At 35.6% G+C, this 67,337-nt stretch overlaps 11 protein-coding genes across 16 annotated transcripts; 6 read left to right on the forward strand and 5 right to left on the reverse strand.

The window, feature by feature from the left end:
* Positions 1-8,139: 8,139 nt before the first annotated feature.
* LOC144554092 (S-adenosylmethionine synthase 4) lies at positions 8,140-11,641 on the reverse strand. 2 transcript variants are annotated; one of them, XM_078302326.1, is made up of 5 exons: positions 11,486-11,641; positions 10,552-10,705; positions 9,796-10,191; positions 8,849-9,250; positions 8,140-8,765 (listed from the first exon to the last, which is right to left on the reverse strand). In XM_078302326.1, the coding sequence occupies exons 2-5, from the start codon at positions 10,675-10,677 to the stop codon at positions 8,490-8,492; spliced, it is 1,200 nt and encodes a 399-aa protein (XP_078158452.1). In that variant the 5' UTR covers positions 10,678-10,705; positions 11,486-11,641; the 3' UTR covers positions 8,140-8,489. The 2 variants fall into 2 exon arrangements, with proteins under 2 accessions (XP_078158452.1, XP_078158451.1); XM_078302325.1 differs by lacking the exon at positions 11,486-11,641 and adding an exon at positions 11,287-11,321.
* Positions 11,642-24,747: 13,106 nt separating this feature from the next.
* On the reverse strand, positions 24,748-26,069 carry LOC144554575 (transcription factor TIP2-like). The gene is made up of 3 exons (XM_078302889.1): positions 25,544-26,069; positions 24,963-25,451; positions 24,748-24,858 (listed from the first exon to the last, which is right to left on the reverse strand). The coding sequence occupies exons 1-3, from the start codon at positions 26,048-26,050 to the stop codon at positions 24,787-24,789; spliced, it is 1,068 nt and encodes a 355-aa protein (XP_078159015.1). The 5' UTR covers positions 26,051-26,069; the 3' UTR covers positions 24,748-24,786.
* A 1,188-nt stretch (positions 26,070-27,257) lies between these two features.
* Positions 27,258-30,706, forward strand: LOC144554666 (uncharacterized). Of its 2 annotated transcripts, XM_078302979.1 has the most exons (9): positions 27,258-27,578; positions 27,743-27,856; positions 27,935-28,003; positions 28,196-28,215; positions 28,307-28,359; positions 28,829-28,859; positions 28,949-29,027; positions 29,426-29,559; positions 30,439-30,706. In XM_078302979.1, the coding sequence occupies exons 1-9, from the start codon at positions 27,413-27,415 to the stop codon at positions 30,460-30,462; spliced, it is 690 nt and encodes a 229-aa protein (XP_078159105.1). In that variant the 5' UTR covers positions 27,258-27,412; the 3' UTR covers positions 30,463-30,706. The 2 variants fall into 2 exon arrangements, with proteins under 2 accessions (XP_078159105.1, XP_078159106.1); XM_078302980.1 differs by lacking the exon at positions 29,426-29,559.
* A 915-nt stretch (positions 30,707-31,621) lies between these two features.
* On the forward strand, positions 31,622-34,509 carry LOC144554094 (WAT1-related protein At1g09380-like). Its single transcript, XM_078302327.1, has 7 exons — positions 31,622-31,920; positions 32,584-32,646; positions 32,731-32,847; positions 33,312-33,564; positions 33,681-33,839; positions 33,944-34,095; positions 34,202-34,509. Exons 1-7 carry the CDS (start codon positions 31,745-31,747, stop codon positions 34,374-34,376), a joined length of 1,095 nt encoding a protein of 364 aa, XP_078158453.1. The 5' UTR covers positions 31,622-31,744; the 3' UTR covers positions 34,377-34,509.
* A 1,420-nt stretch (positions 34,510-35,929) lies between these two features.
* Positions 35,930-39,038, forward strand: LOC144554289 (AP-3 complex subunit mu-like). The gene is made up of 5 exons (XM_078302616.1): positions 35,930-36,044; positions 36,297-36,453; positions 37,099-37,409; positions 38,104-38,311; positions 38,624-39,038. Exons 2-5 carry the CDS (start codon positions 36,310-36,312, stop codon positions 38,867-38,869), a joined length of 909 nt encoding a protein of 302 aa, XP_078158742.1. The 5' UTR covers positions 35,930-36,044; positions 36,297-36,309; the 3' UTR covers positions 38,870-39,038.
* A 3,911-nt stretch (positions 39,039-42,949) lies between these two features.
* Positions 42,950-45,439, reverse strand: LOC144554424 (polygalacturonase At1g48100-like). 2 transcript variants are annotated; one of them, XM_078302743.1, is made up of 6 exons: positions 44,940-45,439; positions 44,519-44,683; positions 44,329-44,373; positions 43,989-44,196; positions 43,805-43,886; positions 42,950-43,705 (listed from the first exon to the last, which is right to left on the reverse strand). In XM_078302743.1, exons 1-6 carry the CDS (start codon positions 45,360-45,362, stop codon positions 43,201-43,203), a joined length of 1,428 nt encoding a protein of 475 aa, XP_078158869.1. In that variant the 5' UTR covers positions 45,363-45,439; the 3' UTR covers positions 42,950-43,200. The 2 variants fall into 2 exon arrangements, with proteins under 2 accessions (XP_078158869.1, XP_078158870.1); XM_078302744.1 differs by lacking the exon at positions 44,329-44,373 and having other exon boundaries at positions 43,141-43,705.
* A 2,979-nt stretch (positions 45,440-48,418) lies between these two features.
* On the forward strand, positions 48,419-50,928 carry LOC144554286 (Protein phosphatase 2C family protein). The gene is made up of 4 exons (XM_078302614.1): positions 48,419-48,724; positions 49,315-49,506; positions 49,590-49,831; positions 49,931-50,928. Exons 1-4 carry the CDS (start codon positions 48,620-48,622, stop codon positions 50,523-50,525), a joined length of 1,134 nt encoding a protein of 377 aa, XP_078158740.1. The 5' UTR covers positions 48,419-48,619; the 3' UTR covers positions 50,526-50,928.
* Positions 50,929-52,549: 1,621 nt separating this feature from the next.
* On the reverse strand, positions 52,550-56,212 carry LOC144554090 (putative RNA polymerase II subunit B1 CTD phosphatase RPAP2 homolog). 2 transcript variants are annotated; one of them, XM_078302321.1, is made up of 7 exons: positions 55,552-56,209; positions 55,228-55,461; positions 54,575-54,880; positions 53,888-54,087; positions 53,485-53,748; positions 53,190-53,348; positions 52,550-52,841 (listed from the first exon to the last, which is right to left on the reverse strand). In XM_078302321.1, the coding sequence occupies exons 1-7, from the start codon at positions 56,120-56,122 to the stop codon at positions 52,737-52,739; spliced, it is 1,839 nt and encodes a 612-aa protein (XP_078158447.1). In that variant the 5' UTR covers positions 56,123-56,209; the 3' UTR covers positions 52,550-52,736. The 2 variants fall into 2 exon arrangements, with proteins under 2 accessions (XP_078158447.1, XP_078158448.1); XM_078302322.1 differs by lacking the exon at positions 52,550-52,841 and having other exon boundaries at positions 53,211-53,348; positions 53,443-53,748; positions 55,552-56,212.
* A 345-nt stretch (positions 56,213-56,557) lies between these two features.
* On the forward strand, positions 56,558-60,474 carry LOC144554095 (protein rolling protein). Of its 2 annotated transcripts, none has more exons than XM_078302329.1 (8): positions 56,558-56,832; positions 57,854-57,887; positions 58,249-58,461; positions 58,578-58,667; positions 59,332-59,397; positions 59,512-59,603; positions 59,899-59,946; positions 60,177-60,474. In XM_078302329.1, exons 1-8 carry the CDS (start codon positions 56,573-56,575, stop codon positions 60,289-60,291), a joined length of 918 nt encoding a protein of 305 aa, XP_078158455.1. In that variant the 5' UTR covers positions 56,558-56,572; the 3' UTR covers positions 60,292-60,474. The 2 variants fall into 2 exon arrangements, with proteins under 2 accessions (XP_078158455.1, XP_078158454.1); XM_078302328.1 differs by lacking the exon at positions 56,558-56,832 and adding an exon at positions 57,270-57,629.
* A 2,093-nt stretch (positions 60,475-62,567) lies between these two features.
* LOC144554649 (uncharacterized) lies at positions 62,568-64,278 on the forward strand. The gene is made up of 4 exons (XM_078302967.1): positions 62,568-62,721; positions 62,913-63,490; positions 63,594-63,735; positions 63,980-64,278. The coding sequence occupies exons 2-4, from the start codon at positions 63,124-63,126 to the stop codon at positions 64,038-64,040; spliced, it is 570 nt and encodes a 189-aa protein (XP_078159093.1). The 5' UTR covers positions 62,568-62,721; positions 62,913-63,123; the 3' UTR covers positions 64,041-64,278.
* A 2,018-nt stretch (positions 64,279-66,296) lies between these two features.
* Positions 66,297-66,962, reverse strand: LOC144554249 (uncharacterized). Its single transcript, XM_078302568.1, has 2 exons — positions 66,679-66,962; positions 66,297-66,580 (listed from the first exon to the last, which is right to left on the reverse strand). The coding sequence occupies exons 1-2, from the start codon at positions 66,949-66,951 to the stop codon at positions 66,503-66,505; spliced, it is 351 nt and encodes a 116-aa protein (XP_078158694.1). The 5' UTR covers positions 66,952-66,962; the 3' UTR covers positions 66,297-66,502.
* Positions 66,963-67,337: the final 375 nt, after the last annotated feature.

Genomic DNA, 67,337 nt, shown 5'->3' on the forward strand with positions numbered 1-67,337 from the left:
TCAGCCACCTCCCTTGGAATTTGCATTGGATGATATGTTGGAATGGTCTGAGTATAGATCCCTTTGAAAAATTTGACAAATTCCATTCTTATCTCACTCTCAGAGACAGCCCAACCACCTCCATCTTTCTCTATAGCTCCAATTCTATTTTTCCTCCTTCTCACAAGTGTTGTTGAGTGGAAAAATCTGGTGTTTTGATCACCTTGAAAGGTCTAATTCAACCAGGACATTTGAAGCCAATATGCCTCCTGAGCCGCAATGAACCTTTGATATTCCTTTTGCAAGAACTAGATTCGATCCCTCACAGCCTGTGTTTGATGCCTTAAGATTAGTGAGTCCATTTCCTTCTCAATTTTTCTCAATTCCCAATTAGGGTCTTTCTTTCCCTCAGACTAGATTCTAATCTCACCTCTAAGATTTGCACATGTGCTTTCCTAAGATAGCTGACTTCTTTGCGTGGCCGTGAGATAGATATTTTTGAACTCAGGGTGTTGAGACCACCATTGCTCCACCCGGAAATTTTTGGGGGCTTTGCGAGGGAGAGGTTCTAATCTTAGGAGTATCGGAAGATGATCGCTGTGATAGTTCGGCAGGTGGAAGACTTTTTCCATTGGGTAGGCAGTCAACCATTCCAGAGTAGCGAGGCCCCTGTCTAATCTCTCCATAATCAAAGTTCTTCCCCCTTGATTATTAGCCTAAGTATAAGCCAGGCCAGCATGACCTAAGTCCACCAGACCCGCTTGTTCAATGAAACTTCTAATTTTTTTGTTTTTTGCCTTGAATTTTGGATCTCCTCCACTCTTATCAATCTAATCAGGAATGCAATTGAAATCCCCGATAGTGCAGAGTGGCAGACCCGAGTTGTGAATGTGAAAGGTATTCAGTCCCATATGAACCCGTTATTCCTGTCATCGCAGTCCCTATAAACACCGCATAGGATCCACGGTTGGGTAGTTAGTTTTTGTTGGATTTTTGCTATTATAAAATAGCTACAGGATTCTAAAACCTCCACTGAAATATCATCGCTCCAGAGGAGCCACAATCCCCCTCCCCGGCCTATAGTGTTGGGTTTTGCCAGGTGCTGTAACCGGAAACCCGTTTAGGCTTAAGTTGCGGAATGACCGTAGACCAAAAATTTCTACAACCAACTTAAGCTCAGGATTAAACGGGGTATGTCAGGAAACTTTCCAAGGCGGTCCACCTTCAGTATTCCTTTGGTATCAAAACCCAATTTAATCCTTTTACAGATCTACTCCATGATTGATTTCTAAAACTTTAATCTACTTACCAATTAAATAGATTAATATAACATATTTATACCTTGTTTCCAAATCACAGTTGGAATGCAGACCGAGCGAGTAGAGCCTCACCAGGGAAGGAATCGACTCGGAGTATCACACGTGTGATACCTCTATCGGTTATCCACCAGGACTAACCGGAGAGCGGTTTATTTCTTCTGCCAGAAATACCGTAAACCGCGGAATTCTGCAAAAACACTATTCACGGGGAAAAGACGAAAACCCGTAAACACGAATTTTCGGTTGCTCAGTTTCATCAATATGCAAAACTGACATACCGCTAAATTCGGTAAAACACTATTCATCGATCCCGTAAATATTCTCCACAACAACCCGCAAGATTATACGTCAACTACGTATAACTTTCTTTTCTCAACCGAAACACTATTTGGGAGAGAAACCGAGAAAGAGAGAAAATACCGATTCGATTCTGCACGAAACGATACAAGTGAATTAGTGAATTTCTCTCTACATGCACCCCTCTATTTATAGGCTTTTGAGGAGGTTCGCAAAAGACCGAAATATCCCTAAACTTATGCCTATTTACAAGATATGCCATTGAATGGATAAGGATGACATGTCATGTGGATAAGATCGATGACGTGTCATCTGGATAGGATCGATGACATGTCATGCGGATAAGCACGAATTTGAAAAGACCCGAATGCCCTCAGCCCGAACACAAATAATGTTTGTATAATTATTCTGAACAATTATATATATTTTTCTGCAGTTGTTTGTTTCGGTATCGATGACGTGCCATCTGGATAGGATCGATGACGTGCCATCTGGATAGGATCGATGACATGTCATGCGGATAAGACGAATCTGAAAAGACCCGAATGCCCTCGGCCCGAATACAAATAATATTCGTATAATTATTCTGAACAATTATATATATTTTCTTGCGGTTGTTGTTTCGGTAATTTATACAACGTGTCCTGCACATTTATAAATTAACCGGTTAACTTTTATACAACGTGTCACACACGTTTATAAATTAACCAATGTTTTTGCTTGTTATTTTTACATAACATTTATAATTTAATTATAACACGTATAATTAATTATAACCATCTTACTATTGATCATAACCAATTTATAATCAATCACAATAAGATTCTCCGATTAACTCCTATATGGTGTGACCCAATAGGATCTGTGTTATGTTGGTAAATAGAGTTAAAACTGTTTTAACTTCTATAATCATGGGTGGCATCTGGCAACACATCATGACCATCCAATTACACAGATGATGCTGTACAGTACAATATCACGATCCAGTAAACAATTTACTTGTGTCTGTTCTTCTGTCTCATAGCTATCAGATTAGTTTCAAGGTAGATGTGTGTCATCCTTGCTAACTGAATCTTTTCTTGATCTTGAGCAGATTATCAAATATAATTACTCTTGTAATTATACCGCTAGCAGATAATCTTACTCTATCAAGGGGCCCAGTGACGCCATAGCTCGTATAGAGATACGAGGGACAAATAGTATTCTTGGTAAACTATCACTTCCTCAGCTAAGCTATACATATGGAAAAGCTACCGTTATGACTGCTTTTTACGGACAGCGGTAGATAGCAATCACACATACATATTTCTTAGTGGGAACGATAAATACCTCATACTTTAGAACGTGACACTGAATGAAAAACATTAATGACACGAACACAATTCTATTTAATGTTTCATTCGGGGTCTGTCAAATACCATGTTCCTAAACATGTATCTATGTGATTAAAATGACATCTCGTGTCAGGTGGTTTGTAAAACTTAACCATCTTTTAATCCACATACTAACCTTATAGCGGTAATTAGTGTTCCTGCTAATTACCTTGGTTAGTGACCTTTTAAGATTAAGAGTATATATCATCTATATTATGGAGTTTCACAATTTCAGTCATGAACTCGAAATGATCCATAAATTCAATAATACTCAAGGCAACAAAATGATATTAATCATCCAATTCATGAACAAAGCTTTATGATAAATTATCGTATTATTGACTTCTAGATTATTACAAACTAACATATAGAGGGTACGATTTCAGTATTGGTTAGGGGCAATCTTGCTATGCGTTGTTCAGCCTTATTTCTGGAGCACTTAGTCTCTGAAAGAAAGGCCAATTCCGCCCCGGTGCTACGGAGATACCGCCGGATTATAGGAACTGTCGCAGGCCCTGCACTGCCGCGACAGCTCTATGATATTAGATTCATAAAAAACCCGGCGGCGATTGAGGCCTCGCCGCCCGAGCTCTTTTATTGAGAGAACTGTTTTCGCCATTTTCATCAGACAGAGAGAAGGAGGTATTAGACTGGAGAAGAAGAAGATCATTTATTGGGACCTGCATAGTGGGGCCACTTGGGTGGGGCTGGTGGATAAATTCGGTAAGAGATCTCTTAAGACCTGTATTTGATTCAGGTCCAGTTTGCCGATTTTCTGCGTCATTTGGTTTTGTCAAATTAATTGGTCTCGACTCTGTTGGGACCAATGCAAGACTAATTCTCCATGGGCCGAAAGTTGGGTTGAGAATATTTGTTAATTAAGGTTTGCCTCTGTTAACATCCATATTCTTGATTCTAGCCAATCTAATCTTGTCTGCACAAAAATTCATTTCGTGGCCCAACAGCCCACAAAAATTGCATATTCTTCCCAGCTTCTCATAAACCAGGTAGGCCTCAACTTTGCCTTGAATTGGGTGAGTAAAAAAAACTCGATCTTTTAATGGGTCAACTATAGAGACAGAGAGTTTGACCTTAAAGAATTGTCGTCCATTCAACGAGCTCCACACTGGATCCGATACCGGTTGCCCCACCTGGTCCGTGATGATTTTAGTGCCTTCTACCGTCAAGGTCTCTGCATGGCTATTGTGGAACTAGACCCAAAGTTCAGCTCTGGTTATTGGCATTTCCAGATCTGCAAAATTGTTGCAAGGGGCTACTACTACTACCAAATCATTTCTATAGAACCACGGGCCTTCATATTGCACCCTGTTCTTGTCATCCTTGTTGTGGAATTCAACCAGAAAGTTGCCCGTACCCTTTGGAGTAAAGATAGCTTCCGGACCCACATCCCATGTAATCCTCGTGAATTTCTCAAATTGAGTTGCGAACACCATTCTTTCCGAGCAAACTCGCACTGCAAGGCATTGTTCCTAATTTTTCCTAATTGACACTTCCTGGGGTAGGACTATTGCATTACTCTACCCTTCCCCTGCTTGCAAGCCCGCAAACCTGCGGATGAGTTCTTCATTAGCAACATCCATGTGCTTAAGTTGTGTTAGAAGAGATGAGAGGGACTGGGTGTGATTGATTTGGTGGTTAAGGTTGAGGAGAGTAACAGGATTGGGAGAGAAGTAAGTTATTTGTGGTTTGGGACCTAAAATGGATTTTAGTTGGTTTTGCGGCTGTCTAATTAGGGATTCCTTTTGCATGGGGTTTATAAAGATTGGTATATTTTTTGGGGTTTTGTGCGTTGTTGCTTTGCTCTGATAGGGTTGAGTCTGGCACGTGGTGTAATTGATCCTGGTGTCTTTAATTAGGATGGTGACATATGGCAATGCCTGTTTTGTTTTGTAGCTAATTTTGAATAAGGCGGGCTGGGCGTGATTGAATTTCCCCTCAGGTTTAGGTGTGACCATGCAGAAGGTCTCTTGGTGATGTGGGAGACTCTCCTAAGAGAGGATATCTTATAGCACATGGAAGGGTATAGGGTTTTTTTTGCATGAGGAATCCGGTCAAGGCAATGGAGTGACTACTATTCTGCTCTCTGAATTTTCAGGCTGCATATTCAGAGTCTGTCCTTTTAAAAACAAATTCTCCCCCTGGTCCTGGTCTATGCTGAGAAGGCGTGCTCCATGGAGGTTGGCGTAGGGTGTGCCACCCACCTCCATCAGTAGCCTCCCGCCGATTTCTTTGTAATGCTCTGGCCGCTTGATCTGCCCGGTTCAGGGTTTCTCTGTTTCTCTGGTCATCTTCCTGACTAGATGATTGGTTGTCACGTGGCCATCTCACATTGAATAGATTTCCTCCAGAGGTTGAGCCTCCACGCTCAACCAAAGACTGAGTACCTTGATAGGTCCAGCCTAGAACAGATACGGTACATCTTCTCCATCTATCATTATACAACAGAAGTGTAGTGGGCGGAATGCGAGTCAGGTCTAGGTAGGTAATGGATATTCTCAGGGAAAATCTGTCGTTACCAATGGAGTTTGCCTCATCTACATAGAGGGGTAAGGCAAAATCTGCCACCAGCAAATGGAAGTATTGAGGGTGCCACAGATTTAGTGGATAGTTTCGAACCTCCAGATTGACTTTAAATCCCGGCGGCGTATGGTTCCATCCCTCTTCATGGTCCCATCTCCATAGGTGTATATGATTAGAAACCGACCATTGGAGGAGTTCATTAAGCACTTGCTCCCTATTGAGAAACTCAGGCAGTAGCACAATGTACGCTTTAGTGGATATTGCCAAAATTGGGTATTCCCATAAATACCCGCCGTGTAGCTCCGCCAATTTGCACTGGATTAGAGCTGGGTTTCTGTTAGGTGTTGAGTATAGGAAGTAAGCCATGATGTAGTACTCTGCATCGTTTTCAAGGAGTGTGCTATGGTTTGTCTGCGGCATGTACACTTGGGCTTCTCCGGTGGGGTGGTCCCCCAAAGGGAAGGGTAGTTCCATTATTGGTCAAGGAGTTAGATCATAGGAGGAGAGGAGAGGAGATGAGGGGAGATCATAGGAGGAAGAGGGCAGAGGAGAGGGAGGAGAGGAGAGAAAAAGTATTTTGTTATGATTATTAGATAGATACATGGAATCTAGACTTTGTATTAGGAGCAGTTTACTATTATGTTAGTTAGTTACAGCTGCAAGCTTTCTGTTTGCGTTATGTAATGAAGTCTATATATAGACTATGACAAGAATGAGACACTTTTTGCGAGGATAAAAAAATGACTTTTTGCGACGGAGTACCGTCATTGTTTTGCTTTTTCTATTTGCGACGGTACTTTTCGCGACGGAGTACTATTATAAATGCGTTTTTTCCCTTGCGAAAAGTGTCTACTATGTACCCACTGTAACAGTTGAAGGTTAATGAAAGTATTCAATTCATTCCAAATCTTTACATCTTATACTTGTAGAGATATATAGTTGCATATCTATATATATATATATATAGAGAGAGAGAGAGAGAGAGGGGCTAATATCAAAATGTTTGCACCACGCCTCCCGTGCAACCAAATTATTTTCCAATTTTTAAAGTCCAAATGATCGATCCGAACCGTTAGATGTGTTCTCTATATTAAAATGTGCTTGGAGACTAAATTTTATATTTTTTGAAATATTTTTATTATTTATTAAGCCACTTTAAAAATCGCTGATCTAATGGTGGCTTAACCAAACAGTAAAATCAGAAGCTACCGTTTAATTAAAATGTGCTACAACGCCATCCACGAGATTAGAGATGTGATCGATCTCAATTTAATTAAAATTTTGTTTTTTTGGAATGGTATTAATAAATATTATAAGGTTGGTTCTTGGTTGAAGCTAGCACATGAGATCGATCACACCTCTAATCTCGTGGGTCGCGTTGTAGCACATTTTAATTAAATTGACAAAGAAATCTTAAATTAATATAATAATAATAAGATATTCGCAGCTAACATCTCTCTCTCTGTCTCTCTCTAACGCGTGCTTCACATGGTGGGAGGCACGCTTTTAATTTAATTTTCTATCAACCGTACCGTGTTTAAACATTATCTTCTATTACAAATTTCTAATTTCTAGTTGTAGTCAGATATATGTAGCCATGTACAGGTGTTTTTTTTTTTTTTCTTTAAGCTGTTGCAAGGGTGTTCAAACGGTCATTGAAGCTGAACCATTCAAACTAAAATGGCCAACCGTTTAAACCGAATTAAATTTCAATTTGTTCAGTTCAGCCGAATAAGAGAGATTCAATTTCCACAAGTCAAAATTCAATACATATACCAATATATTAATAATTTCATAAAAATAAATTTCAAGATAATATTACATGCATTACTCAATTCCATACAAAATATGGAGATTTCTAAAATATAAAAATCAAAATGGAAGGAAAGAAGCAATAATTGAATCAAACAAAATATAAATCATGCATATTTGAACCATTATATATAATTCGGTAGATTCAATTTAGTCACTTTGAAAAGTCAAAATCCAACTGATTCACTTAAACTGAACCATTTAAACCGAACAACCAATTCATTTAAGCTATATTTTTTTAATTAAATTGAAAATCAAACAAACCGAACCATTTAAATAGCCATAGTGAGACGAAAACGTCTACTCCTTGGAGAAAAAAAATGTTTCCTCTTCTTCCGTTTTGGTCTAGTTTGTTACAGGGATATTGTTCATACAGAGTATAATAGTTTATTTGTTCATACCCCGATAACAATAATATATGTATTTTTAGTTGCCCCCTATAATTTTGTTGATAAGAGTAGAAGATGATGTGTAATTATAATAATGAAGAAAGCACAAATGAACAAACAAATACATTTGGTTAACACTTTAACAGAGGAGAGGTACATAATACATGCATATAAGGCCCAGGCCCATAAAAACATTTTTAGTCCTAACTTATTTTTGGGTTAATTTATTCGTTCCATAATTATATTTAATATTTATAGTCCACTCACTATTAAATAAAGCCATCTAGTGATTGAATAAAACCAATTTTACATTTTATTTTTTTTACACTATATACTTACTGCAGTGCACAGTGCCTTTTGGATGCTAATTTTCTGGCTATATAAGTTCTGCAACCATGGAACAAGTAATTAATTTTAGCGAACAACACGTTCTATGAAATCAACAAGGTAAGGTATTCATTAATTGCTCTTTAATTTGAGGCCCAAAAATTAAATCAAATTCTGCACTAGAGTGTAGAGTGTGTAGCAGATTGTAATCCAACAAAACAGCAAACTAACAGGCACTCAAGCTCAACAGACACCCAGTTTCAGTTTTTAATTGCTGCTACTGATGACAGACAAAAAAGCAAAGACAGAAACATTAATATCCACTAATATCATATCATATCATATCATATCATATCATATCATATCATATCATATCGTGTGTATTATGTTTTTATATTAAGCAGAGGCTGAGGCTGAGGCTGAGGCTGAGCTGATGAGAGCATGACATGAAATCAGGCTGATGCAGAGGAGGGCTTGTCCCACTTGAGGGGCTTAACAACCTCCCAGGTGAAATCAGCTTCGTCACGCCCAAAGTGGCCGTAGGCAGCAGTCTTCAGGTAGCGGCTGTTGCCACCCCTCTTTAGATCAAGGTTGATGATGATCATCCCCGGCCTGAAGTCAAAATTCTCCTTCACTATCTTCAATATCTCCTTGTCTGCTATTTTCCCTGTTCCATACGTGTCCACAAATACTGACAGCGGCTCTGGCACACCGATCGCATATGACACCTGCCACCCAACCAACCAGCAATAAGAATACATAACAGCCCAGCCCGGCCAGGCCCAGCCCAAATATAATATAGAAAGTTTACCTGGACAATGCAGCGGCGAGCCAGACCGCTGGCGACAATGCTCTTGGCAGCCTGCCTGGCAATGTAAGCTCCGCTACGGTCCACCTTAGTTGGGTCCTTGCCAGAGAAGGCACCACCTCCATGGGCCCCCCATCCACCATATGTGTCGATGATGATTTTGCGACCAGTGAGACCAGCATCACCATGGGGACCCCCAATTACGAAGCGGCCTGAGGGGTTGAGGTGGAAGATGGTCTTCTCATCAAGGTACTGCTCCGGGATGACAGGCTTGATGACATGCTCCTTCAGGTCAGCTGCAATCTCATCGTTAGTCACTGTCTCATCATGCTGAGTCGAGATCAGTACTGTGTGCACACGTACTGGCACCATCGCTCCCTGCTCGTTGCGGTACTCCACAGTCACCTGTCAATCCCAGCACTTAATAATTTCATATACAATTATGTTTTGTTTGGTTAAAGACAATGAAGAATTGTAAGATGAATATATCACAAACGGAAAAAAATAAATTATCAAATATTATTGTCCCAAATTATATGTCATTTGACCATTGTTTTCAAAATTGCAAGTATTGCATGAATTGCACATGCCAAATAAATATCATGTATTAAATAATTTCGACACAATTATACATGTTCCCAGATAATTTACCAAGCTAAGTACAGAAGCTACAGAGACATGCCTGATGGGCACATATAATTAATTTATAATATAATCACACGCACATGTTACCTCGGTTCATAAATATTATAAAAATCTTTGGATAGAGTTACTTATACAAGTAAAATATATCATTTAAGGTAATACCAAAAGATGATAAGGTCCTTTCTTGAGTATAGCAACAGTACAGTACATAATAAAGTAAGGTATGTATACTTTACAGTAACATATTTTTCTTTGAAATTTGCACAAACAGAAAGAAAGAAAGAAAGGAGGGGAGAGGAAAATACCTGGGTCTTGCCATCAGGTCTGAGCCAGGGACAGGTGCTGTTCTTCCTGACCTCAGTCAGACGGGCGCCAAGCTTGGTAGCAAGCACATGGCTGAGCGGCATCAGCTCAGGTGTCTCATCAGTGGCATAGCCAAACATGTGGCCCTGGTCTCCAGCACCAATCTCCTCAGGGCGCTTGGTGAAGTGGCCGTGCACTCCCTGAGCAATGTCGGGGGACTGTTGCTCAATGTTGACCAGCACTTTGCAATGATCTGCATCCAGGCCCACGTCGTCAGACACAAACCCTATCCCACGGCAGGTGTCACGCACTATCTTCTCATAGTCAACCTCAGCCTTGGTTGTGATCTCACCAAACACCATCACCATGTTTGTCTTTGTGCAAGTTTCACATGCCACCTGTACATACATTTTGTTTGCATGTTTAACCTTTTATATTCCCTTGCAAAGGATTTCTTCAGTGGCATGCACCAGAATGAAAGTTACCATTTTATAATTATTTAAGGCCTTTCTTTTGTAATAACTCAGTATTAATATGGTTGTTCTGGCACCGCAGAGTGTTAGCTTAATCTGTGAGTTAACTCAAATCTACGAGAAAGTTGCTCAGTAAACATATGCAATCAGCAATCACTGGACAAGCTCAAATAATGCACAAAGGAAAGCAAAATGAAAGACAAACAAAAAATTAGACAGGCATGGTGCAGGTACAGTAACTGTGATTGGAGGTAGTAGCATAATAGGGAACAAAGAGAATGGTACCTTGCTGTCAGGATCGCCAGCTAGGCAAGCATCAAGAACTGCATCAGAAATCTGGTCGCACAGTTTGTCTGGGTGACCCTCGTTCACGGATTCCGAGGTGAAAAGGAAAGTGTCTACCTCTGCCATTTCTCTCTTTTTCTTCTTCTTACTTGACCTGTTCACATTCACACAAGTTTTGCAACCAGATGTCAGCACCTTAATTTACTCGAACAAATAATCCTATGAACTTGTGAGTTTGTATGCTTTTGTGATCTTATGATTTTTTGTGAAGAACACTCATTTCCTTGATGTAACAGCACTTAATGTCATTCAGTTATAGTGAAAGCATAAACAATGGCACAAGGAATCTGAAAAGTAGATATGACAAGGAAAAAGAGCATCATCTAAGATTAGTTGAATATTGTGGGAATAATATCCAAGATAATATACCGTTACCGTCAGAGAAGAATAATCAATTGATGCTCAGAAAAGGACAAGTGGAGACCTAAAATGGACGAAAAGTGTGTAGGATAGGAGCATTATATGTTATATATATATATATATATATATATATATATATATATATATATATTCAGCATTGGATTAAAGAATTGAGTAAAATTTTGTTAAAAGCAGTTGTAGTAGGAGATAAATCAAATCAATAGATCCAAAGCATGTGCATATGTAAATAATTGAAATATCGTGAGATAATTAAGGTGAAGAAGCAAAGGGCAAAGAATTGTTATGTAGAATTACACAGATCTGAATATTTGCATTCATCTTCACCTTCACTCGGACCGACCTCGCGTGGTTTATTCTAAAAGTAACTTATCTAAAGAGGAAATGGAAATGGAATCCCTTCCTAAGAAAAGAGAAAGAGAAAGAGAAAGAGAAAGAAAAAGAGAAAGGGGATAAATTAAATATGTGAGCATATATATAATTAATATACACTTACTCGGCTGAGATGAGATGGAATCTGAGATTGAGAAACGGAACCCTAGAAGGAGGAGGAGAGAGTGAGGAGAGGAGAACACTATTATGGACTATGACTGAGCACCGCCCGCCTCTTTCTTTATTCTTATTCTTCTTCTTCTTCTTCTGGGTCTGTCCTCTGTCTTATGTTTTTATAGGAGGAGAAGAAGATAGCGGAGCGGGCTCAGGCCCTGTTCATTATACAATACCATTCCCTCGGATTAATGGGCCGGTTGGTTACTGGTGGTGGTAGGTCGATCGATCTACGCTCTTGGATCGGGTTCGGTGGCCGATAGCGACCCGCACCGCACCGCACGCATCTCTACATTACTTGACTGACTTGACTGACTCCAGCTCCATCACTGACGGGGCCTTTGCCCATTCATTGGACCGTATTTGTGTAATTGTGTGTGTGTGGGTCGCGTAAAATATCGTAGATGCAGTGGGTGGTGGACTGGAAACACAGTGGCCTGTGGCCCACCTACCTACCTCTTAACTTCAAGTAAAATAAAATTAAAAAAAAAATAAAAAATGGTAGTACTATACTAGTGACTAGTCTAGTGGCAATGGGTGGTGGATCTGGTTGTTTACCAACCGCACCGCGCTGGACCCACATCGACAGTGAGGTCCCTCCCAGAGACCGGAGCCAGTCAAACTCTATATATGGCATGTGGGTCCCACATTTCAGTCTCTTTTTCTCCTTTAGGCGTGTCTACGTAGCGTCTCTAGTCTAATGTGTAAACAAAACAATTAATATATATATAAATAATTAAATAAACAATATCAGGATTCAGTAGCAAGCTCAACCTCCTCGATGAACCAGCACCAGCACCAGCACCAGCACCAGCACCATCGATGAAATCATTCTAATTAAGTGTTCAAATACATTGTATATATATATTAAATTGGATGCGCAAAATTAATATCAACGGGTAATTAATTAACCTACACATTTTTCACCAAATTTCAACATTAAAGTTCTATAAGATCCGACTGCTTTATTTAAATGCATCAAATTGCACATGAAATCTTTTTTTTTTCCTTTCCTACGAATAATATTTGCGACAAGAAATTTTACAAATTGCTCTACTTCTATTCAAATTTTCAAACAAGGTATCCATCCTCTAAAATAATTAACAAAATACCCTTACAGGATCCTCATTTCTCCCTCTCCCCCTCCCTCCTATTTACTCTCATAAAATTTTAGCACTTCCTCTCTCATTGGATTTTAATGAGCGCATAATAGACAACAAATATTTTGTAGACATGCAACAAATTTTCAATTAGATAATTAATATATATTATATCAAATATATGTTTTTCAATTAGACAACAACCAATGCCAATCAAGATAAAAATATATAAATTGCAAATCATAAATTACTATACCAACAAAATAAAAGAGTACAAAAATTGTAAATTATAAATTTAACGGTTTTTGTAACCTTCTATGCTCAATATTGTATAAGCTTTTCAAAATTCCTACAATAAAAACAAATATTTAAAACGTAATAAAATAAAGTGAACAACTTTAAATTACAAAAAAAGTTACTGAGTAGCAGTTAATAAACTTTATTCCCGAATAATCACATATTAGATTAAGGATAGTGTTAAACATACTTTACTTTTCAACAGAAGATAATGTCTCAAGTTGTGACACCTACATATCATATAATTTTTGTTAGAAAAATAATTAATATTTGATACACATACAATGACAAAATACATGTTACCTCTAGTTTTGTGAAGCTGCGGACATCTTTTTTTATAATAGCCAGGCTCGCTATAATGTGAGCATTTACGCTTTGCATCAGTGTTTTCTCTCACATCCATTGAATTTCGTATGCGAGTTGACTTATGACGACCTTTTTTATTCCTAAGTGTAGGAGGGAGCACAGTTGGTCCTTCGGTGCTCGGCCAAAATCTCTTGTATGGTACATGATGAAACTGAACCGAGCATGCATTTCAATACATCTCAATAAAAATATCAATCATGGCAAAGTATATGAAAATCTGTTTAGTGCCATTGATCACCACAACAAGCCAACATATGACTACAAGAAAGATCGGTAAGTCAAAATGCTTGACATACACATTTTGATGATCTTCCATTTATTTTAACCTGGTATTTTGAGGTTCCAGTGTTAACCACAAATTCACATGGACCAAATTGAATACGTCATCTATCGCAATATCATTTTCTAACAAACTTGTGAAATAACCAAGCAAATCATTATCCATAATCCTTTAGATGAACAAAATAAGTCTAATTAAAAATGTGAAGAACAATATTATATAATAATCATTAAATAAGTCTAAATGAAAATCACGTACTGGAACTTTGAATCAAGTACATCAATTTTTAACTTTGAAAATCACGTACGTACTGGTACTTGTATTTTATTTTTATGTATCATTTCGTTTGAAAAATAAGTCATTGAAAATCTTTTTTCACTTCAAGGTTTATAGATATATTATCATTGTTAATTAGATTTCACGGAAAATGAAATTTTTTTGCCAAAATAATTGAAAATATATCCAACGAAAATATTTGATTAACAATGAAATTAGAGCAGCACATCATATATCAAACGGTTCAGATTTGAAATATGTATGGCCCTTCGATCTTTCAATATTCTATCGGCTTGATGGATGGGCAAATAAATATAAAATTTCATCAAACTTCGTTGCAGGAAAATAAATTCAATGCTCTTTAATTTTAATGGTTCCGATCGACCAACAGACGACGTGTTTACGTGCGCCTTCATTGACTCACAGGGCCATACACACTTCACATTGGATCGAAACTCAGACACAATCAAACTTCATAATTTCTATGTTGGTTTTGTTTAATGGTTTTCCTTGATCATTTCAAAATAATTTTGGAATCATTTTATTTAAGATCAACCGTCGATCGCTCGCTTGAAAATGAACGGTCCAATTTTTTTTTTTTAATTTGAAGGTGCATATAATGACAAAAGTTTATAAAAATGACATGTATAAGGATTATTTGACCATATAAGATGTAAGGAAAATAAAAATATTTTTCATATGTATTATTGTACATGTATTAGGTGATTTATAAGTATTAAGCTTTCAGACCGTTTGATAAGTGAAGAACGGTCCTGATGGTTTCATTTAATAGGTTGTGGTCCTGATGGTTTCATTTAATAAGCTTTCAGAGTCTCCTTATTTTCTTAAAACCTAATGTTATGATCATTATTGTATTGTCAACAACAATGAAAATCTCAAATTTGAGAATTTATTTAGCAAGTTATGTATGTGTATATGTATATGTCGAACAATTTTGAACAAGTATTTGAATTAATAAGAAAAACAACCTGAATGAAGGTCAATTTAAGGTAATTGATTTAGTATAATTTAGTTTGTTTTAATACAATTAGTATAATTTAGTTTATTTGAGTATAATTTGGTATAATTAGTATAATTTAGTTTATTTTAATATATTTTAGTATAATTAGTATAATTTAGTATAATGTATTATGATTTAGTATAATTAGCATAATTTAGTATATTTTAGTATAATATAAGAATAATTAGCATAATTTAGTATAATTTAATATAATGGATTGAGCTGTCCCGCAAAAATTATGCTAAATTATACGACATTATAGTAAATTATGCTAATTACACTAAAATAACTAAATTATGCTAATTATGCTAATTATGCTAATTATACTAAATTATGATACATTATACTAAATTATACTAATTATACTAAAAAAATTAAATTATGCTAAATTATACTACATTGTACTAAATTATGCTAATTACACTAAAATAACTAAATTATACTAAATTATGTTAAATTATATGAATGTTAATTATACTATTTTATACTGAAATAAATGATGCGCGATTTATATTTTTATGTTGGATATTAAAAAAAGGAAAAGTCAATATTTTAGTTCATATTAAACAAAATTTATATGTCTCCGGAACACATACTGTATTGTAATAATATGTTGAGATTTTAAGACTTTGTTGTGTTGTATTGTATCATACTGTATTAAAAATGAACACAACTGATTTATTAACACGGCACAACTAAAAGTATCCTATCCGTGTTGTGTTTTATACTTACCAATTTCATGAAATTTTAGACACTTCACTGACACGTCTTGACACGCTGTATTTTTGTCGTGCCATGTTATACCATGTTCTTAGACATGCATGTCAGCTAATTTCGAGATTCTAGTTTCAAAGTATCTTAAGCATAGCTAATTTCGAGGTTCTAGTTTCAAAGTAATAGATTGTGCAATTTTTTATTTAACAATAGATTGTAAGAGTTTGCAATGGCAATTCTCTGCATCCTTGTACAGGCTTGAAATATCTAAGGTAGACCTGCAAAACAAAACAAAGGAAATATTTCTTCCAGGTGCCTTTACTACCTGCATTCACTTATTTTGATATAGATCATATCTAACGGTTTTATTTTGATGTTTAAGTTTTAAACTTTTAGTTATTTAAGTTTTTAAAAATAAAGGCACGATGGAGGCATTTGAACCCTCCTCATATATGTATTATATATGTATATATAATATGAGGAGAGATCAAGTTACACTAATTTTTGAGTTACAACAAGTTACTATAACAATTTTCTACATTTTCAAAGTTCAAATCGTGCCTATTTAAGCATGTATACCTGCATTTACTACCTGCATTCACTTATTTAAGCATGTCATAGACATACGGTGTTACAAAAGTATCCTATCCGTGTTGCAAGTGAACACTGCTGAGCAAGAGAAGAAGAAAAAAACTCAGCGAATCTGGAGTCTAAAGTATGAAGTTATCCTTCTTCGAGCCTTGTCTGACTACCAGCTTAAAAATGGTAAACTCCGTCCTAGTAAGGATCACACAACTTTTCTCTCCACTATAAGTGCCTCCATCAGCCCTGGTATAACTGTTAAACAACTTCAAAACAAGATAAGGACAGTGAGGTTCAATTACCATCAGAATAAGAAAAATGGGTCTGATGTAAAATTCTCAACGCCTCATGATAAGGTTGTCTTTCATATTTGTTCTAAGATATATGGAAATGGCAACAATGCATCGAAAGAAGGGAAGAAAGAGATGTCTTATTTTTTCCTTAAAGGATTGATCAAGGACAAATGGTTTTCTACTATTGAGGAAGTGGTTGAATTGATTGGAGAGTCGAAGGCACTTGATTTAGAGGCAAGGGCTAAGATGCTGCGGAAGGATGCAATTAAGTTGCGTGTAAGGGAGACGAATCTGATTAATGATATAGATCACATCTAACGGTTTTATTTTGATGTTTAAGTTTTAAACTTTTAGTTATTTAAGTTTTTAAAAATAAAGGCACGATGGAGGCATACGGTGTTATAGATCACATCCATAGAGAAAATAATATAGATCACATCTAACGGTTTTATTTTGATGTTTAAGTTTTAAACTTTTAGTTATTTAAGTTTTTAAAAATAAAGGCACGATGGAGGCATTTGAACCCTCCTCATATATGTATTATATATGTATATATAATATGAGGAGAGATCAAGTTACACCAATTTTTGAGTTACAACAAGTTACTACAATAATTTTCTACATTTTCAAAGTCCAAATCGTCGATCCAAACCATTCAACATGATCTCCACAATAAAATGTGATTGGAGACCAAATTTTCTATTTTTTGGAATTTTTTTTACTATTTATTAAGATGAGTACAAAATTCAATAGTATGAATTTGACTAGTTTTTGTACCCATCTTAATAAATAGTAAAAAAATTTCAAAAAATGTAAAATTTGGTCTCCAATCACATTTTATTGTGGAGATCATGTTGAATGATTTGGATCGACGATTTGGACTTTGAAAATGTAGAAAATTATTGTTGTAACTTGTTGTAACTCAAAAATTGTTGTAACTTGATTATTTTTTTGGACTAAAAAATTCACACTTTAATTTTACATGATTATTTTTTTAGAGTACTAAGTTTGTTTCTAAGTTCATTAATAGAATTCCTAAATTTTATCAGTAAACAATCCAATAAGTTTTTCAATAAATTTGAGATATATTACTTTGTTTAATTTAATCAATTACGTCAATATATACTTTCCAAATTTGTTAAAAATTAAAATTGTTTTGTAAATATTTTTAATTCATACATGACACGTGATTGTTGACGAGTTATTCAACAAACAAATGAACAATACCAAGTGATTGAATAAATGGAAAAGATGTGAACATCTTTTTCATCAGAAAAGAGAACGGAGAATATAATTAAGTAGAGATGGAACAAACAAAAAAAACTTATATTTGTTAAAGATAATCAATCTTCTGTTGAAGATACGAAGTAACAAGATAAATTAATCCAAGTAAACATTTTATTTTTTTATTTTTTTGCATAACAATTAATGTATAATTAATTATACATGAATTAATAACTTTAATTTTCGCATAAATATTCCAAGTAAACTCCAAATAATTTCTCACAAAACAGATTTCATATCATGCGCTTAATTAATTACACTTGATTGATTCAATTAAAAGTCTTCGATCGGTCTACTGCTGACTGATTTTGTATCTTTCACTCGATCGAAAGCCCAATGGCAATATGGCATTCACGTGCCTTAAAAGGTGCCTTTTTTGTTACAAATTTGATCACTTGCTTTTACAAACTCAAAAAAAAATTCCTGATTGAACTGATAATATAATTAAGGGCAGCCACACTCTGCCTCATTTGGCTAGCTAGAAATTATAAAACATGCTTTAATAACTCTACTATACCTACAGCTGCTTCACTAGGATTTCAGATTATATATATCACTTATTCATAGTGGTGCATGTAAAGCAAACTGATAAGGGCATACATCAATGATTTCCATGCGCTGCTATTTCTGTGGGTCTGCCATTGATAATGTTTAAGTATGTCAAAAAAGACGATTTTATTTTCAAGAACCTCTCCTACCCTTGAAAATAGCATGAATTGCTTACGAAAAAAGTGCAGATTATCGTAGGGTGTGTTCAAATTTTCACTTTTTATATGCTCACACCCATTCTCATCAGTAAGCCGAACAGAGTGTCCCAAGATAGATTGTATTAATATAAATAAAATCGTCTTACATCGATCGATCCATACATCCTTAATTAGCTAGTAATATTGAAGGATGGAGTTGTCAAATGCATGCATGAGTATTGAGCAAAAAAATTAAATAAAAGTTACATCTCAGTAATATTGAAGGATGGAGTTGTCCACTTTTATCGATATTCTTTTTTTAAATTAACTTTAATTTTACCTATGGATGTCACATTCTTGAACCAGGCAGGTCTTATGATAATCAGCTCGGATTCAAGTACCCAGAACAGCCCATTGAATTCAGAAAACACAGATCCTGGTCGTGGTTTAGAAGGGTCTGATCTTTTTGATTACCTTAGGACCCGAGCTGAAATGGATGACATTGATACCGCTTTTGAATCTATCGGTAACCAAGGTGTTTTGGTACAGCTCTCTTCTACTTCTGAATCTGCAGCTACTACTAGTTCCCCCTCTTCTATCGACAGCTCAATTGACTTTACTTAGTTTTTATGCTTTTATCTTAAATTTTCTACTCTAGTTTCTGGCATTTGTTGTACTAGTTATGCCTAAAGCCATTTCTGTATTTACTTTTCATGCTGAACTATGTCTATTTTAATGTAAGGACCTATATGTTTCTATTGAAACAGGTGGTAATCCACTTTTTTCAAAAAAAAAAAAAGCACATATTTTCTAAATATTTTATCCTTGTATATTTTGAAAGACAAGTATCATATTATACAGGTTTATTTAGAATTTTAGAATCAATAAAGAAAACATAATTTAATAATTAAATCAATTCAAAATTATAATTCTAGTTCCAACAATATATTGTATAGGCTCTGCAACTTTGAATAAAAGGAGTCAAGTAATTTTTGAGCTTTTTTTTTATCGAGTAAAGGTTGTAGGCCAGGTCGAGTCATCTAATTATTCAATATCTGTAAAGGATTTTTCTATCTAAGTTTCTAACTTGCAACTTCCCACGCAGAGAACGTTACTGTTATCACTAGACTAAATGCTGGCTCTCACTTACAAGCTTTTTTTTAATAAAATATATTTTTGAGATAATATGAAGACATAGTCAAATTATTGCATGGACTTCTCAAATGATCTATGAATATATATATATATATAGAGAGAGTAAGGCTACGCTACTTCGTGAATTAATGGTTCATAATTTTAATAAAAAACGATAATTTTCAAACCATCTTAATAAATAGTAAAAAAATTTTAAAAAAAATATAAAATTTGGTCTCCAAGCACAATTTAATATAGATTAAACATCTAACGGTTTGGATCAGCTATTTTGAACTTTGAAACCAGAGATATGACACCATATTTTTATAAGTTGCTTTTGCGATTTCAAAATTCAAATAGTCGATCCGAACCATTCAACATGATGTCCATATTAAAATGTACTTGGAGACCAAATTTTACATTTTTTTGAAAATTTATTACTATTTATTTAGAATTTTTTAAAATTATTGTTTTTCAATGACTCAAAATTGCCTGAAAATAACAATTTTGTACACATCTTAATAAAGGGTAAAGCTAATATACACTTAAGTGTACCGTACTCTTAAGTTTAGGCCGTTCGATTTCTTTAAAAATTGTGCAGATTCTTTAAAAGTCGTGAAAGCACGACTTTTAAAGAAATCGAACAGCCTAAACTTAAGAGTACGGTACACTTAAGTGTATATTAGCTTTACTCCTTAATAAATACTAAAAAATTTCTTAAAAATGTAAAATTTGGTTTCCAAGCACATTTTAATACAGAGATCATGTTGAACGGTTTAGATTGTCTGTTTGAATTTTAAAATCGCAAAAATGACTTATAAAATATGGTGTCAAGATGTGTCACCATAAAATGGTGTAATTGGATTCCTCCGCCTCCTCTCTCTCTCTCTCTCTCTCTCTCTCTCTCTCTCTCTATATATATATATATATATATATATATCCATTCTATTATTAAGCATGTTGGGTGTTCGATCCGTCAACGGTTACGATTGAAAGTTAAAATTTCAGATTTAATCTCAGTCATTCAATTACATAATCTGTCTTTTTTGATTAAATGTATCTGAATAATGTGTAGAAGTCTAAATTTAACTAAAAATATACTCGCCACACGTACCGCCGCATGATGCATTACAATTAAAATTAAATAAACTCTAAAATTTAGCAATATAATATGTTTCCTTATTCATTCATTCCTTATTTCTTCCTCTCCAATTTAGCGATATAATTATGTTTCCTTATTTCTCTTCTATGTTTCTATAGCTATTACTGTGGAAAATCTAGAAATATTATCAATTTTGTTTCTATACATATCATGACATTTGATAACAAGTTATTTGACTTTTAGCGATTTTTTTCGGGAACCCATTTTTACAGTGTTTAAATTTTTCACATACCAAAATGCCCTTCTACTCTTTTTTCCCCCGTGACACTCCCGTTTTTTTTTTCTGATTTTTTTTTGCTGTGGGTCCGTCGGTCAGAGGAAGAAGAGGGAAAAGAATAGGGGTCCGGACTCGAAGTAGGGAATTGATTTGGGTTAAATCCTCTCCAAAAATTAAATCCAAGCTTTGAGATTTGTGCTATTTTCATTTAAACGGCTACATGCTATTCTCATTTGAATGGTTAATTTATTTTATAATTTCTAATTTGTCATGTAGCGATTCAAGATCAGATTCAATTTCTTTGCTAGCTAAGAGTCAACGGTATTTTTAGTATGCATAATTTTTATTAATTTTAGGTGCTTCAAGATTAGTGGTGAGTTGCATCCAAAGGTTCAAACAAACTAGAATTCAATATGTACTCATTTAATTTGTTAAAAATCTATTTTCGTCCAAATTTTGAATCGAATGTTCGTAAAATATTACAGTGTCGTACGAATATTATTACGTGTTTATAATTTGACTTTTAAAATCTGAATAGTTCAATATCAAATAGTGTGTATATATATACATAAAATTATAAAGTCACATCTTTATAATTCCTAAATAAATAAAATTTGTAACTTATATATAAAAATTATTCGTGCGAAAATTTGTATATTTATTCGACTAAGTACAAATCTATTTATTTATTTCTTTACACGAGTTATTTTATTTTATTATATTTATTCGACTAAGTTACCCTCTTAATAATTTTTTTTAACTCAATAATAAACATTTAAGTTTGGTTTCATAAGAACCAAGAAGTTCAAATGCTAATACCTGAGAATGTTTCATAAGAATCTGATCTTGAATCGCTACATGAAAAATTAGAAATTATAAAATAAATTAACCATTCAAATGAGAATAGCATGTAGCCGTTTAAATGAAAATAGCACAAATCTCAAAGCTTGGATTTAATTTTTGGAGAGGATTTAACCCAAATCAATTCCCTACTTCGGGTCCGGATCCCTATTCTTTCCCCTCTTCTTCCTCTGACTGACAGACCCACAACAAAAAAAAAATCAGAAAAAAATGGGAGGGTCGCGGGGGTGAAAAGAGTAGAAGGGCATTTTAGTCCGTGAAAAATTTAAAAGCTGTACGCACAGAATTTTACGCTGTAAAAATGAGTTCCCTTTTTTTCTTTGTTTTCTCCTCTTCAGATATCTACATGCATCTCTTGCATCTTTTATTTGTATGAGAATAGTTGACATATTATTTTATTATTGAATAATTATTTTTTATTAGTCTATTTTTCATGAAAACATGTCATTTTGTATGAGGTTTTTTCTCTTATAATATATTCCGTTGCAACACACGAGAATGATACTAGTGTGTGTGTGTGTGTGTGTGTGTGTGTATATATATATATATATATATATATGAGAAGGGATCAAGTTATAATAATTTTTGAGTTACAACAAGTTACCGCAACCATTTTTTTATTTTTTTAAAGTCCAAATTGTCGATCCAAACAGTTAGATATGATATCTACAATAAAATGTGCTTGGAGACCAAATTTTATATTTTTTTTTGAATTTTTGCACTATTTATTAAGATGGGTACAAAATTCAATGATCTGAATTTGACTAGTTTTTTTATCATAAAAATCAAGGACGAAAAGAAAAGAACTAAAAAGGCAAGAAAGAATTGGCCATGTCATTTAGTTTTTTAAGAGGAAAATAAAAGAACCAAACACAAAAAGAAAGAATTTCTGACAGTAGCTATCCCAAAATGATATAATCAGTGTACCAGTACAACTGGTACCAACCACAAAGTACTAGTACAATTTGGTATAGAGCACCAACCTTTTCATAATTACACAAACAAAAGATAACCCATTGCTGATTAAACAAAATTTAGAGAAAACCAAAATTTTCATAATTATACAAACTCAATTCTAATAATGAGGAGAAATCTAGAGAAAAATAAGACATTGCTCATCAAACAAAAGATAGACTATTATTGAAAACATTACATATCAATTGTAAACAAGTTTTTATATAAATATAAATATTATATGGAATTTCATATACAAATTTACAGTCACTATTATATATATCTTCACAAGTCTTTATTCACAAAAATGATGCATACATAGGATGAAATAAAAGGGCAGTAATTCAAAACATCAAATTGCATCATATTATCATCTTGCATAATTTGTCCACATATTAAGTGTCATTTCCTCTCTCATGGCTTCTTCTCTCCTTGAGTATTTTTCTTCATCTCGATGAGTAGATCACTCAATTAAGTTGCGAAGGGATTTGATATTCAATTTCTGCATCAAATAAAAGAAAGAGAAAGGACTAAAATCAAACAACAATATATTTTAGGTTTTGATATCTAGAAGGTTTATGAAATTGCTTTGACATTAATTATTACAGTGCAATTACAAGTACAGTACCAGTACCAACGCATACACAATCACACCAAACCGAAACAGTGCTCTGACATTGTTAATGGGCATTTCATCAAACAACTTGCAAGCATCTCTAAGATTTACATATTTAATTAGCGTAAGAAACAGCAAACTTAATCTCCTCAACTAGGTCAAGATCGACCAATAGCCAATATAACTACAAACCAAGAAGCATTTGAACCAATTAATTCTAAGATCTTCAAAGCAGCACATGCTTGAAAGTGATTATTTTTTAAAACAAAAGCTAAGATTTAGAATGTAATTAATTTAGCCCAACAATGTGTGACGCCATGTACAGTTAGAGCTCATTTCTTACGTCTAAAATTTCACTTCAAGGTTTATAGATATATTATCGTTGTTAATCAGATTAAATTATTTAGACTATATACGGATTAATTGAAAATAACATAGTATTAAATCCTTTCGTTTGACTAGATTTTCAATAAAAAAATTAAAATTGAAAATGATCATAAATATAATCACATATTAGATTTCAAGCAAACAAGAACTAAATATCATAAGCCAATAATAAATTGATACAAAATATGAAAATAGAGATACTAACTGATTGTGGTTTCCATCCATCGTCAAACGAGAACTTAACAGATGCTTAGAGGGATGAATTGATGCTAAGAGAGGCAAATATGTTCTTAGATTTTTAGTTTAAAGAGGAAGAGACAGATCGACATATATAGAAGGTGAAGGTGTCAAAATTTGATGAAAGTAAATAGGAGGGAGGGAAGAGGGGAAAAAAGGGAGAAATGGAGATCCTACAAGGACATTTTGTTAATTATTTTTTAGAGGATGGATATTTTGTTTGAAAATTTTAAAAAGTATGACAATTTATAAAATTTCTCATTTGTGACAGTTTACATTAACATATTTATCATATATCTTCAGTTTAAAACGTAAAACAAATTAAAAATTAATACATACATGGCAGGATTTGTGACAGTTTACATTAACATATTTATCATATATCTTCTTCAGTTTAAAACGTAAAACAAATTAAAAATTAATACATACATAGCAGGCGCGCAGTCATATTATATTTTTTTTTAAGTTTAGAGGCGTCCTTTCTATATATTATATGACACACACACACAAAACAAATATCAATTCTTCATTTGATATCATATATATATATATATATATATCGATCTAATTAGCAGATACTATTAAAACGTAATTAAGTTCGTCTTAATTAATTAACTAACTAAAGTTAATTCAACCATTACACACACACACACACACATATATAGTAAAAACTACAATGCATAACTAGCTACATATATATCATATCATGATATCATCATATATATGTAATAGTTTAGAAAAAGTAAACCTTAAATTAAACCTAATTGATAAATTATTTCATGGATCAGTACATATCTACGACTTCAATCAACTTCTTTGCTACTGCAGTCGCATAAACTGAAGAACCCTCCATTATCTGCATGCACCAAACGAACATATATATATATATATATATATATAATTAATTAATAACGTACAAATAAACAAACTGATTATGAAAATATCTATATATATAGTTACCTGAGTATTGAACATGTAGACATGGCACTCTCCGATGATGCCGCCGGACAAATTGAGCACTTGGAGTCGCAGCTCATCAAGCGCACGTGACACCGGCAAGAGACAACCGATGGCCTTTTTCTTCTTTGTAATTTTGATATTTACCTCGTCTTCTATAATTCTGACATCGACGGAGGCTTCTTTGGATCTTCTCTGAAGCCAAGAGCACCTAAGCCTGGACCCCTTGGCCAACCCCTCTTGTTCTCCACCATTACCATGCATATGTATACCATCAGGTACTGCTACTGCTAACAGTGAAGTGGGCATCACATTCACATTCACATTCACATTCACATTCGAACTCTCCATATCGCCCACACCAGTATCTTTGTTGAAAGATGTTGAGCACTGGATTCGTTTCTTCTCCACCAGGAGCTTAAGCTCGTTCACAGTTCGACACAGTTCGTTGATGTAATCTATGGCATCCGACACTATCGTTGCCCGATCATCCTATATATTATATCATATCATATATTTTTTCAGAAATTAATTAATGTACTAGCTAGCAAGCTAATTAACTAGTGTATGTACTACGTACGTACCTTGGTTCTGTTAGGGATGAGAGCCTTGAGCAATTCATACTTCTCACCAAGCCTCTCTCTTCTTTGCTTCTCCTTCTTCTCAATCCCCTTTGGTGCTGAACCGCCACCTCTCTGCCTCCTGGCCCCACCCCGCACACTCTCAAACTGACCAGCATTGTAACCCTCTATTATCCCCGGGATGAACCCAGAGCTTTCGCTTGGAAGTGAGCCATACCCCATATTAGACAGTTGTTGTTGATGCTGCTGCTGGTACGCGAACTGATCCTGTTGCTCGTGCAACATGTTGACGGGTGTTGCACAGAGTCGGGTTGATGGGTCGGTGTTGTATGTGAAGTAGTTGGATCCGGTCACATCGTGTTGGGGGTGGAAGTCGAGTTCTGTGTAAGTCGGGACGTTGCCAAGGTCGGGGTAGTTGATGGCGAACTCACCTCCCGGCGCCTCTTGCGTGATGATGCTTTCATGAGGCATCAGGATCTCAGTCTGCTGCTGCTGCTGCTGCTGATACATTATATATATATATATTCTCCTGGCAAGCATATATTAATTAGAGAATATATAAGAACATATATCAGTCAAAATTAAAATTACATGCATGCAGTATATAAATATAAAAAAAAAATAGAAATGATCACAATTAAGTCGATCGATGGATGCTTTAATTATTAAGAAGAAAAGAAAACGAGAAGTTTGTATGAAAACCTCTCTGTTCTGTTCTGTTCTGTTCTCTAATAAACAGGGAAGAAGACAAGGTGGCGCTTTCCAAGGAGCGCCGAGAAATAGAGACAAAAGGCAATGAAAACTGAGAAGCTAGCCTAACCCTTTGTATTGTTCTCAACTACTGTGTTTATACCGTCCCCATTTCTCATATGCCCCCTTTAAAATCTAAAAATATATCATGTATGCTGTGTTAATAAAGTTATTCGGGTTTTCATATCATTTGTAACGAGTCTCACTTAAAACCAATTATGATGATTTTAAGGGTGGGATGCAAAAATGGAAGCACGTTACCTTTCCAGTTAACTTTTAAAAAGAAACATATTAAACAGCCATAAAGTTTTAAATATTCTCGGAAGTGCCACAAGTTTTCAGATATTTACGGCAGTACCACAAGTTTTGTCTATACATACAAAGATCAACTGTACCCACAATCACACAAATATATATGTTGTTCTAACCCAATTTATTTTCCATATATTTACCCAATAATAAAAACCGTAATGCAACTTACATTTTTCAAAATTTACAATAATATAATGATTATAAACTTTTTTACACTGTGAAATATATATATATTTTTTTCCATTCTGAATAAGAAATAATATAAATAAGAAGCCTTTGATGCAACACGAAAGGTTACAGGAAAAAGGAAGGAGAAAAAAGAGAGAGGAATCTGGAGCGAGTATCATGCAAATTGAACCGGGCTGAACCGTTAAGTCCCTTTTGGTAGTAGGCAATAGGTACATGCCTTGTGTCATGTTCCAACTGTCCGTCTATGGTCTGTGGTCTATGGTCTATGGACATGGAAGTAATGTGGGGTCCGGAAAGCAGTGGCTGGAGCTGAGCAGCAGAAGGAAAATTAATCTATTAATTTGCTCTACAGTCACACTAGGCACTGTGGTGTGGGCCAAAGTAAGGTAAAAATGGGTTAATCGTTAATCCGCTACAAAGTGTCGTCGGTAAAGATTGCGTGACGGGAGATCCAAAAAAAATTTAGAGACAAAATTCAGAGAAGAGACTAGAGAGAGAGATAGAACGACTTGAATTGAATTCAATTCAATTAAGAACAAAAATGCAGGGGTAGATCAGATCATCGGTTCATATCATATCATTTCAGATCAGATCAGATCAGAGAGAGAGAGAGAGAGATCTATGACCCACTCGCACGCGTACGGAGAGGAGTGGTACTGGGACGACCGGTACCGGAAAGAGCAGGCGACCTTCGACTGGTACCAGCGTTATGAGGCGGTGGCCCCGCTCCTCCGCCTCCTCCTCCGCCCCTCCCACCGCATCCTCCTCGTCGGCTGCGGCAACTCTCGTTCGTACCTATAACATACATACTACTCTTTTTCTTATTTTCAAATTAATCATTCCCTTGCTCATTACCAGTAAATTGATTTACTGGTACACTGTACTGAAGATGTCATTCTGTCTCTTTAACCTGATCTATCTTGATCTTGTATTCTGTTAAACCTGATTCAGCATTTGGGGAGGAGATGGTGAATGATGATTATGAGCAAGTAGTGAACATCGACATCTCTTCCGTTGTCATACGAGCCATGCAATCCAAATACTCCCATTTGCCCCACCTTCAATGTAACATCTCATTCGAATTCTGTTTAATTCCTTTCCATTCCATTGCATTACTTATTCTAAATGATCATTCCTGCACAGATATGAAGATGGATGTACGTGACATGTCAGCTTTTGAAGATAATTCATTTGATGCTGTTATTGATAAAGGTACAAAAGTAAATTACCTTCTATCAATCATTCAAATCTTAAAATTGCTTGCAAGCATGCCACCTTCATACAATCAGTTTGGACCTGGGTCCCTGCACACTTTTTTTTTTTTTTTTTTTTTAATTTGCTGGTAATTGGGTCATCATCTAATATACCTTTCTATGCAGAGTAATAATGGAAAATTTAATGCAGGAACCCTAGACTCGATCATGGTGAGTGGATTGCAAAATTAAACGGACTGTTGTGCCCTTCAATTATTACAACCCTCCAGTAAATATAACTCGGACTCTTGTTTGTTTTTAGTGTGGGAATGATTCGCAAGTGAATGCCACAAAAATGTTGAAAGAGGTCCATAGGTACCTAATTCTGTAGTATTAATTTTTTTAATATAATTATAAGGTTCCCAATTGAGCACAATTATTAATCCCTGTAACAATGCATTTAATGTTGAGCTATCCTTCAATTAACTTAATAGTGTTTAAATTTCCTCTAAATACGTAATTATCCACCTAAGTTTTGGAAAATCTTTGCCAAACAATAGTAGAGTATTTTCTACTGGCCAGTTGTACAGTTTGGAGTTAACTCCCAATTTAACCAAAGAAATGTTTTGAACTGCAATTGCACTTTACTATATCATTTTAAGCTCAATTTATACTTAATTTGTAATTAAGCATCCATATTAATTGTATTTAATTTAAACCCAAATTTTCCCAATACCTCTTACCTGCAATTAAAGAACGTATTTTACTTTTTTTTTGTTGTTGTTACTTTTATTTTTATTACAATTTTTGTGCTATGAGTGATTTCTTTGTTTTAATTTCTAAGGGTTCTCAAGGAAAGAGGCATATATATTATGGTAAGCTGTATTTAATTAGCTGTTATTTTCTTTTAGCCTTTTGATGTTTTATTTTGGTTCCTAAATAACAAAAAGGATTGTTGGTGCAGATAACATATGGAGATCCAAGCTATAGGTTGGGTTTGCTGACAGATCTCAACTTATGGAACATAAACATTCATGTAATAGGTTAGTATCTTTTTGTCTTCTAGAAATGAACAGTATTATGAAAAAATGCTGGTCGGTATTTAGGATTGCTTTCTGATGATTTTACATCACACACCTCCAGCCTACAGTATTTAAATTTAAAAAATCTGGGTTTAGTCTATGCATAACCTGCCATGTGTGTCCAGATTGGTTTAATTTGTACACATTAGTGTGAAAACTATGGTTAAGTTAAAATGTGGTGTGGTTCAGCTGACCAAAATAAGTTTTTGTGTTACACTATAAGGTGCAGGTGGTATGCACCAGCTGAACTTGCAATACTTAAGAGTACTCCTAAATTTGTTCTCACTTGTCAGTTCTACATGATGTCAAGATTTTGTCGAAGTTAATATCAAATCTCGGACAATAATATGTGCTTGTAGATAAAATAGAGAAGAGCCCCGATAAAAGAGCTTGGGATATCACAAAGCCATTGCCACTAAATGAAAGCAGTAGCTCTATTGCTGAATTGCTTGGCCCGAAACCTGACGTCCATTACATTTATGTTTGCACTAAGGTAATTTTTACTTGAGGGATTCATGCTATATGTGTACACAAAACGTTATATCATCTCAATTCTATATTGATATGCATGAAGAACTAACAAAAACAACGGACCGAATTTTGATGATTTAACTCTCTCTTGATAGCTATCAAAATGAAGTCGAAGTTCATAATTATTTATATGCATGTAATTGAGATGATTTAAAATATATCTAACACTTTACATTACTTTAAGTGCAAATTAAAAAAGGTGGCATGTTTTGCACCAATGGTCATGGACTCATGGGCACTGAATTTCTCCTCTTTTCATTATACTCAAATCTCAACCAATCATCTCTAGCTGGTTCCATATTTTTTTTTTATCGATTGATTGAAAATTTGTTTATTTTTAAGACATGATCTGTACAGTGTGTTTATTATATTTTACTTTGAATGCAACTGTGTTACGCTGACTTTAATAGGCTCTTTTTCCTACCTGAATCTTGCTAAAATTGAACCCAAAGGATTCATACCTGTAGTTAATTTCTTGCATGAACGGCTTATAAAGTAATTTGTTCGAGTTAATGCGAAAGTCATGAAATATGTGGGCATTTTTCTTTGAGCAAGTAACCCACAAAATGTTGTCTTCTACTTTGCAAATATGGTAAAATATTGGGGGGGTATAATTAGCAAATATTCCTCTTGCTTAAAGCATTTATGTTGCATTAGTGATGAATCCAACTTTTGAAGTAAATGAGGGATAATGGTTTGTTAGCTTGCCGCAGTGGTACTCCAATTGTCTACTTTTAGTATAGTCATGCTTTGAGAGAGGGTGTACATCAGTGAAAAAGGAAATATATAGCAAGCATGACTAACTCATGATTTACACGCATCTATAAAATATTAATTGCAGGATGGATCAATGCGGAAAGAGTGATATTGCAGGAAATACAAATATTTGATCTTTATTTATTCATTGAGGGAAGAAAGTAAAGTAAATATTGAAGGGTTTGTTTTCTGTTGTTGTATACATGTACCACAACATCATTCCTCATTTTTTATGTATAAGCTTTTAATTGAAAGTAGGTAATTAATCAAAGTTGTTGTATAAATGTTCCATTGCCATTGGTCATAGTAACTTTGGCATGGTTGTTTAATTATATATATTTTTCGTCTGATAAGTTGCTTGTTTCTTTAGCGACTTTAATATATGAATTTGAGTGGCAGAATATGAGGGCATTAAAATGAGTCGACTACAAGTCATCAGCTGATGATGACTATCGATCCTTGGATTACTTGCAAAATACAAGTCATAAGTTGTGGGTGAATTGGATTGGATTGGATTGCCCCAAGATACTCGTGCTTGCCTTATTAATTTCTGGCAGGCAAACAGTTACAAGTACTTGACTAGTTGTGTGTGTATGGAGCAAGAAAGATTATCTTTAATTAGATGACGTGACAACAAAAGGATTGAATAATATATATATATATATGGAGAGAAGAGGAGGAGATGGGGTAGTAGTGTCGCCGCGTAAGCATCGCTATAATCATAAAGTGGGGGGAAAGTGAGTGCAGGTGAGAATGGGAGTCTAGATATATGGAAATTAAGAGTTGATTAGATTAGATTAATTCACGAGAGGTGATCGAGAACCAAAAAAACGAAACCGATGGATGGATGCGTAAGTGGGCACGCAATTGAGGTTGAGGCAAGAAAAAAAGGATGGATGTCAACACTCAACAGCCCAGATGAAGACAAACCTCATAACCCATCTTCATATATCTATATAGCTCTTTCTCTCCACTCTCGCTCTTAATTTGTATTCTACCGGCCCATCTATACATATACATATATCATATATCTATGTCAAGAAAGAAGAAAAGGAGCTATATATATATATATATATATAGTAAGACATGATGATAATGATATATGTCCTCTACGCTTTCTGTTAAATCCCATTTCCCCTTATATCACTGCCGGACGTCATCTCTCTCTCTTTTTCTCTCACTAGGTTGTGTAGTCTAGTCTAGTCGATCTCTCTTTATCTTTATATATATATATATATACACTCACATACCCTCTTCTTCCTCAGCTCCCCTTCTCTCCATAGACACCCATATATACCTGTATATATATAGAGCAGTATATATATCGATCACAACACACACAAATATAATTAAATAACAAGTGGTCATCACAGAGAAGCGAGCTGTGATCGATGGGTGGAGACTACGCGCCGGCACTGGCCATGATGGCAGTGCAAGTTGGTTTTGCCGGTCTCAACATTGTATCCAAACTCGCCATGGATTCTGGCATGAGCCCCTTTGTCATGATCACCTACCGCAACATTGTTGCCACTGTCTTTCTCGCACCCCTCGCCTTCTTCCTCGAGCGGTACCTTTAATTGAATTGCCATTCTTGAGCTGGATCCTTCATTTCTTGAATTTCTTTATGCATGCATGCCCTTTATTATATTGTTATAATAATTAACAACAAAACACGTATTGATCGATCGAGCTTAATTGTTTAATTCAAGATATATATATAGCTAGTAATTAACTAGTGACAAATGTATTAAGTGTGTTGTGTGTGAGTAAGTGAGTTTGTAATATTTTTGTTTTAAATTTTACTGAATTAATTGCCTGAGGCTGAGGGAGCTAATTAATTATTAATTATAAGCTAGCGTTGTTGGCCCACGAAATGGACATGGCGCAAGTAGTAATGTAATGTAATATCCTTGAATCAAATGTGTGACTATAATTAAAGTACATGTACTTATATATGCATGCACCTTCTACACATGAATATATGCAGCTTCTATGTGTGTAGCTAGCCCATCTACATCTACATATATATATATATATATATATACAACTCTATACAAATCAATTAATTAATTAATTAATTAAGTTTAATCGGAGAAAATACGTATAGCTTTAATTCAAGTTTTATATTAAATCAGTGCACCGGTAATTAATTTGCTCATCTATATATATATTTATATTGTAATTTCCTCTAAAATAATTTTGACTCTCTCATTATCGATCGGGTATGCAGCAAGACGATAAGGGAGCTCAAAGGAAAAACTTTGTTCCAACTCTTCCTTTGCTCAATTTTTGGGTGAGTCCATTAAATTTATTTTATTCAATATTCGTTTCACATATATATATATTGTTAATTTCTATTTTTATATATTGTATGTAGGGCTACACTGAACCAGATATTGTACTTTGTGGGGTTGAAGTACTCTTCGCCGACCATCGCATGCGCTCTGAGTAACATACTTCCCGCAATAACCTTTGTCATGGCCGTTCCTTTCCGGTACAATTAAGTTCTCGATCTAACCATGCAATTATATTATTAATTATTTCCATGCACAAATTAACTTGTTTACTTAATTAATTTGAGATGCATGCATACATGAAGCATATATATATATATTTCATATATATATAGTTGATCGATCCATCTGCACGTACAAGCATGAATATATATATATATATAGCTAGCTAGTTAGCTACATCATTTGTTAGGAAGAGCAGAGGCAGAGAAAAACCGATCGATATCATTTCTTAGGAACCAAAACTTAAAGTAGAGAGTCATCACGGGACAAATTAATTAATTTGTGCATCAGAGTTGCACTGCCATCGCTTTACTAAATTGCCTTTAATTAATTTCCTTTTGTGTACGTAATTTAATTTACACTTTAATTTGCATTTCCTGGGATTAATTAATGATATGACATGGATGAACGTGCGGTCATGATGGGGCCGGGTTGAATGCAGGATGGAGACGGTGCGCATTAAGACAGTGTCGGGTCAGGCAAAGGTGTGGGGAACGGTGTTGTGCGTAGGGGGGTCGACGCTGATGACATTCTACAAAGGAAGCCTCATCAAGTTGTGGGGGCCCCACATCCACTGGAGGTATGCCTCCGCTGCTGCCACATCAGCATCCACAGGAAGCAGCCACCACATGGTCCTCGGGGCCGTCCTTGTCATCGCCAGCTGTTTTGCGTGGGCCATCTGGTTCATCATCCAGGTACAAATTAATTAAGGAAGGCAGTTTGAAATGTATATACAACATATATTCACAGATCGACTGTACATACGTACCTAATTAATTAATATTTTAATATTTTGCGATGGTGTACGTAGGCAAAAATGTGCCGCAGCTTTGCATCCCCTTACACGAGCTCGACTCTGTTGTGCTTCATGGCTGGCATGCAGTGCTTAGTCATCAGCTTTGCAGTTGAGCGCAAGTGGTCTGTGTGGGTCCTCGGTTGGGACATTAGGCTTGTTGCTGTCCTCTACATAGTATGTTTAATTTCTCTCAATTTAACTTAAATTAACTGGTTTGTTAATTGTATGTTGTTAGTTAAAAAATATTTGTATGTTTATTTGAATAAATAAATAAATAGGGAGTGGTGGGGTCAGGGTTGGCATTTGCATTGATGTCATGGTGCATTCAGAGAAGAGGCCCGCTTTTCGTGTCGATGTTTAGCCCGCTGTTACTGGTCATAGTTGCAATACTCGGATGGGGAATCCTCGATGAAAAGCTCTTTCTTGGAAGGTAAATTAATGACGCACGGCACGCTTAATTCCTTTCATATATTTTTCATTTCTCATTGTCAGTAGATCAGTAGTTGATCGATCGGATGGATGTTGATTAAATGCAGTGCGGTTGGGTCAGCTTTGATTGTGGGAGGGCTGTATCTGGTGCTGTGGGGAAAAGGAAGAGAGATGGATGCAAATGCAAATGCAATGGTACCAATGGTACCAATGGTACCAGATGAATTTATCACTAGTACCGCTCTACCAGTGTTCTTTAGCCCCACAGATCAAGACCATTAATTAATCAATGTATCATTAATTAACGTTGGTGATCAGCTAGGGTTTATTGATTATATATATCTTTTCTGATTAGCACCTCAAATACTTCACACTTACAATTAAACATATATAATAGCAATTCCATTCTATCATTTTTACCCCTTTTTTTTTTCTTTTTTTTTCCTATTGTAATTGCTTTAGTTTAAATAGCCGAGCAGAGCATTCATTTGTTTGTTTTGAGAATTTGAAATCAAATGATGGTCTAATTAAGATTTGTAGACTCCGTATCACTGATACACCAAGTTGTTCTAACATAAATGCCAAGAAAAACCACAAAAGGAGTTTTTTTTTTTTTAAATAAGACAATGTTAAAAAACTAATTTTGAAAACTAATAAATATTTTTTAAAAAAACACTAAACAAATATACAATAAAAAATTAATGTCGAAAAATATAAAAGAGTTGTAATTATTTAAAATTTTGTTTTACATCTGAGACAAATCAAATACATCCGTTTAAATTTAGATGAAGAGAGAATATATAGGAACCGTTTGATCATGATAAATGAGGAGAAAAAAAATTGCATTAATTGCATTGATAAAAATATGTATAATAAATATAGCATGAATAAAATATTTAAAGACTTCCCTATATTTGGTTATGGCCTAAAAGGTGGAACAAGGGATTATTTCACCAAACAAGCATCAATTGAGATCTTTAGATCGATCTAAATTAAACATAACATTTTTTGTGACAACTTATTTAATCACCCAATTTTATTTCAAATTTATTATTATTTTTTTACAATGCCATACTACATATTTTGAACGAAATAATCATTCTAGAAATTAAATTAAGTTTGAAAATTTCACAAAAAAAAAAAGAACTAATCTTACCAAATGCTAAAATGGAAAGAGAGAGAGAAAATTACATGACTTATAGGACTTAACATAGAGATACAGGAATTATAATTTGTCCGTGCACTGAAAATTATAATTTGAACCTGATTTGAGGTTAATTGACAAGTTCCTTTATGATTAACAAATATAAATAGTTGATCAACGGTTTGGATTTGGCGGGGAAGGCAAAGGTTTGGGCTTTAGCTACGGAACGGAAGGGGATCGCTGCTCCCTCTGGCTCTCTCAAATCAAATCACCTCCCGTCGTTACGCCTACGCCTACGCCTACGCGCGATCCGATCGGAGAATTTGAAAATACTTGAATTCCATTTCTCGTTTTAAATACTAGAGGAGGAGTTGGAGTCAGACCATTAATCTTAATCTAGTTGTTGTTTACAACAAACAACCCTTTTTTCTTTCTTGTACCGGTACGGCACTACCAGTACCAGTACCAATCTCTCTCTGTGGTCTGTCTGTATCCCTCGCGACTCTGCTACCTTCTACTTTCTACTTTCTACCTAGTGGAGTGGAGTGGAGTGGAGGCAGCATTAGAGATGCTACACTGCATTTTTCTGCTCTCCCAATCCGGGTCGGTACCATACCAATTCTCTCAATTCTTTCGATATCTTCTTATAAAGAATTATGAATTTGATTTTGCTTTTTATTGGAGAAGAGAGTTGATGGTGGAGAAGCAGATGACAGGTCACCGCATGGACCGATCCATCTGTGCCTGATTCTGGGATCACCTGGTCTTTCTCTCTCTCTCAGCCTGAGGGAGGCCACATTGCCCAGGTTAGATTTCTACTGTAACAGCTAATTCTTCCAACTCAGATCAATCAATCAATATCTACTGCATGTATGTATGTATGTGTGTATCTATGTATGTATGTATGTATGTATGTATGTATGTATGTAGATATCCCAAGTGCTTACATCTCCTACCCATTACTTGTTCCAACTCTATCAACATGGCATTATCTTCTTAGCCTGTACACAGCTCGAGTGTTGTTTCCACCAAGATATAATTGATTGATGGTGATGCAGATTTTTGGATGAGATGATGGACAATGGTTTCCCACTGAGGACGGAGCCCAACGTGCTCAAGGAAATGGTCACACCACCGAGCATAGTAAGCAAGGTGTTCACGGCCGTCACAGGAAAGGCATCACCCACTGTGGGCCCCACACTCCCCGACAATGGCGTAACCAGAATTTTCATTAGGGGTAGGCAAAATAAATTATTATTATATTAATAATAATTATTATTTTATTTAAATAATTAAATTATAAAATATTATTAAATAATTTTCATTGAAAGCGGAATCGGTAATTAACCATGAATTAAAATCGAGAAAATTGGTAGAAATCCACTGAATTAGATCAACTCGATTTTTTTTTAAGTTTACTTTGAAACATAGTTCACAAGACTCTTTTATTAAAATTCAGCTCATTTTGAATAGTTAAACATAAAAAAAATATTTTAATATATTACATTAAATTTCAGTATATTACTTTATAAAACATTTTAGTCTATTCCTTTAACAAAAAATAACAAATTTATTGTGATCCCACGATCATACCATTCTTATTAACCTTCTTCTTGTCGGAATATTTCAAAATAGATTGATGAAAGACTATCAAAATTGTAATGACTCGGCCAATTTCACTAATCAAGAGTTTTGACTCAGTCAGGAGTAGACAAAACTCAAATCTAGAGGTAGACAAAACCTAAATCCAAACCAACTATATACGAATTTGGTACCGTATATCAAAATCCAGGGGTAGGCAACTGTATTTCAAAATCCAGGGGTAGGCAGATACAAGTGGCTCCGCCACTGTTCCCCAAGGCCCCCGCATCATGTGTCCCCTGGCGCACCACCCATCCCAAGAACACCACCAATGAGGTCTACATCAACCTTGTTGAACACCTTCATGCCTGTGTCAACCAGGAAGGTAACTTGAGGAGGTGTCAAGTGTATGGTGAAATCCAGGTCAATTCGAGTCTACCAGGATTTCCAGATTTGACCCTCTCATTTGCAAATCCATCTCTACTGAATGATGTCAGGTTCCACCCATGTGTCCGATTTAGCCCGTGGTTATCGAGACAGTTTCTCTCTTTTGTCCCTCCTGATGGCCAATTTAAGCTCATGAGCTACAGGTTCCTTTTTTTCCCTTTTACAAATTGAATCGGGTTGAGTTCTCTTTAATTATCACATTTGTTAAATATATATTGTGTGATACTGTGTAAATTGAGGCAAAGTTGGATTGCATTAAGGCTCACTATTTTAAGTGATGTCCTTATGGAGTTGATACTTCCCAATTGGACACTTCTTTTGATATCTAAATTGACAATTGTGGTGGTACTTCAGAGATTTGATGAAATCACTACTCGTTAGTACCTGCTAAATTGAAACTCGTCCTAGAAACCTGAACCCTATACGAGGAAATCAATATTTAGTATATGTGATCAGTGTTGTTTACACAATCTTACTGTAGTATAAGGTTTGAACTTTGACCGTGCTAATATCTGTGATATCATATGGACCAGAAAATAACAGAAAGGTTTTCTTTGATGCTGTAAAAACTTTTTCTCTGAGTGTACACATGCACATTGTTGATTACCAGAATCTTAGCAATAAAACATGTATATCATTAAGGTTACTGACAATGGTAAATGTCACAATTGATTGATATTATATACAGAAGGACTCTTCCAAAAGTATAGTTACAAATGATTAAGCAAGACATGTTAAAAGGATACTTTCTTTGGAGGGGTCAAATTGTCCTTCCATGCATCTGACATCCATGGTTGTAATCTGAGACCCATTTTCATAATGATTTTTTTCCGTCAGGGTAAAGGGGCTGAAGAAGATACCAATTTATTTGAAGCCGCAACTAACATCTGATTCCGGGAATTGCCGTATTTCTGCTTTGTTAGGAGTTAAAAATGATCCTGGGAAGACTATTGGCTCCATAATGGTACAGTTTCAGCTGCCACCTGGCATCACATCGGCCGATTTGACTTCTAATCATGGCACAGTCGATATTCTAGCTGATAAGGTTAGTTTTTTGACAAACCCATTTAATTAGGTAATTGGGTGGTACTGAGGACTTCAAATTTGGTGGGTACATGCTGATACTGAACCACGTAAGTATGACGGGGTACTATTTTTCTGTCCATTGGGGTCATTACTAAATTTGTATCATTCCATCAAGTTTTAACTTTTGAACTCCAGTCTTTTGTTTGGCGCCAGCTGGTACATACTGGTACTGGCACTACAAAGGCAGGATGGGGCCAAGAGTATAATGCTTTTCCTAATGTAGGTACCTGTGATATACCATTCTAAGTAGTTTTTCTTTGATATTTTGTAGACTTGTAGATGGTCAATTGGTCAAATCCCAAAAGACAAATTGCCATGTCTATCGGGAAATTTGGTTCTGGAGCCTGCCATGGAGCGGTTGCATGTAGCCCCAACCTTCCAAGTTAAATTCAAGATAATGGGGATTGCCTTGTCAGGCTTGCAGATAGACAAGCTGGAAGTCAAAACTGCAGCCACAAACCCATACAAGGGCTTCCGCGCTCAAACTCAAGCTGGAGATTATGAATTCAGGTCCTAGGATTCTTGCTTGAATTTATTTTTATTCAAGTAGTTTTTAATTGCTGTCATTGTTTCTTGAGTGTGTTTGGACTCTTGATGAAACAATTTAGATGCCATCTCATCCGGGTGGTTTTGATCTTGTACATAACAGTTTCTGGTGACAAAAATTGTCTCTTGCTTGTTGTTGAGTCAGGTTAAGCAAAACAAAACATTTTATTTGAACTAAAATGAATTCTAGAAAAGAACTATATATATACATATTACTTTTTGGACTCAAAACTGGAGGTTATAATAAGTAGCAGCACTTTTTTATTTGAGGGTATATAACTTCAATTGTGTAATTCAATATTCTTCATTGCCCCAAATTCTCACAACACACAACAACTTTATATTTTTTCAATTACACTAAAGATATCTATCCTTGCTTTCCCAGCGCCATGTGTATTTTCCTGGTTATTACTTATTAGTAAAGGAAAAATTGACAACAAAATTTTACAAAGGCTGTTGTTGTAATTCTAGGCTTTCTAGCCATGCTATGGCTAAAGAGTAGAGAGTACCATACAAATATAAATTTGTGTTCCCAAAGAATATTCATTTGATGCCTTTGTTTATTGTTAAGTAGAGAAGAAGCCACTGGAATATAATTGGAACTTTTTTTTAGCTAATGCAACAGTACCACCTGGCCACTTATATCTATGTAATCAAAATCTAATAATTGTTTATTCTTCCATAAGAATATATAGAATTGAGTTTGTTGTTTGGTGAAGTGCTTCCAAAAGAGGCTTTAATTCCCTCCTGTGACCTTTTGCTCTGTTTTGAGATTCTCTTAATTATTTCTATAATTATTATAGTTGTTGCTAGGAATTGGTTTCTCCATCCAAGAAAATTTCAGAACAAGGCCAGGTCATATCCTCTCTGCTTGTTTGCTTCGTACCTACACCTCTTTACCTCTTTACCTTTTTCCCTCCTCCTCCAGCAAAATTGATAACAACATCATATATCTTGGATCTATAATATATATATTAATATGAAATGTTACTAACTGATTAGGTATGTGTGATAACTAACGGATAACCACATATATATTTACGTCTATTCTCCACATTCAATCTATCTATAGTTCTATACACTATAAAGAGGGTTATTTTCTGTCCTCCTTTATTATAATCGGAAGACTTAAATTTTTTTAACGCTTTCCTCCTCATTGAAGATATAATTAACCGTGTTTTTTTTTTATTATTTATTATATATGTTTCTAGCTAGAGTTTTGAAAAGAAAAAAAATATTTATTGGGCTGCAGAATCTTCTATAGAAATTATCATTGAAACAATTCTAGTGGAGAGAGTAAATGTGCTTGTGAGTTTGCTTCCACAATCGACAAGATCGATGAAGTAAAAATAAAATTAAAAATAAACGTAAAATACACAACATCCTAAAATTAGCCACATCAACAACTGTTGTAATTCCATGGAAACAAGGAATATTTTCTACTTTTAAAGTATTTGAAATGATTATAACTACAAGGGAACAAGGAATTAATGCATTGTAGAGGAAGCAAAAAGGGTGGGGATTTGATTGATAATTTGATATTGAAATATGCATTCTCTTTCTTTCTTCAGAAGCCAAAGGCACCATCCAAAATAAGAAAAGATGAAACCTCTGAAGAATTAAAAAAAAAATTAAAAGGAAGGGTAGAAAAGCCACCACATAAAGCAGCACAAAAGCACTCCACTTTTTGCACACTTCACCTCTTTTTCCTTTTTCTTTCTTTCTTTCTTTTTTCTTTCTTTTTTGTTCTTTTTTTCTTCTATGGTGATAAACATATATTATGCATGGATTTCTTCAGGATAATTGGTCATAGTTATTTTATTAAGGAAATTATGAAATATATTGAAGCATTTTTTTTTCCTATGGTGCTGCATTTTTGTGAGTGTTGCTTCAGGTAAAATTAATTGAAATATCATCTTGGATTTTGAAATCGTCCTTAGTATAGAATATAGATGTATGTATGTATTGTTTAATTTGAATATATAAGAGAAACATTAAATAATTATAATAATATTATTATAAAAAAGGATAGGAGCTTTACGGAAAGAGCTATGAAAAGGATGTATAGATAGGTTTAATTTTAAATGAATAATCCATACTAGAAAAGGTTTCCTTTTACTGACGAAAACAGTAAGCAAAACTTAAAAAAATGCACATCCAAATAAAATTGTGAAGTTGTGGCCTGTGGGGGTGATTTAATGTGAGGCCCATATTTCTTTGTTAGTAGGTTTGGTTTGATGTGATCAGATAAATGATTACCAGGAAAGGTGTATAGTGGTTGCAAACTAAACCACTAGCTATATATTGACATTAGAAGAGAAGTTGACAGATATATATATATATATATAGGTTTGGTTTGAATTCATTGTTTCAAGGTTTTTAAAGTTAATTTTACTTGATACTAAATGCTATCGAAAATTTATAAATTTTGCATGTAAACACATTGCTAATAAAATAGATCGGTTTGAATTGTATGGATTCCTCATTTGGAGTCTATTGAATAAGTTTGAGAGAAATGCCACTGACAACGTACGTATAGTAGCCGGACTCTTGATTTTAATATTAAATACAAAATGTTAACAAGTTAAAAGAAGAAACAAAATTAAAGTGTTAGAATTAAAGATTTGATTTGAGAGGAGAGGCTGGAGAAACCAAACTAAAAAGCAGAGCAGAGACAGAGACAGAGACCCCACCAGCCACCGTTAAAAATAAAAAAAAAAACCATGAACATTGATGAAGCCCATGCTAGCTTGTATGTACTCTTTTCTTCTTTTCTTTTCCCTTTTTTATCCCGTCTCCAAACTTTAATTTTGAAATACGGACAAAGATTGTGAAGGCCATATCAATATCATGCATCAACTCATGAACCTCCAATACTCTCATTCATAAATTAATTTCATGCAATTTTTGGTAATTAAAGAACAAGTCCTAAGAGAGTAACTAACAAAATTAAGTTTTTTTTTTTTTCTTTTAAGAAAATTACAATGATCTAGCTATACCTTAAATTAATTGAAAGAAAAAAATGAATATTGCACTATTTATAATATATATATAAGTTGGATATGTAGAGCGCGCACAAGTAGAAAGAAAAGTAGAGTGATGGATAGTGGGGCCAGGACTGGGAGAAGCTTTTGGAATTAAATGAATTAATTTAATGATCATCTACGTACACAAATATATATAATAGCATAAATGCATATATATATAATATATATATGTACACATGCATGCTCTCTCTCTGTAGATCTCTTCGAATCTGGTTGTGTCTTGCACCAAATTAGACAAACGCTATTCATATATAATCACAACCAATTAATAATACAAAAATGGGTTTGAATAAATTTATTTGTATATGAGAATGAGAGGATATTGCACGCGCCCACATTTAAAGACGAGGAATGATTAACAGAGAACTTTGCACCTCTTTCAAGTCTTTTGTTTTTGTTTTCCTTTAATTCCTTTTGTGTGCATTTGATTGATTTGGAGACTTTGATGAGTTGTTGTAGGTGTTCTTTAATTGTTTGGTGTTCATTTGTCCTTTCCTCTTGTAATAGAATTACCATTTACAACTTTAATTGCCATGCATCTCTTTTAATTAACAAACAAATTAACTTGTTTCGATCGTTTTGTGGCCCAGCATGCAATATGCATATATATATATATATATATATATGAAGGCCGCCTTCTATTAATTCTCTCTCTCTCTCTCTCTGTTGGTTTCATGCATAGTTGCTGTCTATTCCAAATTTGCACATGTTCATGCATGTGCATGCGTACAACATAATTAAACTGATCCATCCATCCATCGATGCTAGCGCTGTTTATCTTTTTGTTTAATTAATTACAGTTTAGACCATTCCTGAAACAGATCATACCTGATTGCGATCGATGCGCACATTTCATCACATTCCCTTTTCCTTACTTACTTTCTCCTTTTTTTTACTTAATTAATTTCTTACAAAACAAAATTAAATTAAGAAAAATATAATACTGCTTGTTTAATTTGCACATCACATGCACAAACCTACGATACATACAACAACAAACTTGATATATTATTTCATATATTTGCTATTTAATTCTTGCCTTTCTATATATAACTATATTTATATATATTTATCGGCCCCCCCACACACACACACAAACTATTAATTAATTAATAAATTTCTTCAGATCAAACCATGCACTTTGTACACCGTGATCTGTACATTAAATATAATTGAAGTTATATATATATATATATTATTAAGTAAACTACATACATTAATTGATGAATGCATGCTTCAGTACTTCAATTAATTATTAATAACACGTGTTGCCGTCGATATCTGTAACAGAGCCTGGCAAACCCTCTTGCAAGCACGCGAGAGGCGGTATCGTCATGGTTCGCGCCGTGCCATACACATTCCAACAAAATGGGTCAGATATGATTTGCCCCATGGCCGGAAGCAGCTCTACCTCAGTCACCGTGATATTGGTGCATGGCACCGAATCGCTGCACCCAAAGTGGACCGGCGGGCTCCGCACATCATAGGTGCCCTTGATGTTGCTGTAGGTGATATCGGAAATGAACAAATTGGAGGTCTGGTTTTGACAGCTCTTTGAGAGGCAGTAGTACTGGTCTATGATGATAGGGTTGCGCACCGTGTCCATGTGGATGCTGTCAAAGGTCACAGACGAGACTGAGCCCGACCCACCTTGCCATGTCTTGATCCTCACACCGTTGTCGGAGTGCCTTATCACCACATTTTTCACGGTGACATTGGCCACACATGCGCGTGAATTTTGCTTCCCGAGGCTCCCTATGCTGCGAGAAGAACGTATAATTAATGATATAGTTAGTGATTAGTTGGCAAATTAATTCTTCTTAAAAATGCATTAATTTTGACATACGTGTACGGTGTACCTGATACCGTGGCCGGGCCCACATGTTATATTCTCTATGTGAACATTCAGACTTCCTGCTCCGATGGATACACAATCATCACCTGGACCATTAATTCATTCATTAATTAATTAGCTAGGATAATTTAACTATATATATTACAAATTCCAATTGAAAAAATATATTAATTAATTTGTTTTGTTACCATTAGAGATGACAGAATTGTGAATGAGCACATTTTCAGTGGCTTCGACATGGATTCCGTCGGTATTAGGGCTCAATGCAGGTGAACTGATATGAAGCGAGGAGACAGTCACGTACCGACATTGGTCGAACCGGAAATGGAACTGTGGGCTGTTTTGCACCTTCAATCCTTCAACTGTCACATTCCTGCTGCTAAAAAACCTCAATGCCTACCACGACCGGCCACATATATATATATAATTAAAGACTAGTATTAATTAAGTTTTTCAAGTGTTAATTTTAAATACAAAATTAAATGTCATCAAACAGTTATTAATTTCAGTTTAGTTGAGGAGACTTACGACAGGGCTATCACAAGGTCCATGCATTGCTGTCGCGTTTTTTGCCTGTTATATATACATATATCCGTATTAATTTTTTTTTTATTAATCAACAGTTTAAAATTAAATGAATGACAAAAAAAAAATATATATTTTTGATTTGATGAAAGAGCTAGCTAGCTAATGAAACAGTTAGGTTATTCATGCACACCTTGTGAGGCTTACATGGCAGATCCCACCATTTCTCTCCCTTGCCATCTATCAACCCGCCTCCTCGCAGTGTCAAACCGTCAGTCCTATAAAACACAAGCCAATTCCTCCGGCTATTAACGGGCCATGAATCAGGCTCGTCCGGTGCTACTATGACGCCATCAACCTTAATTTTCCATCAAAAATTAGTTATATATATATTTTTTTTATTTTTACATTTTTTTGTGGAGTATATATGTATCTCATGCATGCATGTAACCTATCTAGCTAGCTTTAGTCTTAATTGTTGATTAATAAACTAACATTAAGCTCCATAAGTAGAAGAAAAGCAAGTTATATATTAATGAACATGCAGTTTTAAATATAAAATACAATTAAATCCAACACCCAAAAATTAAATTAAGTAAGGCAAAAGCAAGTACCTGGAAAATGATATTGTTTTGGCATGGACCCACAAAAATTGTTGATTTAAGCAAGCAAGAGTAGCCTCCTGGGACTAAGATCAAGGAGGGATTCATCTCTGCACATGCAGAATCCCACGCCGTCTTAAATGCATTGGTGTCGTCGTTCACGCCATTGCCGACCGCCCCGTAAGCCCGCACGTCGAAAAGGGAGTACGAATCAGAGTCGACGGGAGCCGGAGATGGCAAAGGAGACATTGAATGATTATTATTGCTGGAATTGGAATTCAATGGTGGTGCACCGGTTGGAGGTATAGAAATGGTGTTTTTGGGACTCCTGTGGTGGCTGTTGCTGTGGCGGTGTCGGCCTTCGGTTTTAATGCTGCCCCACAAAAACATTAGCAACATAAAGGCGACGACTACCGTGAACCTTGTTAGCGGCATTGTTGGTCGGAATAAGTAATGTGGCCTTGATTTTGTATGAAAAACTATATATATAAGAATTAATGTGCAAGATTAATTGGAAATTGAGGATTAATGATACATATGCAGGTGATTAGATTAAGATTAGAATAGATTAGAGGATAGGTAGGTAGGTAGGTAGTAGGGGAAGCTAATGTGAGGGGAATGAAGAAGGGAGATGTAATGTATATATAACTGATGGTTACTGGTGTCAGTTACGAGAGAGAGAGAGGGGGGGTTATGGAGGGGTTTATATAATATAAGAATAAGAATAAGAATAAAAAAATAATAATAGAAAGGAGATGAGAGAGGCTCTTCGGTTGTTCTTGTAATTAATTTAACTTGTCATGGACTCATGTGGTGGATCCATTTGGGGCATGCATGCATTACCTCCTTATATAATTAATTTCCATTATTACTATTTTATTCTAATTAATTAATTAAGGAGGTGCATGGTGGAGTGCGCATAAATGTACTTTGCGATTGGGGTCAGCTAAGGAGGCGGCCGGTGGTTAATGGATTAATTAATTACTTAATTACTTTCCTGGTCCTCCAAATATATACATTAATTATTTCTTACATATATATATAATACTTACCATATAGTATTATCCTTTCTTAATTAATTCTCATATGTCAAAAAAAAAAAAACCATCTTTAAAAAATCATAAAAAATAGTAAAATTTGATATCATATAAGTTCAAAATATAAACAATTATTTGTTGAGCTACTTAATTAATTCGACAGTGCGAATGTAAGCTTTCAAAATTTGATCTGTAAATATTTCCATATGCTCAATTAATTCATGTTTCCCCGTACGTGGTGCTATTTAATTTTAAGAGCAATATTAGTTCTTATTTAAAGCCAAGAAATAAAATTATTATTTCTTTATACGATCAATTTGTCTTTAGACTCGCTTTTTCGTATTGAATTTCACAATGAATGCACAAAATTAAATGTCCAAGTAAGAAAGAAAGATGTAAGAGAATATATATATATATTGTAATAAGTTAAACGATACATGATCTCAAAAGGAAATTAAGTACAAAAACTGACTCTCTCTTCTTCTTTTTCCCTCTAATCCATCCTTAATTAATAATGTCTAGCTATATTTTATTTTCATTATTTGCTCTTCTTTCATAGTTAATACTTGGTGATCTTAATTATATGTTAATATATTTATACTCTTGTCAATGGACTCGTAGAAGAATGAAAAAAAAACACACAATACAAAAGTTAAGGTCACCAAGTATTAACTATTTCCGAACTTAATTTAAAAAAAAATCGATTATTTGGATTTATATGGCATTGAATTTATGAACTTTCAATTTCTCTCTAAATTAAGAATATATATTTGTGATATAACAATTGCTCTCACTCAAATTTAACATATTGAAAATTAATTTGAAATAAAAATTTAGTGATAATTAGCATCATGATTATCTATTGAACAAAATGTCAATATAATTTGTAAAAAAACTTAATATAAATATACATGCACAAAAAAAACTGAATATATATACTACTAAATTATTATTGTGTATTTTATTTTTTGCATTGTAAAATAATATTTTCATTAAATTGGTTGATTTTGAGGTGCATTAATTGTTTTCATTTTTATTAATTTGACTGTAAGTTACTTTGTTGTTTTCTTTTGTGTTGTAAATTTATTGCACAAGAGATAATTGCTACGTACGTACGTACAATTGGGCATTAATTAATTAATGTAATATTAATGTTGATCCATTAATTATATATATATCCTACCCGACCCAACATGGCATGCCTATTTAATTTATTTATTAGCTTCGACAAGAGACGATCGAGAGTATATATGCGTCTATATCTATATGTGTATGTGTATGTGTATGTGTATGTGTGTGTAGTAGTTGGTAGTTGTGTGTGTGTGTGTGTGTATACACGCATAAAATTTGGTGGAAATGAAAAAAAAAAAAAAAAAAAATAGCGCTCAAAATTTGAAGATAGATATATGTTGGTCGGCTGTAAGTGGAGTTGCCTGTCTTTGCACTTGCACTTGCACTTGCCACTGGAATGGAAATTCATATTATTTAAGCATGCATGCATTCAAAGTTTGTAGTGGTCGGTTATATATGATATTGTAATTAATTAAGCATTCATCATTTCATTAAGACTTGACATAACAGATTTTTCAATGCCAAAAAAAAAATTGAACCGAGCGGATCAATTTAACCAAAAAAAAAAAGTAAAAGTAAAACATGTAAAGCTAACTGTATCGGTTGGATTTAAAAGAAATTAAAGCGGATCCAATAAACAGCCCTAATGAGTAATGATATGATAGGATTAGAAAGGGGCAGTGCGGTTGACTATTATTTGATTGAGGTGCAAAGGCAAAAGCACACGCATCAACTAATTATAAATTTGTTACCGACCATTCATTGCCAATCATACTTCATGGCTTCATGGGCCTCAAGCCCTCAACCTCGGTTAAGTCTTCATCAAGCTTAATTTATTTATAGTTACTACTTACTAGTTAGTTCTTCTTAAAATTAATTCATTCATTTTTATTTTTGACCCCTTCAAACTCATAGTCTCATTTTTTTTTTTTTGAGAAAAAGCCCTTGGGCGTAGTCTCATATGAGTCATGAGTCATGAGCACCGTCTCGTCTTTCGCTATGGGCCTATGGGCTATGGTCATGGCCCAATCCAACACTTGCGTTCCTTGCATAGTTCAGTGGCATAGTCGGCGCCGCGTGTCCGCTTTTGTTTCCCGTGTCGTGTCGTTTTAAGTGAATTAGGGAAATAATATAATAAAGCAATAGAAATGTCAAATGTCAAACGTGGAAGTTTGAAGGTGTTAGTTATGAAGTTTTTGTTCTACTTAATTAGATTTGTGGGGTGTGTCGTGTACTGTACGGTGTGATCCTGGTTCACACTTAGAGAGAGGAATGGGTTCGTGACCGACACGTGTCGGGGTTGAAAGAGCTGGGAACCGGTCGCCGCCGGTCAAAAACAAAGAAAAGGAGTAAGCGACTTGGCGAACTGTTTAGCTATCTATCTCTATCTATCTTGCTTTCTTCTACTTGCTACATATAAATAAATAAATAAAACCAAAAATATACAGAAAAATCGAAGAAGAAGAAGATACAATCAATCAAATCACTCGCAACAAGCAACAAGCAACAATCAACAATCAACAAGCAACAACCTTTTCTTTCTGATTTGGATCCGATCGAGGTAACAATTTTAAAGACGACAATATGGTGGCTGAAACGGAGGTCATTCAGCACGTCCAGTTCACGTGTGTCGCTGATGTGGCGGCCGATGCGGTGGTCGCCGTCGATCTAGCTGCGGCCGCTCAGCTGGTGAGAAAGAAGTTCACTTTTCCTTGATTTTATTTCAACTATACCATCATGTAACTTTTCAAATTTGTCGGCCAAGCAGAAGCAGAAGAAGATCTCTTTATTGATTGATCGCTCATCGGTGGTGTTTGTGTGTTAGGACTTACTTGTAGTATATTTGATTTGATTTGATTTGTTAAGGCGATTGAATAGAATAACAGATCTTACTTACGATGCTACCTAGTTTACCAATTCTAATCTAGGTAAAGGTTTCAGCAAAACTATCTTATCATTGTAATTTGTAATTTGTAATTTAAACTTTCCTGTTCAAAGCACCAACGGATGAGATTGCCTCGACATGTATTGTATTCTTCCTATAAATATTAACATAATAAACTTTGTATGACTGGAGAAATTAATAATTGAACAAAGAAAGATATACAAACAAAATTATGCTATTGGAGGAGTAGGTACCAACGATTTATAGCACTTCTAACCTTTATTTTTAAGATCCTCTGTAGTAGTTATTAGTTTGTTAGTTCAGGTTTAATGATTGCTTGTGAATCAACTTTCCATCATCTGTTAAAATGACTGTTAAACTCTTTCTACTGTAGGAAAGGAGGTCGACAGATGTGGGTTCCGACCCATCAATTAACCCAGTTGAGTTTGTGCCAAGTATTAGATCTGGTAGTTTTGCTGATATAGGCCAAAGGAGGTACATGGAAGATGAGCATATTCGTATTGATGACCTTGCCTCTCATCTCGGCCCTCTTCTCACTTGTCCTTCTCCCACTGCTTTCTATGGGGTACTTCTTCATACTACTTCCAAACATAACTATGTGCAATGTTTTACTGTGTGTGTCTCACGTGTGATGGGTTTTTACTCTAGGTGTTTGATGGGCATGGAGGCGCTGATGCAGCAGTGTACATGAAGAGGCATGCCTTGAGATTCCTTTTTGAAGACGGGGACTTTCCTCAGTGGTCAGAATCTGACGACGACGAGATGTACATCGAATCAGTGGAGAGTAGTGTGAGACGTGCCTTCCTTCAAGCCGACCTTGCCTTGTCTGACGAGGCCTCTGTCAGCCGCTCATCTGGCACCACTGCTCTTACTGCTCTCGTCTTGGGCAGGTATTAATTGTTCCTTCCTACCTTTACATCTAATCTAATCTATTTATTTGCATATTATGCTTGATTATAATGCTGACACAGCATGCAAAATAAATGCAGTGTTCTATTGGTGGCAAATGCGGGGGATTGTCGTGCCGTTCTCTCCCGAAAGGGCACTGCTATCGAGTTATCCCATGACCACCGGCCGGCACATACACCGGAGCGGGAGCGTGTGATGCAGTGTGGGGGCTTCATTGATGACGGCTACCTCAACGGCGTCCTCTCTGTGACGCGGGCACTTGGTGACTGGGACTTGAAATGCCCTGACGAGACCCCCCGCCCCACTCTATCGCCTCTCATCGCTGAACCGGAGTTAAAGCAGGCCACTCTGACCCCTGAAGACGAATTCATGATAATCGGCTGTGATGGCATCTGGGACGTACTATCAAGTCAACAGGCCGTGAGTTTCGTGAGAAGAGGACTGAGACGGCATGATGATCCAGACAAGAGTGCAAGGGATCTGGCGAGTGAGGCGTTACGGCTGAACTCATGCGACAATCTGACAGTTATTGTTGTGTGCTTCTCTTCATCTGAGAGCTTCAGCACGCCGGAACCAGTGTCGAGGCTGAGGTGCTGTAAGAGTATATCTGTTGAGGCCTTGTGCAAGCTTAAGAGTTGGTTGGACCGTGATTCAGACGGAGATGCCGATAATTGATTATTAATGACTTCATTAAATGGTCTGGCTGTTAGTTTGTACATACCCAAAACCAAAAGAGATAAAAGGATAAAAGATTAAAAATTGATGGATGGATGTGAGAAGGGGGAGTAACTCATAACTGGGGTGGTAATGGTAATGGTTATGGTAATGGTAATGGTAATTGAATAAACAACAACTATAAATGTTAGGTTTTCTTTTTGTATTCAGTATTCAGAGGCTGTGAACGCGGTGTTGACAGTGGGAGCAGCCAACAGTTTTGTAGGGCAATTATTATGTAATTTATTGTTTGGAGGTTCTATTTTCGTCTTTTCTTGTTTTCTCTTGTACATAATCATAATCATAATTTTATTAGCTGATTAACATTTCCTAATTAATTTGTTAGTTGCTGCTCATAGTTGCATTTACTTGACCCATTTCAAAGTCCAATCAGTTGCTAATTCATTCACTACTATAATTTGTTGGTTAGTTTTAGTATTAAATGTATTATTATTATTATTATTATTATGTGCATAATGTTTGTCGGGTGTGAGGGATATATCTCGAATTAAAGGCGTTGCTTCTATTATCAATATTTCAGTTTGGTTGATGCTATCATATCTGTATTAATTTCTAGCTCTACTTTTTATTCTCCTCTCTACTTTAATTTCTCGTGTATCAAATTATCAACCATTATTAAACAACACGATTCCAATTTCCAAAAAAATGTTCCATAATTTACCCAAAAAATTCTCAAATTACCACGACCTACCCTAATAAGAGTCATGACAATCTTTATGGTAAGAGGTGTCGGCATTACAATGCAAACGCGCGCTGTCTTAATTAATTATTAAATTATGCAAAACATTCATAAAAACTAAAAAGAAAATAAAAATTTGTTGGCAACTCATGATCTGTACTGTACGGAACTAGTTAAGAATCCACACTTTGCACCGCTTTTCTCTCAAAATTATGTTTAGACGATTTATATCAATTAAAATTGTGAAATCCTTTTAGTCGAAATTTGCATATTAATTCTTCTAAAAACTGACTATATCATTGTTTATATTCTTTTTTTAATGTATAAATATTCAATTTCAAATTTTAAAATGAGTTTTTTTTTAAATATTGCCTTGTTTATAATAAAAAGAAAATGTAAATAATTTTTTATTCATAACGTCCATGCTCGACAAACTTGGAAGCAAAAAATACATTAAAATTTCTATAATGAATCAAGGTTAACTCACAACCGGTCCACAATCCAGTTTGTTTAATTTAAACATTTTAATTTTATATATTTTCCAACTGTTTGACTGAACAATGACGAGAAGCAGAAAGACTCTGACGCTGCTAATCAGCTAATGTCAATGTAAATCCGTAGAAAGAGCTCAATTCTTTCTGATGATTAATGAACTTGAAAAATAAAACAAAAATATACTAACATTCATTTTTTATATACGCGTATGTCGACAACCACATTTCAATATTCCACTGTTCATTTTCAAAAATAGAACATTTATTTTCCCAACTGATTCCTTGGTCAGCACGCAGCACAAGGAACTTGGCGACCACGCCCGCTCCTCTCTGATTTCTATAAATATATTTATATTTGAAGAGAAGAATTAAATTCCATCCTCCAAAGTCAACCATACCTCCTCTCTTCAGTTAACTCATAAAGAAAGCAATGCGGCGCGAGGGCCGGCAACACGGTTATGTCCGTACCCATGTCGTCCTGTCAGAGCCTTCTGCGGATTCATCAACAGATCATCAGATGAGAAACATGAAGAATAAACAGAGTAGCATGCCAATTGCCGGAGTGTTCGCAAAGGTGTCGAGGAAACCGACCAACCACTCGAAATTCACCGGGAAATGCATCAAGCAGATGTGTGTGTCCTGCCACCAGGCACCGGCCTCCAAGTCAAAGAATAAGTCCAAGGGAAGGCACAAATTTAGGTTTATGATGGGCGATGAAAGCGAAATTTAAAAGTGTCATGGATGTTCTCAAGTTTTCTCTTTTTGTTGTAAAATCTCAAGATCAGAGATCATGTTATAATTGTTGACTAAACTCAATAAAATGGTTATTTTTGGAACTTACATTGCATCAGTTGCATGCTCTGCTTAATTAAGATTGTTTGTTCTCATTTTTTAAGTTACAGAAGCTTTGAGTTGTAATATGAGTGTGAGATATGTCAAAAGCTAGCAAGAAAAGAACATTCTTTGCTTTGCTTCCCTCTATGATCTATCTATCAAAGATAACGAAGTAGCCCTTCCCAAAGGAAGAAAAATATCTATCATCGAGTCGTAATGAGCTGTTTCTATTTGACCTCCGTTTAACACCTGCACACACAACAAACACATTTTGCTTCAACTGCATCACTCTCAAAAGCAAAATTATAATAACACCATGACACCCCTTCTTATATTTATAATTTTTCAAGTTTTGGTCCTCAAACAATAACACCATGAGCAGATACTGTTTGGAATATCCTGCCATCACTAACCGGATCAACATAAGATATCAATTTAAACATCGAGTAAAGCTAACATAAGCTTTTTAAATTCACCAAACAGAGTTTGTGAGCATAACCTCAAAACAATAGGATCGACTTTGTTAATTGCTTGGCATTAGATAAAAATAAAAACAAAAAAATAAGAAAGAAAAAACAAGGTGAAAGGAAGATTGACCTTGTGGATTAGCAAGCTCCTGTCAGCCATGATAGAGGAGAGAGAGGGAAGGTGGTGCACTGACAATGCATCCAGAAAGAGAAGTACCACCACATGCCACTGCCTCGTTCTCAATGCCGGCAGCGCTTCAGAAAACGTCATCGTATCCATCAACCGCCCCTGTCACCCCATCAACCCCCACCCAATCACCATATCAGCATACCAAAACATGTCAAAGCTAATCAATCAATCAATCATATACTAGTACTACTACCATTCCTCATGCCACCCTTTGTTTTGTGTTGCAACTCCTTACCAGATACTTTTCCAAGGTGGACACTGGCACGGGCAGCCTCAGGTCCGATACCAGAGACGGCAGCGTGCGGCACACAAAGCCATCCAATGCCTTTCTGATCTCAGAGGACTGCCCATCCTTCAACACCACCCTCTGAGGGTATTCTCGTCCTTCCACCTCTGAAAATTCCTCTGACAAGCTCTCGTCGTGCCCATATATGTAGCACAAAGTTGATCGTGTAACCCACGCAAATAATGCCATCCATATGGTGCAGAATGGAGATAGCTGGTATGGGAAATCACAGTACAAATATAATAAGAAATCGCTTGTTCCTCCCTCTTCCTTCTCTAATTATAGACTATCAGTAAAGCACAGATAATGCTAGGCGGAGAGAGAGAGAGAGAGAGAGAGAGAGGAGATTTACATCTAAGTTGAAGCCCTCGGGAGGGTTGTCATGCCAGGAATCATCAACCTCAAACTCGTCGGTTTCTAGAAGCACCGGCTTTTGGGGCCACTTCACGACTTCCCTTTCAATCTCCTGCATATCCCCTTCCCTATTTTCCTGATGCTCTTCCTCAGTTCCATAAGACGATTGCGGCAATATCACTATCCCAGCCTCTGAGACTGACAATCGGCCCAAAATAACAATACATGACTTATGAATAGAAATAAAATTGGTTGCCATCAATGTAAAAGCATGATTTGGAATATAACCGGATGAATTGGCACTTACAAACAGAAAAAGGGTATAGTTGGTAACAAAAAAAATAGAGGATGTGTAAACAAAATATAAAACAACAATTGTATTAAGTACAACCTTGACAGCCTCTGCTAAGTTTTCTCAAAAAAAAAAAAAAAAAAATTTTAAAAAAAGACAATTGTATTAAAATCCTTCAAAAATGCCCTAGACCTTTTGTATTTGTATATAGATTGTGCATTTCTTCTTCACACTAGCTGCCCATTTTTATGAAAGATGGTACCCATTTTAGACACCTTCAGGTAAATTGGAAATCCTAACAGATGATGGTTTGAGCAGTTCCCCTTGAGTAAATAGCCAAGAAAAACAAACTAATAAAACAGTATAAAGAGGGGGTTGGGAGGTTGCAGGTACCGGCATCTTCTGCTTGAGAGTTGCCTGAAGATGCAGCAATGTCTGCTGCATGGTTAAGCGCATCTGCGCACGCCTCAGCAGAGGCAAACCTCAGTGACCTCACAGCAGCATCTTCCTCAGGCAACATGTTAGACTTCTCACTGCTCTCTTTTGCATAGCTTCTTTCTTCGTCAGCCCATCTAACAGACTGGTTTTGGGTCCTGTGACCCGAACTGGAACCTTCCTTCTTAAGCGAAGATTTTAACTTTAATCTATTTTGCTGTGAATGTTCTTCACCAGAAGCACTTTTACAGTTTCTCTGTGCACCTACAACACTTGACTCGTAAATAAAAACTAGCATTAAAAGTTTCAGCACTTTGGCAGGATGCAGCAGAGCAGACTGTTTGGTAGGTAGAACCGGTTTTCTTTTCTTTGTTATGTCATTTATTCTTGGTTTGACTTGTACTTGGGCTTACACAACTAATTGCAAGTTGAGTCATGCATAATTTGCAGATTGTGTGTAAATAATTTTGTGAATACTTATTGTACATAAACTTTTTTTTATCAATATATTGTTGGCCTAGGCCATCCTTCAAAAAAAATTTTTGCAGATTGATTATTAAGCCAAAGTTAGGCATAAAGATAGTCTTGTCTTGTTCTAGTATAATTCTTACTTGAGGTAAGCTTTTTCTCAGCTTTAGGGTGGGGCAATTTTGACAAAGAATTGTTTCCTTTGTTTCCCTTCTTCTTAGAGTTGTTCTCGCCAAGAACAATGCTCTCCAACTTGTTTGATATCTGATTAGAAATATCTTGTGTTCTAAATGATGAGAAATCGTGCATCTCATCTCGAAAAATTATCTCACTTTGGAAATCCATCTCTTCAGGTGGTGTAGTAGTAGGCTTCAAACCTGTAACATAATGGGGGAGGGATGTTGAAGCTGATTTTTATGGGAAAAAAAAAAAAAAAACTGGTAAAGAAAGAAGCAGGTAAGACAGACCTGAATCATCCTGATAGGATTGAGATTTGGATTTGGGGACATATCCTTCGATTGCATCAGATGGTCCAATCCACTCTTCAACGGCGACCACCCCCTTCAACTTCGAGTTGAGACCATCGGCGTTTGCCTCCTTTATCGTGAGCTGCAGCGGCAGCGGTGACGTCCCCTTGAAGTCTTTCTCCTCGAACAACTTGAAGACGTCTTCCGCTCCCGCCTTGGACCTCTCCTCGCTCAAGCTCGCCTCATACGCCCGGCTCCCGATCAAGCACTGCTCCGAGCAGAACTTGGCCAGCTCGTCCAGGTCGTACACGCGGTGCTCCGGGAGAGAGATACGGTAGCGGCCGCGGCGATTGTCTGACGAAGGAGGGGGAAGGGAATTGGGGCAGAGAGGAAAGCCGCAGAGGGAGGCGATGGTGCGCTCCGTGACGACGTCGGAGTAGTCGGAGCGGGAGAGGAGAGAGGCGGCGGCCAGAAGGTGGCGTTCGGAGGGGGCGCCGTGATCGAGGAGGATCATCTGCAGGCGGTAGACGGCGCCGGCGACGGTGGTGGATGACGGAGGCTGCGCCGCCATGGATTGAATTTGAATTTGAATTTGGCTTGGGTCGCAGTCGCAGTCGCAGAATTAATTGTGTGTCTAGTGTCTACCAACCAAAGTAGTAGCAATAGACGATAATCATTTAGGCTTTTAGCAAAAGAAAAGAAAACGTGATTGTCATCCTCCGGTCAAAAGTCAAAACTACCAGCAACAACGAATTCCCTCAAGTAACTGAATTTTTGAGGTTTGATCGGAACCGTCTGTTCTTCTCTAACACGAATATTAAAGGAATTCACGAGCAGGATTGGTCCGTATGAAAACTCGTAAATTGGGTTACTTTAGGAGACAAGGAGTCGGACTGACATACCCTGTTGATGGTTCTGGAATCTAAATCCTCCATCATCGTCTCTACATGTGAATCATTCCATTCTGTTTCTGTATCCATCCCCAATTCAATTGATAATATAAAAAAAAAAAAAAAAAAAAATGAATCTGGAGTGGTACGACACAACTTGTTTTGCCATTGTTGCGGCGGCCATTGTAGCCTCGCTCTGGCTGCTGCTGCAAAGTCACCATGACGATGAGTTTGTTGCGGTTGATAAAGATTGCTTGTGGCGGAGCGCATGGCGTGGGGTCCACCCAGCGGTGCTGCTGGTATTGAGGGTGGTGGCCGCGGCTGTGTTGACGGGGGCGTTGCTGTGGGATCTCCGCAAATACGATGCCTCCATCTTTCTCTATTACACCGAGTAAGTAAGTCAACTCAACTAACCTTGGCCTTGCTACCTAATTAGCTGCTCTATTAATTTATATTGGTTAATTTCACATGCAGTTTCACTACTTACTAGCTACTAACCTATGGAGTATGGACTCAAATCATAATTTCATCATCAAGCATGTCATCAATTCAATTGTCCTTACTAAATTAATTAAGTCAATCGGACTTTTATAATGATTGTTTTAACTATTTAAATAATAATTTTAAAAAACTATTAAAATTCTTTAATTTTAATATATATTATTTAATAATGTATCAAGAATTAATATGTAATTTTAAACTATTTATGGACATAATTTAATTTACGAATAATAATAATAATAATGGCGCGCCTGGACTGGAATCCTCCACAAGTGTCAAGTCTCAAGTGGGTACTAGAGTTCCCAATATTACAAAAACTCTCTCTCTCTCTCTCTCTCATTCCCCTCGTCAAAATCAAAATTCAAATCAAATGGCGACTGGAGACGCCAAATTGATTTTGCCCTTCAACTCCGCCTTCTCCTCCTCCTACTGGATGCGGTGGCAGACACCGGTATGCTTCCTCATTACCGTCTCTCCGGGGATCGCTGCCGCTCTCATGCTCTACCGACTCAAGAGGCGGAGGGGCTGCGACCACCTCCCAGCCGCTGCCACGTGGGCCCCGTGTTTCAGAGGGGTACCCCCGCTCGTGCTCCCGGTGTACCGTGGCCTGGTGGTTATCTCCATGATCTCGGTTCTGTACTGCTTGCTTCGACTCAATGGCCTTGTCGAATTCTATTTCTACACCCAGTGAGTCATTAGTGAAGCCATCCAGTATTCCAATCCAATCATGCATTGCATCTCATCTCATCTATCTGCTCTTTGTGAAAAATTCACCATGGATTGTAACAGTGTTTAACTTGTGATTGATAGAATTCAGCTTTGTCTTTAATGATTTGAGATATTATGACATGTGTACGATTTGGTTGGTTGATCCTCATTTTTTTTTCTTTCCATTTTGCAAATTTATGAAGGTGGACATTTCTGCTAGTCATAATCTATTTTCTGGTAAATTCTTCTTCCCTATTAAGATTTTTTATTTAATATTTTAAGTATGTGGATTTAAAATTGAAATTTATCACTGCAACTGTTACCATTTAGTACCGCTATGAACTCAAAACATGTCCTACTCCAGTTTTACTTGTAGCACTGAACGTACCAAACTAGATTTATAAATTTTGTGCACCCACACTATCATGTTACTCAGTTCCCCCGAAATGTCAGCTGAACCTTAATTAGGCTTTCCGTGAAAAATCAAGCCTTTATTCAATTCAACATGCTTCCTAAAACACGCAAATTAACCATTGAAGCCTTGCTGAGGCTTATTTTGTAATAAAAAAATAATAATTTACTAGTGATATTTTTGCAGATTGGGACCATCATATCAGCACATGGATGTTGGGTCTATTATAGGCAGAGAAGGAGGCAAGGTGTTGAGGAGGGGAATAGGTTTTTGACATTTAATAGGGATGATAATGTAGATAACCACACTGCTTTAGTCACAGCAGACAACAACAGTGGAGGCAAGCTAGAAGACAAGAGGGCTGGGACTTGGGGCTATTGTATGCAAATTATTTACCAGGTTGGTGCATCTGATACTTTTGGAAAAGGGACTTCAATTGAACCATTTGTGATGAAAATTTGGTTTTATGGTCTACAAAGAAATTACTCAGAAAAGTATTTTGTTTCATATGACAGACTTGTGGTGGAGCGGTTATGCTAACAGATGTTGTATTTTGGTGCATCCTTGTTCCCTACATGTCTTCTGCTCATTTCAGTGTCAATTTGGTTAGTAACTCTCAACAGTTTTTAGAAATATTTCTTTTCAGTCTTTTGCTTTTGCCATACACATCGGATGGAGCAGGTACTTTACCTGTACTGGCAGCATACTGAAAAGAGTATCTATATTAAAGATTTTTTTTTTTAAGACTGACTTAATCTATCAGAAATAGATGTACCCATGTGTCTTCATCTTGGTGCTTGTCATAGGATTTTTTTTATGTGCTGGTTTTACTTGACAAATGGTAGTATATTACAGTATACGTCCCTTGGGACAGTATCCATCCATGTCCCTGCACAAGTTCACAATACCATCTATAACCATACAAAGTGATAATGCCGTACATATCAGTCTAAGCCTCCAAATTATTTCAAATATGATGCATACATAATGTACTATTTTCCTATATCCCTTGCCTTTTCCCATATCTTCAAAAGATATTGGGAAGAGTCACTGTATGCAGTTTCCACAGCCCCTGATTTAGGACTTTAAGCAAAAATGTAATACGAATGTAAGAAAAGGGTTATAAAATGGGGTGGAAAGCGGCATTTATAAAATGACGTTGAAAAAAAAATGAGTTGTAATAGTGATGTGCATTATGTATTGTGGGTCTATATGAATATCTCTTGTTTTGCATGCAAGTGTTGATCTATTTCTTGTTTGTTTGCACAGGTGATGGGTTGCATGCACTCACTAAATCTGCTATTTCTACTTGTTGATACCCTTCTCAACAGCATGGTATGTTTCTTAAATGAAAAGGATAAAAAAAAATAAAGAGTTAATAGTAGTTAACTATTATGTATCTTATATGCTTGTTGAAGCTGAACAAATAATTTATTTTTCTATTTGTAGCCTTTTCCATGGTTCCGAATGGCATATTTCATTCTTTGGAGTTGCACTTATGTGATTTTCCAGTGGATTCTTCATGCCTGCGGTTTTTCCTGGTATGAGTACTTTTCACGCTTGCTATTGTACAGAAATTTCTCACTATCCACTTTCACATCATAAAGGCCCTTGCAATTGAAAATCAAAGAAAATGAACCCATTGACTTGCTAGTACATGCACTGCCATTGCTTTTCTGAAAAATCATGTGAATTATTGGGAGGACCAAAATGATAATTTCACAATCTTTTCTGACTCAATTGTAAACAGCATGAATCGAAAGCACCATGTATGTAAATCTATATTTTCCATTATAAAGCTAGTAAATGTCTAACTTGTGCAAATTGCCTGTGTAGGTGGCCGTATCCATTTCTTGAGCTGGCAACACCATGGGCACCACTTTGGTACTGAACTCGTAGAACCCATTTTTAATTTAGTTGTATCTCTTTTTCATTACATTTATGGATAGTTACCCTTGTAAAATCCCGAACCTGTCCTCTCTATATCTTTGCTAAATACCAATTTTAAGTTGTGTTTGTCAGGGCCTCAGGGGTATACATGGAATGTTGTCAGTTGCTACTTAAATTATGTTATCATCTACTGTGATCTAACTGTCGTCATATGATTCATGCAGGTACTTTTGCATGGCACTGATTCATGTCCCGTGTTATGGGGCTTATTGGCTAATTGTGAAGGCCAAGAATACATATTTTCCTCGATTTTTTCCACACAGTTATGTGAGTCTGTAATAAGGAAACCATGTATATATTATTAGATTTAGACCTCCTTGGCATCAGAGTAGTACATAATTAAACAAAGGTCAACGGGTTTTTAATACTGTTCCAACAGTGAATCTCAATTTAGCAATAATTAGCCGTCATGTCTGGAGTTTTAACCTTTTAAAACAATAAATTGTTGGAATGCTTTGATTATCATAGAATAAAACTTGGTAAAGCACAATTTGGCATTTGAGTATGGAATCAAAATGCAATCCTCTACAGGGTAAAGTATTTTTTAAAAGCAAACCAAAGAATCTTCCAAAATGTATAACAAAATTTGATGAATATATATATTGCTTGCCTATGAAAACATTTGCATGCAATATGAATATTATCTGATAAATAGTCAAAAGTTGTTATATGCTAAATAGTGATAAATATTGATCATTGCGTTTCTTTTTGGTCAACAATTTATATATGTTTACCTACCGCTGTAATTAAGAAACTTAATATTTAAATATGTTGCATGTGTGTGCGTGGTTAATTTGTCAAACTTCACGTGGTTTACCTTTCCAAAATGCCTCCCAAGTTTAGGTTTATAGCACTTAGTTGCATGAGGAGGAAGAAGCTAGCTGTAGCGTACGTGTGGTGCGATGCGCATTAATTAGAGAGTGAGAGAGAAGCTGAGTTACATGATTAATTAATTAGTTAATAGTTAATACACAAATGCTAGCTGGAGGGTACTATTAATTAATGATGCAACCAATGCATACACACACAGTTCTATACTTCCCGAATTTTTTATTAATAGAAATAAAATAAAAAAAATATCGAAATTCGAGAGCACTGTTGATTATTTTCGAAAAATAGGTAGGATGGGTTATGTTAACCCGTCCCACCGGACGGGTCTAATTAACCCGTCCCACCGGACGGGTCTAATTAACCCGTCCCGGTTCCCTCCTTAATCACTTAGCTTAATCAAATTCATTCGCGCAAAAAAAGAAAAAAAAAAAAAACGGACGGTACTACACAACCCGTCCCGGATCCCAAAAAAAAAAAAATTGTCGAACGGGTTAAGCCCGTCCGCCGTCCAGGATCAAAAAAAAAAAAAAAAATCCGGACGGGTTAAGTAAACCGTCCAGAATTTCAAAGATTTTTATATTATATTATTGTATTATATTATATTATATTATATTATTATATTATATTATATTATATTATTATATTATATTATATTATTATATTATATTATTATATTATATTATATTATTATATTATATTATATTATATTATATTATTATATTATATTATATTATGATTTTATATATATTATATTATGAATAGAACTAGTTTAGTTGTGTTTAAGTTCACCAAAGTGTTTGGTGAGCTTAACTCCAAAACTTATTAAATTGGTTTCAAATGATGAATCCAAACCGTTAGAACCTGCCTATCTTGCGAGTGATGCATCTACATGTGAAAATTTTAAACGTTCAAAAAATAAATGTACTAAAATTAATCTTTACCGTTAGTGCATTTATTTGTTGAAGATATGGCATCCCCAATTAAACGGACGGTCGTGATTAAATGATGAGCGCGTGCGAGGTCAAATGGACCTACCTGTTCCATTCCATCTCTTCAACTTTCGTTGCACAAACCCATTAACTAATTATTTATCTTTTTTATTTACCGTAAAATACAAATTAGGTAATTTATGGTAAAATGTATTATTTAAGTAGCAGCAATTTATGATGAGTATGGCTAATGTAATATCGGCGTCATTTCAGTTTATATAACACTAACTCCAAAATCTATCAAATCGAATTGAAATGATGAATTCAAACCGTTTAAACTAATATACTTCATTAGTTGTGCGTTTACATGTAAAATTTATAAGTTTTTTATTTTATTTGGTATCATGTCAAGCAGTCAAATGTGTGAGTTTTAAAGTTAATTTTAATACATTCATTTTTCAATTTTTTGCCGCTTGATTTGATACTAAAATAACTTGAAAATATAAAAGTTTGCATGTAAATGCATCACTCATAAAGTAAATTAGTTTGAAAGGTTTGAATTCACTATTTAAATTTAATTTAATAAGTTTTGAAGTTGGTGTTATATAGACTGTTATTGTTGGTGATACTGATAATCAGCTCAGATCATACATTAATAACATAATACATTATTTATTTGCGGGCCTGCCGTGTGGGGTCTCTTTCTTTCTTGGATGCTTCTTCTCCTCTTTTCTTCTCTCCAATTCCAATAAGAAAGAGAAAACCCTAATAACCTCTCTTCTTCCTTTTCTCTCTCCTTCTCTCCTCCTTTTATTTCAAAAATTCATTCATTCATCCCCTCTCTCTCTCTTTTTTTTGAAATCCTGGCAGAGGCTGCCTAGGGTATCCCCTCTCTCTCTCTCTCCTTCTCTTCTTCTCCGAGATTTATTTTGTCGCTTTGTTCGATTCGGTAAGTTTCCTTTTCCACCACCAAATCTAATCTAATCAAATCAAATCAAATTCAATTAAATCGCAGATTGATTCTTTGCTTTTCTTTCCTTTTCCCCACTGCCTACTCTACTGTGATTTTATGATTGATTTTTCTTTCTCTACAAATTGATTTCATTCCATCTCATTCTACTGCTTGCTTTTGCTTTTCAGGTAGGAGACACGCTTGGTCGCTAGGTCGTTCGTTCATTCATTCCATTAATTATTCTATTTATATAAAGGAAAAAGAAAAGAAAAAAGAAACGGTCTTTCCTTCCTTCACCAGAGGAAGAAGAAGAGGAGTAGAGGGGCAGGTTCAGTTTGCATTTATCCCCTTTGTCTTTTCTAACTTGATGGCGTCAAATTAGATAAATATTAGCATGAAATGGAGAAAACCAACTCACCAGATAGAGACACTTTGATTGATTTGGAAATCGGCAACTCTAATAGCCCCAATTTGAAATCGACCAATCCCAATGAAGATGATCTGGAGAACTCAGAGAAGAAGAAGAAGAAGCAGCAGCGGCTGAAGAAGCCACCGAAGCCGCCTCGGCCTCCACGGCCGGTGCCTCTAGACCTGTCTGATCAGAAACTAGTAAACGAATTGACCGAAATAGCCATGCTAAAGAAGGCCCGAATTGAGAGGATGAAGGCGCTAAAAAAGCTCAAGAATTCGAAACAGGCTTCAGGGAACAGCAACTGGTGTCCATTGCTTGTTACTGTTATTTTCTGTATCGTGATTTTCTGGCATGGTATGTAAATGTTATGATACATCATTCAAATGCATTTATAAGAAGCTTGTTGCTTGTTACAGTGTTCAAATGCATTTTAGTTTCAGTTTGCAATTCAATGCAGGTTTATTTTCGAGGGGTAGTGGGGGCATAATGGGGTTTCACGGCTCCCCTGAGGCATCTTTTGTCTCTGTTCAAACTTACAAAAACAACAACGCCTCTCCAACTATCAGTCCCGGCAGTTCCACTGTTTCTTCATCCCCAAAGTATGAATACTTCTCTCTCTTTTTGCTATGCAATTTAGGTATCGGCCCCTGTATCCCCAAAGTATGAACTAACCTTTGTTGGTTCTTATTTGGTTATTTGTAGTGTTCAATTGAGGTACAAAGAGTGAAAATTTGGTTTTAACTGATGCTCAAGTTATAAACTCAATGGTTTTAACATAATTGAGGCTGAATCGACCATAATTTTTGTGCCAATTTTAAATGTTTGGATGTTGCAATTTTGTAGAACGGTGGAACCAGAGTCGGGGCTGGAAATACATGGCGAAAAGAACCAGGTTGTGGGTTAATGCAGCCTCCCGTAAAGCTTGAATTTTGCATCGGTAGAGTGTGAGAGAAAAGTAGAAATAAATAAATAAATAAAGCTCATCATGCCTAATTGTTATCTAGATTTAATTAATTTGTGACGTGGTTCTTCTTCGACTACTAGTTTGAACTCTGAACGGTTCGGGTCTGTATAAAATGCATGAGGTTTTCTTTTTTGGTTGTGACATTACTCCTTGTAAATATTTCCATGGTTTGCTGGCATGATTCTCCCACTATTAACTCTTAACCTCGATGTGTGTGTGTGTGTGTGTGTGAGTCAACTCATGGTGCCTCAGTTAACTTGAATTATTCATATTATATAACTAATAAGATTTCACTGACATGTTAGACTCATGGTGCCTCAGTTAACTTGAATTATTCATATTATATAACTAATAAGATTTCACTGACATGTTAGTGCATGTTGTCCGGGACTTAGATTCAGATCTGTCTATTCTTTTTTAATTCTTATTCCAAGTAAAGACAAGACAATTATTTATGGGTCGATTTAAGACTTGCTATTTAGATTTAAATTGGGATAGAATTTATCTATTCAATTAGGAGCTCGGGGGTAGAAATTGTTCAGCAGTCGGCATCCATCTTTTATCACATTGCTTACCATGGTCCCTTTTTTTTTTCCTTTTTTTTCTTTAGTCGGTAGAAACCTAACAAATCATGAGATAGGAAGCTATTAATTGTGCTAAACCTAAACTCAGCTGATAATTTATTTATTAATATATATAGAATGTAGATATTAACAATAATAATGATAGTATCCAATTTGGTAGTGTAGTCTAATAGTGGATAAGACGGCACCAACCGAAAGATTGATTCAATATACTAAAAATGAATGTAAAACAAGGAGAAGGGGAAGGGGAAGAGGTCATATTCCTTTCCAATTATCCATTGTCGTTGATTATAAACCATAAAAACTAGATAAGTGCTCAACAAGTCAGAATTCATCTCCTAAAGTAATTCAAAATTTGAGTTTGCACAAGACATGATTCTAAAACGTCCCGTGAGTTTTTAAAATTGGTCTGACTTGGATCGAATTTTGATCAAATGGTTTGAATTTCAAGCCCAAATTTTACGTTCCGTATAAGATACAAAGCGCCGACAAATCAAGGAATCAATTTTCTATCGCATTCCATCCGATCTTGTTTAAGTTTGATGAGAATTGAGATAAGCAGGATCATTTGCTAGATACCAAATCGTCCTGCTTATCTCAAATGTACCAAATCTTTCTGTGAAAAAATTCACCATCTCTAATATGAAATTCCATTCCGTTTGAGACCTTGTTCAGCACAGTTACTGTGCCAACTGAATTTTTCTTTCCCACACACACAGTATCAAATAGTTTAATTTGGATCATATTCCAAGCCCGTTCCCAATCCCATGTGTCCACACCATATCTTCTTTTCATTCTTTTTTTTTAATTGTAACTAGATATCATTAATATACTTAACACGTACTGGCAGACTCGTTGTAATCATATATATCATAAGAGCACATCATGAAAGCATCAAATTAATCAAAGTGAGGCTACGTTACTATGCATAGCACATATTGGTCCCTACTATGGATCAATATCTTCATTTTCAAAGTCCAGCTCTAAACCATTCAACAAAATTGCCATGTAAAAATTTACTTGTAGACCAAATTTAAAAAAAAAAGTATAATTTGTTTACTCTTTTTTTAGTTAGGTAGAAAATCACTTGATGTCAAGTTTCTAGACCACCATTTATGCCAACCATAAAAAAAAAAAGTTTCCAGACCATTCAAAAGAAGTGATTTTCTACCAATCTATCAAAATAGTAAAGAAATCCTAAAGAAATGTAAAATTTAGTCGGCAAGTATATTTATATGGAAATTACGATGAATGGTTCAGATTGACTGTTTGTACTTTGAAAACGAAAATATTGATCTGCAGTACAGACCAATCTGCATTATGAATAATACCATACCATAGCCACAATCAAATTAATATTTTGAAGCACAATATAAGAATTAGTGTAAACTATGGACTTATGACTAAAAAAGAGCACCATTTTCCAGTTTGTTATATCTATATATACCAGTTTTGTGTATTACCTGAACAAAGCATTATAACAGAGAAACTGAAACTAAAGGAACAAATAAAGAGATCAAATAGGTATCTTTAGCGGGTACCAACCATGATTGACAATGTACCAAAGTGGTAGATTGTGATGCTAATGGTGAGCATTACGGGCAACAATAAGTAAGCAGTTAAGAAAGAAGAAATTATGTATATTGTTTGAAGTTGCTAATTATTAACCAAAAAAGCATTGGAGCTAGAAAACAAAGGGAAGAGTTTGAGAGCTAGCTAATAAATGAATGAGCAAACAAAACTAGGGTTTGGTTTGGTTTGGTTTGGTTGAGAAGCAAGCAACAATCAACAGCATCCATAGATAGAAACAGAAACTAGCTAGGGTTTGTGAGGTTGAGCAAGAGGCTTCCAAAGGCCAAGTCTATACTTGTGTGCATAACTCAGGATCAACTTTCTCTGCATCAACAAACACCAAAGAGAAAGAAAATACATTTGATCATTTCATTTTGGGATAGAAATTAAGAGGAAAAAGAAAGAGTAAATAGTATCCATACGTGGTTGCAAGGGATTCCGAGCTTCTTGAGGCGCAGCGTGCGAGTCTGAAGAAGCTTGTTCACGTCTCCGATCTCCGCCTCTATTTTCGCCACGTGTCCTTCCACGCCTCGTCCGATCCCGCGCAAGAACTCCGACACCCCCACCTTCACCTCGTACTCGCTGCGCCTGTACCATCTCACTCCGCCTCCATTTCCAACTCCGCTGCCTCCGCTGCCTCCGCCTCCGCCCGATCTGAGGAGTCTCTTCAGGTAATTAAAACTACTCCGTTGCATTTCGATTTGGAATTTTGGATACATGAAAAGTGGAAAACCCTCCCCTCCACTTGTCTTACTTAAGAAGACCAAGTTTATGGATTGGGCCCAAGGCCCAGAGGCTTTCCTTTGCATTATGGGCCTTATATTAAAGAGGAATAATTCTCACACTAAAACGCTGCACACTTCACCTCTTTTATGGATTGTCAATTTTATTTCTCTTCACTTGTCTTCTTTTTCTAAACACTTCCATTAATTGTACCTACTATATATATATATATATATATATATATATATAGGAATATGCCAGAATATGCTAGCATGCTATGCATAGCATAGAGCCCCTCCATGCAATGGCTTGGATTTCGACTTTTCAAAATCCTAACGGTCGATCCGAACCGTTCATC

The sequence above is a fragment of the Carex rostrata genome, chromosome 5, assembly GCF_964058835.1.
Source record: "Carex rostrata chromosome 5, lpCarRost1.2, whole genome shotgun sequence".
Lineage (NCBI taxonomy): Eukaryota > Viridiplantae > Streptophyta > Magnoliopsida > Poales > Cyperaceae > Carex > Carex rostrata.

Excerpts from the sequence above, each read along its gene's own strand:
- LOC144554575 (XM_078302889.1), bottom strand. The coding sequence starts at position 26,050 with ATGTATCAGCAGCAGCAGCAGCAGCAGACTGAGATCCTGATGCCTCAT. Across the intron at positions 25,452-25,543 it reads TCATCCCTAACAGAACCAAG|GATGATCGGGCAACGATAGT; the intron begins GTACGTACGTAG and ends TATAATATATAG. Across the intron at positions 24,859-24,962 it reads TCTACATGTTCAATACTCAG|ATAATGGAGGGTTCTTCAGT; the intron begins GTAACTATATAT and ends TGGTGCATGCAG.
- LOC144554666 (XM_078302979.1), top strand. The coding sequence starts at position 27,413 with ATGACCCACTCGCACGCGTACGGAGAGGAGTGGTACTGGGACGACCGG. Across the intron at positions 28,860-28,948 it reads AAAGAGGCATATATATTATG|ATAACATATGGAGATCCAAG; the intron begins GTAAGCTGTATT and ends TTGTTGGTGCAG. Across the intron at positions 29,028-29,425 it reads CATAAACATTCATGTAATAG|ATAAAATAGAGAAGAGCCCC; the intron begins GTTAGTATCTTT and ends ATGTGCTTGTAG.
- LOC144554092 (XM_078302325.1), bottom strand. The coding sequence starts at position 11,306 with ATGCAAATATTCAGATCTGT. Across the intron at positions 10,192-10,551 it reads CTGGCGATCCTGACAGCAAG|GTGGCATGTGAAACTTGCAC; the intron begins GTACCATTCTCT and ends ATGTATGTACAG. Across the intron at positions 8,766-8,848 it reads CTCGCCGCTGCATTGTCCAG|GTGTCATATGCGATCGGTGT; the intron begins GTAAACTTTCTA and ends GTTGGGTGGCAG.
- LOC144554095 (XM_078302328.1), top strand. The coding sequence starts at position 57,313 with ATGGCGACTGGAGACGCCAAATTGATTTTGCCCTTCAACTCCGCCTTC. Across the intron at positions 58,668-59,331 it reads CTCATTTCAGTGTCAATTTG|GTGATGGGTTGCATGCACTC; the intron begins GTTAGTAACTCT and ends TTGTTTGCACAG. Across the intron at positions 59,947-60,176 it reads ACACCATGGGCACCACTTTG|GTACTTTTGCATGGCACTGA; the intron begins GTACTGAACTCG and ends TGATTCATGCAG.
- LOC144554289 (XM_078302616.1), top strand. The coding sequence starts at position 36,310 with ATGATGGACAATGGTTTCCCACTGAGGACGGAGCCCAACGTGCTCAAG. Across the intron at positions 37,410-38,103 it reads TTTAAGCTCATGAGCTACAG|GGTAAAGGGGCTGAAGAAGA; the intron begins GTTCCTTTTTTT and ends TTTTTCCGTCAG. Across the intron at positions 38,312-38,623 it reads TCGATATTCTAGCTGATAAG|ACTTGTAGATGGTCAATTGG; the intron begins GTTAGTTTTTTG and ends GATATTTTGTAG.
- LOC144554094 (XM_078302327.1), top strand. The coding sequence starts at position 31,745 with ATGGGTGGAGACTACGCGCCGGCACTGGCCATGATGGCAGTGCAAGTT. Across the intron at positions 32,647-32,730 it reads TTCCTTTGCTCAATTTTTGG|GGCTACACTGAACCAGATAT; the intron begins GTGAGTCCATTA and ends TATTGTATGTAG. Across the intron at positions 34,096-34,201 it reads GAAAAGCTCTTTCTTGGAAG|TGCGGTTGGGTCAGCTTTGA; the intron begins GTAAATTAATGA and ends GATTAAATGCAG.
- LOC144554424 (XM_078302743.1), bottom strand. The coding sequence starts at position 45,362 with ATGCCGCTAACAAGGTTCACGGTAGTCGTCGCCTTTATGTTGCTAATG. Across the intron at positions 44,197-44,328 it reads GACCTTGTGATAGCCCTGTC|GCATTGAGGTTTTTTAGCAG; the intron begins GTAAGTCTCCTC and ends CGGTCGTGGTAG. Across the intron at positions 43,706-43,804 it reads GGGCCCGGCCACGGTATCAG|CATAGGGAGCCTCGGGAAGC; the intron begins GTACACCGTACA and ends TTCTTCTCGCAG.
- LOC144554649 (XM_078302967.1), top strand. The coding sequence starts at position 63,124 with ATGGAGAAAACCAACTCACCAGATAGAGACACTTTGATTGATTTGGAA. Across the intron at positions 63,491-63,593 it reads TATCGTGATTTTCTGGCATG|GTTTATTTTCGAGGGGTAGT; the intron begins GTATGTAAATGT and ends AATTCAATGCAG. Across the intron at positions 63,736-63,979 it reads ACTGTTTCTTCATCCCCAAA|AACGGTGGAACCAGAGTCGG; the intron begins GTATGAATACTT and ends GCAATTTTGTAG.
- LOC144554090 (XM_078302321.1), bottom strand. The coding sequence starts at position 56,122 with ATGGCGGCGCAGCCTCCGTCATCCACCACCGTCGCCGGCGCCGTCTAC. Across the intron at positions 53,349-53,484 it reads CCACCTTGGAAAAGTATCTG|GGGCGGTTGATGGATACGAT; the intron begins GTAAGGAGTTGC and ends ATGGGGTGACAG. Across the intron at positions 52,842-53,189 it reads GGAGCTTGCTAATCCACAAG|GTGTTAAACGGAGGTCAAAT; the intron begins GTCAATCTTCCT and ends TTGTGTGTGCAG.
- LOC144554286 (XM_078302614.1), top strand. The coding sequence starts at position 48,620 with ATGGTGGCTGAAACGGAGGTCATTCAGCACGTCCAGTTCACGTGTGTC. Across the intron at positions 48,725-49,314 it reads TAGCTGCGGCCGCTCAGCTG|GAAAGGAGGTCGACAGATGT; the intron begins GTGAGAAAGAAG and ends TTTCTACTGTAG. Across the intron at positions 49,507-49,589 it reads CTCCCACTGCTTTCTATGGG|GTGTTTGATGGGCATGGAGG; the intron begins GTACTTCTTCAT and ends TTTTTACTCTAG.
- LOC144554249 (XM_078302568.1), bottom strand. The coding sequence starts at position 66,951 with ATGCAACGGAGTAGTTTTAATTACCTGAAGAGACTCCTCAGATCGGGC. Across the intron at positions 66,581-66,678 it reads TCGGAATCCCTTGCAACCAC|AGAAAGTTGATCCTGAGTTA; the intron begins GTATGGATACTA and ends TTGTTGATGCAG.